The sequence below is a fragment of the Lynx canadensis genome, chromosome B4 (genome assembly GCF_007474595.2).
Source record: "Lynx canadensis isolate LIC74 chromosome B4, mLynCan4.pri.v2, whole genome shotgun sequence".
Taxonomy (NCBI): Eukaryota; Metazoa; Chordata; class Mammalia; order Carnivora; family Felidae; genus Lynx; species Lynx canadensis.
The window spans coordinates 43,486,887-43,558,975 of NC_044309.1; the positions used below are offsets into that span (position 1 = coordinate 43,486,887).

The 72,089-nt window shown below is 38.7% G+C and overlaps 3 protein-coding genes across 4 annotated transcripts in view; 2 read left to right on the top strand and 1 right to left on the bottom strand.

Moving 5' to 3' along the window:
- The window catches only part of CLEC2D (C-type lectin domain family 2 member D), a 16,140-nt gene extending 10,245 nt beyond the window's left edge, over positions 1–5,895 (top strand). For both annotated transcript variants that reach the window (XM_030321648.1, XM_030321649.1), the window contains 2 exons: positions 3,648–3,751; positions 5,488–5,895. In XM_030321648.1, coding sequence (XP_030177508.1) covers positions 3,648–3,751; positions 5,488–5,626 — 243 coding nt within the window. In that variant the 3' untranslated portion in view covers positions 5,627–5,895. The remainder of the gene's footprint in view (positions 1–3,647; positions 3,752–5,487) is intronic.
- A 9,006-nt stretch (positions 5,896–14,901) lies between these two features.
- Positions 14,902–41,098, top strand: LOC115518240 (killer cell lectin-like receptor subfamily F member 1). The gene is made up of 7 exons (XM_030321647.1): positions 14,902–15,245; positions 30,018–30,109; positions 31,026–31,124; positions 32,510–32,599; positions 34,841–34,995; positions 35,651–35,763; positions 38,316–41,098. The coding sequence occupies exons 2-7, from the start codon at positions 30,019–30,021 to the stop codon at positions 38,446–38,448; spliced, it is 681 nt and encodes a 226-aa protein (XP_030177507.1). The 5' UTR covers positions 14,902–15,245; position 30,018; the 3' UTR covers positions 38,449–41,098.
- A 5,565-nt stretch (positions 41,099–46,663) lies between these two features.
- On the bottom strand, positions 46,664–58,340 carry LOC115519303 (C-type lectin domain family 2 member A-like). Its single transcript, XM_032593719.1, has 6 exons — positions 58,149–58,340; positions 56,644–56,794; positions 55,824–55,967; positions 50,751–50,920; positions 47,899–48,002; positions 46,664–47,121 (listed from the first exon to the last, which is right to left on the bottom strand). Exons 2-6 carry the CDS (start codon positions 56,687–56,689, stop codon positions 47,052–47,054), a joined length of 534 nt encoding a protein of 177 aa, XP_032449610.1. The 5' UTR covers positions 56,690–56,794; positions 58,149–58,340; the 3' UTR covers positions 46,664–47,051.
- Positions 58,341–72,089: the final 13,749 nt, after the last annotated feature.

Genomic DNA, 72,089 nt, shown 5'->3' on the forward strand with positions numbered 1-72,089 from the left:
TCTGTACCTACACCTAAACAGCTATTGGACTGGCAGAAACTCTCAACAAATCTGGAGCTCTGGAGTCTTGCAGCATCCAAGGGATAACTTAATGAAGAGGTTAGTAAATTTCAGTTAATCTCCATGAATTTCAGCCTTCCCACTCAGTGGTTACCATTCCCCACACACCATCATGTCCTGCAGCCATGGGGACTCCTGGCCACGTTCCTGGTAAAGCTTGCTGGAGCCAGGATGGTGAATAAGAACATTGTGCTTCAAATATTGTGGTTATGTGGTGGTATTTGTCATCGCTGCTTTTCTTTGCTGAGGGACAGACACAGAGGTGGGCTGCCATTTTTTCTTCAACTCCTACCAAATGGAGTGATCTTCAGAGCATTTAAAGACACAGTACTTGTTTTCTCCCCCCTTTTGGGAGCTAGACATTTAGCTAGACATTGCCAGCTAGACATTGGCAGTTAACTGGCTGACCGTAAAAATAACAGAATAGAAATTTCAGTGACCACACACAGTACGTAATGCACATTTTGCAAAAATTGTTTGGAAAAGTCACAACCAGATGGCTCTGAATCTCAGTAATCGAAATTCAACAATCACTGAAGAAAAGAAGTATATTCCCAGAATTAACACAATAAAGTATTCATAATGTCCAGTTTTGAACAAAGAAATCACAAAACATATAAAGGAATAGGAAAGCATAGCTTATTCGCAGGAAGAAATATCTGATAGAAACCATCCATGAGGGAGTCCAGACATTGGAAATATTAGTCAAAGATGTTAAATCTATTGTATTAAATATGTTCAATGAGCTAAGGGAAACCATACACCAAAAAAGTAAAAGAAATCAGGAAAAATGATATGTAAATAAAATGAGAATATCAATAAAGTGGTAGAAATTATTGAAAGGAACCAAATAGAAATTCTGGACCTGAGAAGTATAATAATTGAAATGAAAAACTCACTAGAGGAGTCAAAAGAATATTTGAACAGGAAGAAGAAAGAGTCAGCAAACTTGAAGATAAGAAAGTTGAAGGTATCCTGTCTAATAATAGAAAGAAAATTTAAAAATAAAAACAAATAAACATCCTGAAGGAACTGTAGTATACCGCCAAGCAAACCAATGTATACATTGTGGGAATCCTAGAAGGAAAAGAAAAAAAAAGGTAGAAAAAATATGTAAAGAAATAATGGACAGAAATTTCCCAAAGTTGAGGAAAAAGATGAATATACATGTCCAAGAATCTCAACAAACTCCAAGCAGGATAAATTCAAAGAAAACTACATGAAGACTAAAATTAGAGTCAAGTTGTCAAAGCTGAAAGAGAGAAGTTTGAAAGCAGCAAGCGAAGGGACTAGTCATGTACCTAGGATTCTCAATGAGATTAGCAGATGATTTATCCTGAGATACCATAGAATCCAGAAAACAGTGCAATGACGTACTTTAAATTCTAAAAAAACCCTGCCAGTCTAGAATTCTGAATCTGTCCAAACTATCTTTAATAATGGGGAAAAATTTAAGATACTTCTAAAAGAACAGCAGCTAAGTGAGTTTCTTATCAGTAGACCCATCCTATAAACAATGATAAAGGCTGAAATTAAAGTGCATTAGATAGTAACTCAGAGCCAAAGGAATAAACAAGACTCATAAAAGTAACCACATAGATCAATATAAAAGCCAGAATTACTATACTTTTGGTTTAGTTTGTAACTTCTCTCCTTTCATATATGATTTAGCAGGTGAATTCATAATACAATAATTATAAATCTATGTTAATGAGTATATAGCATATACATATATAGTCTATGACAGTATTATGAAGAGAGGGATGGAGATGTAAAGGGGCAAAATGTTCATTTGCCATTATAACCAAGTTCATATTGTAAACTATGTTGTTATAAGTTTAAAATGTTAGTGGCAATCCCCAAGGTAACCACTAATAAAATTACTAAAATATATACAGTAAAAGAAGGAGGGAATAAAAATGGTACTTAGAAAAACTCAATTAAATAAAAATCACAATAGTAGAGGAATTAGAGAATAAAAAACATATAAGACATATAAAAAATAAATAAATGGTAGAACTAAGTCTTTTAATGGTAATCACATTAAATGTAAATGGTTGAAACTATCTGATTAAAAAGCAGAGACTGGCAGTTGGCTAAAAACAAAACAAGATCCATCTACATGCTATTAGAGACTCACCATAGATATAAGGACCCAAAGAAGTTTAAAATAAAAGGCTGGAAAAAGATATGACATGCAAACAGTAACCAAAATAGAGCTGTGTGACTATATTTTTGTTGGACAAAACAGATAAAAGCAAAAAAGTTTACAAGAAACAAGGAATATTATATCTTGATAAAAATTTTGTTACAGCAAGAAGATATAACCATTATGAACCTATAGTACCCACAGCACCAAAATATATGAAGGAACAATTGATAGAATTGAAATGAGAAATAGATAGTTCTATAATAATATTTGAAGACTTCATGATTCCACTTTCAATAATGGATAGAACAACCAGACAAAGGAACAATGAGGGCATACAAGTCTTAAACAGTACTGCAAACCAATTTGACCTAAAAGACCTGCAGAGAACGCCTCCCAACAATAGCAGAGTATGTATTCTTCTCATGTGTCTGTGGAACATTTTTCTGGATAGTTCATGTGATAGGCCACAAAACAAGTTAGTAAGTTTGAAAAGATTGAAATCATGCAAAGTTCCTTTTGTAAACACAATGGAATGAAACTAGAAATCAACAACAGAAGGAAAATTGGAAAATTCACAAATACATAGAAATTAAACAGCCCACTGTTAAACATTCAGTGAGCAAAAAAGAAATCACAGGGGGAAATTAGAATTGAAACAAATGAAATGAAAACATGCAAAACATAAGTGTTTTGTAACATACCAAAACCTATGGCATGCAGCAGAAGCAATACTGAGTGGGAAATTTATAACTGTAAATGCATACCTTAAAGAAAAAAAAATACTTGAAGTCAGTATCCCAACTGTACACGTCAAGGAACTAAAAATGGAGAAGTAAAAATAAATGTCATCTTCAAAGAGTAAAGATTTCCCCGAGAAGTCCACTAATCATAAAGGAAAATTATACATTGAATTATATAGAAATTAATACTTGTAATCATAAAAAGACACTCTACCTATTGACAAAGATATGTAACGTGGAAAACTACAATGCTGGTATGAATACGATTTGTTACAATTACAGAATCAGAAAATAATTAGGTGTCATTTGGTGAAATTGACAATAACCGTTACTGTGGCCTAATCATTCATTCCAGGACAGGAGGACAGGTGCCACGAATGTCATGAAAGCATTCATAATAGCTTCAAACTTGAAATAATAGTAGTGGAAACCAATAATAGAATAGATAAATTATGGAGTGGTAAGACAAAGTGGCACTATGCTGAATTAAAAGCAAACAAGTTATCAGCAATTTCTCTCAGTTTTAATATTCGTTTGCGCTACTGTAGCATATCTATTCTGTATGTATTATTAAACAATACAAAATTAAAAAGAAAATTGTGAGAGCAGTTGAGAAGATAGCATAGAAGCAACATTTCTTCTGGGAGAGGCTAGATAATGTCGGGTTAATGCATATCATCTTTGTTTTCTGAAAGGGTTTCCTGTTGCGGTATAAAGGCCCCTCTGACCACTGGATTGGGCTCAGCAGAGAAGAAGGCCAACCATGGAAATGGATAAATGGCACTGAATGGACCAGCTGGTGAGTTCTGAAAAATATGGTGGCAATATTTGTATCATACTGTGCACATATCTAGTGTTTAAAGGAGCAAATATTTTGAATTCACTTTGCAGAAAACCAAACACAGAAACCAGTGTGTTCTCTAAAAATTTTTATTTTGCGATTAGTCATAAAGGAACAAAGTGAAAAATTGTAGACTGCAAAGGTTTTGCAACATCCTCAAACCGCTACAAAATCTATCATAGGTGGCACAGTAGAATGGTGGTGAACTTGACTCCAGCCTCAGCTATGTCATTTACCAGCTCTTTCACTTTAAGCAAACTACACACTATCTTTAAGTCTGTTGCTTACTCCACAACGAAATTAGTCGTACTTGCCCAATTGATTTCACAGGGTTGATATGAGAATCAGAGATTTTGATATTTACGGTGGCACCATTTAACTTTAAATGTCATATAAATGCAAGGTAAATTACTATTTTCGTTGATCACTGCATCAGTCTTCAACCATTTACACAGGGATTATGAGGGATGGTAATAATGTCTATTATTTATAAGATCATCATTACAATGTTTAGGACAGGTGCAGTTAGCATTGTCACATTTCATCTCAACTGCATATCTGTTGGATCTTTATATCACTAGAAGAATTTTGGATAATGTCGGAAGACTTGGATTCAGAGAGCCTCACTAAATGTTTTCTTATCTGAAGATATGAGGAGGTTTTGAAAAGTTGCTTTATGATGATAAAATAGTCAGCATTGGAAATGTCACTTTATTTAGTGGAAAGAGCACTGGACCAGACGTTGGTAATTTTGAAAACTGGTTCTTACCTATTAGCTTTTTTTTTTCAATATATGAAATTTATTGTCAAATTGGTTTCCATACAACACCCAGTGCTCATCCCAAAAGGTGCCCTCCTCAATACCCATCACCCACCCTCCCCTCCCTCCCACCCCCCATCAACCCTCAGTTTGTTCTCAGTTTTTAAGAGTCTCTCCTATTAGCTTTTTGATCTCGGACAGACACTAAGTTTTAGGAATTAGAGCTTATATTTATACACTGTTGTATCTGCAGTGCCTAGCCCATTGTGGATGCTTGATGAATATTTAGGATTGACCTTTACTTCTCCCTTTATAATAGTGAAACGGTAATGTTTACTTCATCTAATTCTCTAGTGTTTAAGGAGCAAATATAGTGCTAACTGTTCAGTCATTGAAAATGGTTCATCACCATAGAAATGAAAAATATATTTATTAAGGGCTAGCGTGTCTTAACAAAAGGCAAATCATGTCACCCTGAGCAATTTCAAACAGTACAGGGGAAAAACTTCTAGTCTAAATGCTGACCCAGATGTCTGAGCCAGGCTGCTTAAATGCTGAGTAGACAAGCATTCTCTCTCCTCTTTCCCAAAAGGAAGAAGTGGGAATAGCGTGGACCCTGTGTTTTCACTGATTTAGTTATGAATCCTCGTTTCATTTGTTATAGAATCCTGGGAAATTCTGTGAATTTTGCTTGTTGGCTTGTGTGTGTGTGTGTGTGTGTGTGTGTGTGTGTGTGTGTGTTTTCCGGCCTGTAAAAAGAGATGATCGGTATCTCTCAGGGCAATCTTTAATATTGAAGAGAGAATACGGGGCGATGCACCTTATATTTTGGAGGCTGAATTCATGTTAGTTTCCTGATTTCCTCATCTGTGTTCCCTGTGCTTTTGAAGAACTATCCGGCGGCCAACTGAGCGACTCTGCTTTTTCATTGCAGTTTTCCTATCAGAGGAGGAGGAGAGTGTGCCTATTTGAATGACAACGGTGCCAGTAGTGCTAGGCACTACACGGAGAGAAAGTGGATCTGTGCCAAAGAGGACACATACACCAAGATCAGGAGGCAAAATGCAACGTAACTCTTCCCTTGTGAATTGCACTCCTTCCCGAATGTGTCTTAGCTCTGACAGTGTGGAGCCTGCTGCGGATTCTCTCTCTTGCTCCCCATCAAAAAGAAACATTATAAAAAATGAGCACCCAGAGAGACTGCCACATATAATTGCTTTGTATCCAGGTGCTGTTGTGTTACTCAACTTTGTAACTTTTCTCCGAAAACCCCGAGCAACCCAAAAAGCTTTCCTTCTAGAATCCTCATTGAGAGAATAAAAGCGGTTTCTTTTGTATATAACTTCTTGGCCTGATTGCACTTTCAGAACATTCTCTAGTGTTGGCAACATAAGGTGACATTTTTTACGTGCCTTCTCACTTACGGAAAATACGAGACTGAATGAAAAGGGAAACATCTTTTGAAAAGTCCTTGCGTACTTTACAAGTTTTAATTCTTCTTGATTGGAAGATACTCCTTAAACATCAAAAATCTCAGCATTTTTTTTCTCTTCAACCTCATTAAAATGTTAACCTTTTTTTCATTTTTATTGAGTTTTAATTTTAATTCCAGTAGAGTTAACACACAGTGTTATATTAGTTTCAGGTGTATAATACAGTGATTCAACGATTGTGTACATTACTCAGGGTTCATCATGGTAAGTATACTTCCTAAAGGAGGACACTTGTGAGGAGCACTGGGTGTTGTATGTAATTTAGTGATGAATTACTAAGTTCTGCTCCTGAAAATATTATTACACTATATGATAACTGACTAGAATTTAAATAAAAATGTGAAACAAACAAAAAAGAGATTAAAAAGTGATAAATGTACTCTTAATCCCTTTCACCTATTTCACCCATGCCCCCACCCATCTCCCCTGTGCTAACCATCGGTTTGCTCTCTATAGTTAAGAGTCTGTCTCTCTTTTATCCTTTGATCATTTGTTTCATTCCACATATGAGTGAAACCTATGGTGTTTTCTTTCTCTGACTTCTTTTGCTTACATTATACTGTAGCCCCATCTCTGTTATTACACATGGCAAGATTTCACTCTTTTTTATGGCTGAATTGTTTTTTGAGTTTGATAACTTCATTATAGATTTTGAATACTAACCCTGTATCAGATATATTGCTTGCAAATATCTTATCCCATTCCATAGATTGCCTTTTAGTTTTGTTGATTGTTCCTTTGCTGTGGAGAAAATTTTTATCTTGACAAAATCCCAGTAGTTCATTTTTGCTGTTTACCTTGCCTCTAGAGACATGCCAAGTATTCATTGATAGATAAGTGGTTAAAGAAGAAGTGGTCTGTGTGTGTGTGTGTGTATAATGGAATATTACTTTATTTTTCTGATTCAGCACATTGAATATATCCCGCCACTCCTTTCTGGCATGCCAAGTTTCTGTGGATAGGTCTGCTGCAAACCTGATCTGTCTTCCCTTGTAGGTTAGGAACTTTTTTTCCCTTGCTGCTTTCATGATTCTCTCCTTGCCTGAGTATTTTGTGAATTTTACCATGATATGCCTTGTTGATGCTTGGTTTTTGTTGAATCTAATGGGAGTCCTCTGTGCTTCCTGGATTTTGATGTCTGTGTCTTTCCCCAGGTTAGGAAAGCTTTCCACTATGATTTGCTCACATAACCCTTCTACCTTTATTTCTCTCTCTTCCTCTTCTGGGACCCCTATGATTCTGATGTTCCTTTTTAATGAGTCACTGTTTTCTCTAATTCTTAAGTTATGCTCTTTTGCCTTACTCTCCCTCTTTTTTTCTGCTTCATTATTCTCCATAAGTTTGTCCTCTATATCACTGATTCTCTGTTCTGCTTCATCCATTCTTGCCACCACAGCATCCATTCGAGATTGCAGCTCAGTTATAGCAGTTTTTATTTCATCCTGACTAGTTTTTACTTCTTTTATCTCTGCAGAAAGGGATTCTAATCTATTTCCAACTCCAGCTAGTATTGTTATTATCTTGATTCTAAATTCTGGTTCAGACATCTTGCTTGTATCTCTGTTGGTTAAGTCCCTGGCTGTCGTGTATTCCTGCTCTTTCTTTTGGGGTGAATTCCTTTGTTTCATCATTTTTTTTTAATTTATTTTTGGGACAGAGAGAGACAGAGCATGAACGGGGGAGGGGCAGAGAGAGAGGGAGACACAGAATCGGAAACAGGCTCCAGGCTCCAAGCCATCAGCCCAGAGCCTGACGCGGGGCTCAAACTCACGGACCGCGAGATCGTGACCTGGCTGAAGTCGGACGCTTAACCGACTGCGCCACCCAGGCACCCCTGTTTCATCATTTTTAAGGGAGAAAAGGAATTAATAAGGTAGAAAAATTAAAATTAAAAAAATTAAAGTTAAAAACCTATTAAAATTAAAAAATTAAAAACAAACACACACACACAAAATTGAATAAATGATGCTAGAACCTAGGTATGTTTGGTCTGGGTGTTGAAAGTGGCTTGATAGATTAGAGAAAAAAGGGGAAAAAAAGAAAAATAAAGGAAATCATTTGAAAATTTGAAAAAATGAATACACTGAAGTAGACTAAAATGAAATGATGGAAGTAAAAAAGAATTTGAAAAAATTTACACATAAGTTAAAAATATAGTAGAAAAAAATCAAAGGAAATATTTTTAATAAAAATTAAAAATAAAAATGAATTTTTTCTCTTTCTGTATTCAAGAAAAAGGAAAGAAACGAAAAAGAGAAAAAAAAAGAAAAGAAAGAAAATAAATTGAATAGTTGGACCAGCTAACAAACTGAAGTACGACTGAAATTACTTTGTTTTCCCCTAGAAGTCAAACAACGAAGTGCTTTATAGTCCATAAACTAAGCGGCCGGTGAGACTTGTGTTCTTGAAGAGGGAGGTTGGCCCAGTTGGGCAGGGCTCCGTGTAACGGCTCCGTTATCCACTAGATGGCGCTGCTAGCCTACTGGGGTGGATTGTTGTGGTGCTTGTAGGTGTGTATGCGCATGCGCGGGAGCAGTGAAAATGATGTCACCCAGCTACCCAGTCTCTAGCATCAGAACTCTGTTCTCCCCGATCAGCAATCATGCACCCATCCTTCATCTTCAGCTTCTCTCCACTCCCCACTTCCACCGCTGTCTGTGACCAAGCCCCGAGTAGCACCTCCCTCCCGTGTTTTGTGTCAGATGTGGCTGCCTTCCCCCGTCCCCCACTTCTGAGGGACTGTAGCTTTGACCCGCTCCGCCCCTCTGCGGAGGGTCTCACCGAGCAATGGCTGGGTGCTGGCCGCACCCAGGAACGCTTGCAGAACCGTGCTGCTGCCGATGCCCAGAGACTGCAGCCAGGTGCCAGCCCACCCCAGAAAAAGTTCGTGAGACAGTGTAGCAGCAGTTTTTCAGGGATTATGGAAAATCACAACACACATCTGGCACCCCAACGACCTTGTTCTAGCACCAGCGAATGTGGCCGTTCTCTAGGGTCTGCTGGGCCCAGGTGGCCTCACAGCCTCTACCAAATGTGCTTCCAACAGTGGAACCGCTTCTCCCAGTGTGCCCTGAGAACCTCCTGGACCTACTCTGCTCCTGGGGATTTGCCTTTCCCACCAGATCAGCGCCACGTATTGAGTTGCGGAGTTGCAGACTCTGTACTCCCCCTGTTTATAGTCTTAATGGAATTTAAACCCTCTCCTTTCTCCCTTTTTAGTTCAGTCCTTGTGGCTGTTTCCAATTTTCAACTTCTCTCCAGCTGCTTTTGGGGATGGGTGCTTTTCCCATATTCTCCCCCCCCCCCCATCTCTGTCTTCTCTCTGCATGCAAAAGTGGCTCCCTGCCCTCCGCGGCTTCTGTCTTCCCAAGTTCACCTCTCCACACCATGTACCTGCTGAATTCTGTGGTTCAGGTTGTGCAGATTGTTGTGTTAATCCTCCAATCAGTTTTCTAGGTGTGTAGGATGGTTTAGTTTTGGTCTGGCTGTATTTCATGGACACGAGACAGGCAAAAAACTTCCTTGCTGTTCTGTTATCTTGGCTCCTCCCTGTTGGGCCTTACATTTAAGAGCATGGTCCCTGTAGGGGTGTCTGGGTGGCTCAGTCAGTTAAGTGTCCCACTTCGGCTCAGGTCATAATCTCGTGGTCCCGGGTTTGAGCCCCACGTTGGGCTCGTGCTGACAGCTCAGAGCCTGGAGCCTGCTTCAGATTCTGTGTCTTCCTCTCTCTCTGCCCCTGCCACACTCACGTGACATTTTTGTCCAAGACGACATCCACAGAGTACCTTGTGGGCACAAGCTGATTGTAGTTACAAACTTTCACCTAAGACTTGAACTTGGTCTTTGACCTCTAGGCGTTTTCTTCTTGCCCATGGCAGCTGTCACTTTGAGCAGATAGCAGTCAATTCCAGCCAACAGAACATGGCTCTATGAACAGTCTGAGGCGCCATTATCAATGTTCTTCACGATAACTACTCTGTGTCCAGAGTAATGTTCAGCCAGGAGCAGCACCACTTTTCCGGGTTCCGTGAACTTGCCCATCTTGACGTAAGGCACTCGAGCTTACAGCAGAAAGCAAAAAAGGGCTGGAACTTCTCTTGATTTTGATGTTTATGTTTTGTTTGCTTTTGGTCTTGCCACACGGGGGCATGAAACTGACACACACACACACACACACACACACACACACAATGATGTTAAACCATCAATAAATCCACAGTGACGAGGAGAAACAAATGCAAAGGGATGCTGGAGTTGGAGTATTATTTAGACATAAAAAAAAATGAAGCACTGACACACGCTACAATGTGGATGATCCTTGAAAACATTATGCTAAGTGGAGGAAGCCACACAAAAAAGGTCACCCAGTGTAGGATTCCGTATATATGAAATATCCAGAGAGGTGAAAACACAGAAACGGATGCAGCTTGGTTGCTGACAGGGGCTACCTGTGGTGGTGAGAAATGGGGTGCAACTGCTTAACGAGTATGAGGGTTCCTCTTGTGATAATTGAAATGATTTTGAACCAGGTAGGGGTGGTGGTTTAGCAATGTTGTGAATGAACTAAATGCCACTGAGTTATTCACTTTAACTTGTTTTTTTAATGTTTATTTATTTTGACAGAGAGAGAGTATGAGCAGGGAAGGGGCGGAAAGAGAGAGGGAGACACGGAATCGGAAGCAGGATCCTGGCTCTGAGCTGTCAGCACAGAGCCCGATGTGGGGCTTGAACTCACGGACCGTGAGATCACAACCTGAGCCAAAGTCGGATGCTCAACCGACTGAACCACCCAGGTGCCCTGAGTTATTCACTTTAAAAGAGTTGATTTTACATTATGCTGATTTTATGTCAATTAAAAAAAATTAAAAAAAAATTATTCTGGAGTGACACTTCCACAATGTGGGAAAATTCATACTGAAGGTTAGTTCATAATAGAAAACCAAAAACACTATCTGAGTCAACAGAAGCAACAAACAGGAGGATTAGAAACAGAAGAACCCACAAGAAATTATTTATTTATTTATTTACTTATTTATTTCTAGAGAGAGAAAGAATGTAAGCAGCAGAGAGGGGCAGAGAGAGAATCTCAAGCACATGACCCATGTGAGGCTCAAGCACATGACCCTGAGATCATGACCTGAGCTAAAATCAAGAGTTGAATGCTCAACCAACTGAGCCACCCAGGCACCTCAAGAATAACATTTTTACATAAGTGAATACAGCTTTCACAAATGAAAAACATAATAGTAAATTTTTTAATGAAGTAGAGAACAACTGATTCAGTTAAAACTGAGGATAATAAAAAGATTAAAAATATGTAAGACATTTCAAAACCTGAATGATGAATGAGAACATTCCAGAAAATGTCTAATAAAAATTCTAGGAGAAAAAAAATAAAAGAAAAAAATAAGAGAGGCAATATTTGAGGAGTCAAGGACCAATCATTTTGTATAATTCTCATTATTGTCTAATAAAAGTATAAATGATTACTGTCAGCCCAGAGGCCAACACGGGACTTGAACCCACAAACTGTGAGATCATGACCTCAGCTGAAACCAAGGGTCAGACATTTAATAGACTCAATTATACAGGTGTCCCAGTTAAATTACTTTTAAGGAAAATTTGTCAATATCTAATAAAGTTGAAGAACATATATATATATATATACTTTCTACAGATATAGATATAGATATTGAAGAATATATACTTGTACTTTCTAAGAAAAATTTGTCAATATCCAATAAAGTTGAAGAATGCACTTGCTATATATATATATGTGTGTGTGTGTGTGTGTGTGTGTATATATATAATGAATGTATATATATTTGTACTTTTCTAATGGGGAGAAAATCTCAGAATAAGTACCCATGTAGTAATGTATCTTGCAGCCTTATCTGTTTTTTCCTTTTAAATTTTATGTTTATTTATTTTTGAGAAGGAGAGAATCAGAGTGCAAACAAGGGAGGGGCAGAGAGAGAAGGAGACACAGAATCTGAAGCAGGCTCCAGGTTCTGGGATGTCGGCACAGAGCCCAACCTGGGGCTGGAACTCACAAACCACAAGATCATGACCTGAGCCAAAGTTGGATGCTTAGCTGACTGAGCCACCCAGGCGCCCCGCAGCCTTATTTGTAAAAGGGAAAATATGGGACCCTATTAACTGAATCACTCCCAGGACATCTTTGACACACGCTGCTTCTATACATTAGGAAATGTGCATTCAGTCACCAGAAACTGTATAGTACTCAAGAGTTAAAACATTTGACTAAATTTTATTTGAGGAAAAAGTCCCGTAATTGAGTTCAAAATAAAAAAATATACATTAATAAGCAGAGACATAAATACTTTAAAATACCCGGTCAATTTATAGAGGTCTGCTGAAACAATGTGCTCAAAATAAAGCTAATATGTACCTTTCAGAAGCGTGTCCCATTCCGATCTGGATTCAAAATCAGTTTTGTAGTTATACTATGCACAATTCCAAGGGGCTTGACTCTTCGATCGGTTCACAAGCTATATATAAACAGTGGATGAGAAGTAAGGGATGAAAATATGCCTACAGAGGAACAGGAGTTTCACCAGCAAGGGATGACAGCAGCAATAAAACGCAGACGCATTGACACAAAAGTCTTGTCACTTTAAGTCCCTTAATTTGGAGTGGTACAACCCTGTGGACCCGTTTTTCGTGAAGCCTTCATTATATTACGGTATGGCTTTAAAGTCCGTGTTCAGAGTAAATCATTAGCCCACATTTCATTTTGTTCCATACGCCGTTTAAGACAGTAGGTTAAGAAGAATGGACTAGAATGTGTAGACACGAAACACACGATTGAAGAAAGATAAATAAAGGGGAAGGTTCTTAGAGCTTACGCCGGCAGCGTGAACTCAAGGCATGCTGCTGGGTAGGTGAACTTCCGGAGCCAGATGCCCTTAAAGTTGTGTGATTCTCCTGAAGCAATACCTAGAAGGCAGGGGTGACATCAGGGAGATCAGCTGTCTGCTCTGTTTTCAAGAAATAAACGGCATGGAAGCAAGAAATGATGTCGTTTTAAAAAATGGCTTATCCTATGCACTATGATCCTCTCTGATTAAACTCTCTATAAACTTTCAGTAACACATATGCGTCCTATTATGCTCTGGAATGAAGGATTTGTGATGGTGACAGGGGATGGTGTTGAGTCCTGCCCAACGGGCGGTGAAAATAAAGAACTGCCGGCGGGTAGAAGAGTCAAGTTCCGGCCAATGCTTTGTCCTGGAGCTAAGGACATCCCCATTAGAAGCCCTGTGTGAAGAGCAGGTCGTACTTCATTTGGGAAACAGCAATGAAGATCTTCTAAACTTGAACAACACCCCAAAATTACATTATCAGCATTGCTGATAGGATATTTGAGCATTTTTCCGAAAGGCTCTTTGACAGCAAAAAAATCCTTGACTATCTCTGCTAGTTCACTCTATGATACCCTCAGGTGGAGAGGCACCTGTTTGTTATGTTTCCTAGGAACTAAAGATAGTAACCAATGGGTAGTTACTCAATGACTGACTCAAAATCCTCTTTTCACAATGGATTATTAGTTGGTTTTTTTTCTTGTTATGTCACAGAAAGGAATAACAAAAACATAATTGCAGAGACAATTCCCTTACTAACTAACCAACTATGGACATTTCCAGGCATGTATTCAAGTCCTCACGTGTTTGTTTGGATTCTGGGTCATGACCACAGCAGTTAAGTTTTTCTTTGCACATTGTTCGGCTCTCCAACCAGGTGTCATTCTTCTCTGAAAACCACTAGCATGTTTCTTGGTAAGGCGATCTCTCTGATGAACAAGTAGAGATCTAGAGGCTTCTGGTGGCAAAATGTAAATAAGATAATGTGACGACTGTCAGCATGGGGAGCCTCCGGAAGCCTTGTGAAGGATATTGTGTTTTTCTTATTGCCATTCAACTTTATTCTTTCAGTGTTCTCCTTCCCAGTTTCTACTCCCCATCTTGAAGCTTCGATGCTCCAGTCCCGCCACAGTCCTCTGTGACCGGACCCACCCTTGCAAACAATGTTGCTCTTATCAGATTACTCTCCAAACTCACTTTGCGCCCTAGTGCCTAGGAGATTAATTCTCTGGCAGGGGTAAAACGATGGTTTTAAGCAAACCGATTTCACTCCTAAATAAGTTAACATAAACCAATGTCTAGAGAAGTTAAGGATCCTTTCGGGTTAAAGATCTATAGCTTTAACCACGATTGCACTGTGTGGATTACAATTCCCAGCGGTTACAGCTCTTCAGAAAGGAGGCCTACAATCCCCTCTTCACTTCTCCTCTGTCCTCTCTTGAACCCGTAGGGGTAAGTCTGGTTTGTTTGCTTGCTTTTGTTTTTCCCTTACCACGTCACCAAAACTGGCCCTGTCCAGGTCACCGGGGGCCTCCCTTAATCCAGAATCAGCGTCTCCTTCCCCGCCAGCCCCCCCCCCCCCCCCACACTGGAGGGATGGCACCGGGGCAGGAGCCCTGGGTAGGAAAATAGCTGAGGGTGAGAGGGGGTAGGAGGGATGGCAGCGCCCCTGGAGCTCCGGAGAACTCGCCCGCCGGGCAGAGGAGGGAGATGCCACCACTTCCCCCGACTCCTCCAGTCTCGGCTAGAGAGCGCCACCGCACGCATGCACGCACGCAGGGGCGCTGGGGGACGCGCGGAGGAAAGACCCGGCAGCGCGCGCTGCACTGCGGGGACCCGCGAGCGCCGGATGTCCCCACCCACCTATCCGCACGCAGGGACTGGGGGACGCGCGGGAGGACCGGCCGGCTAGCGCGCTCGCCGCACTGCGGGGACCCGCGAGCGCCGCATGTCCCCCACCCACCTCATGTCTCCACCCCCACCCCCTGCTCCCCTGCTTCCCACCGCCTCTGCAAGGAGAAAACTAAGCAAAGCCGGTGCACCACTTCCTCCGGCTGAGACCCGATAACGTTTCTTCCGTTGAGGGTTCTGCAGAACCCTCCAGTTTCATCACGGAACAGAAAGAAAACACACCGGAGAGCACTGATTTCTTTACGGGGAGGAGCATCAAACCTACCTCTGGTCCTTGCAGTGAGCACAACGGTGTTGTGCCTGTGTGCCCAGTATCACGAAAGCCTTCCGGCTACACAGTCCATATATTTGTCAGTTGCACAGAACGGCATCTCTGAGGCAAAATACTCCAGCCAGTGGCGAAGGTAATTTTAAAGCCAACAGTTTTGGGTTAAAAAAAAAAAAAAAAATCTGCCAAAGTTGTATAGGGAGAAAACGGCGAGAGGAGCGATCAGGTGTAAGAAAACCCAGAAATCCTGCATCTGGGTGGGTTGGGAAGGCGGCGCTACCCCAGGCCCAACTGGGGCACCTTTATGTAATTCTTCAACACAGAGCAGATACCTTTAGGAAAGGTATCCTTACCCACTCCGTCCTCCACCAGGGGAGCTTTTTCTCCTGTGTGTGAAGGGTACCAACCACACGGCCAGCAGTGGTCGTGGCTCAGCCCCCCAGAATTTACAGGGGGGTTACTCTGGCAGTTAAATTCTCTCCAGTCGTATTTGAGAAGGCAGCTTCAGACCGTGGGCCCCTTGGGGCTTCCCTGAGGGAAGTGCATCAACAACAACTCTAAGAAACCAAGAGGGAGGCGAGAGATTGTGGAATCTCAACCTCTTGGGACTGGGAAGGCCCCTCCGATTTTGCCTGGGGAGTACTTAGCCAAGAGCTCCAGCATCTCGACCACAGAGGGTAGTGGCTTGATATTAAGCGTAGGAACCAGGCTGCCTGGGGGAAGCCTCGACTTTCTGCTTATTTCCTCTGTGACTCTGGGCAAGCTACTCAACTTCTACGTAGTTGAGTTTTACCTTCTAGAACAATCCTGGCCGAAGTAATAAATATTTAATGCCTATTGGTAAAAAAGCGGTAAAAATCTCCCTGGAATCAGATTTGAGAAGGGGAACCTTGTGAATGCTGACGTCCTTCTGTAAAAAAAGAATAGAGCTTGGAATAGTGTGATTTGGGCACTAAATGAAAATATGACCTGGCATATGATTTTAGTCAAAGTACACTTATGGAAGTAAAAGGATCACTTTTGCAATAACATGCAATAATTAATAACACAATATTGTATGATAAGAATGCTGGAGAGACAGTCGGGGAGGCTGTGTTCCAGTTTCTTCTTTATCACAGTTATCTGGGTGAGCAGTTAACATCATAAGGTGTGTTTTCTTTTCGTTTTCAAAACCTAACTGTTAGTTTAGATCAATGGCTCCATGTTATGATGTGAGTCATAATAATCTGGAGAGTTTTTGTTTAAAATATATATTCGCATGTACTGCCCCAAGTCTATTGGACTAGAATCATCTGGGTTGGGGACCAGTAATCGGCACTTTTTAAGAGCTATGAGGACAAATTTGGAGCAACGCTTAACATCTACGGTTGATTTCAGCTCCAAAGTTATGAACGTAGTCCATTTCATTGTCTCCTTGTACACTCAAATTCTATGATTCACAGTTGTGTATTTCATTAGTTACTAAGACACTGTTTACACCACTGTATTTCTACACTGTGCCCATATATACTGTCTCCCAGGATCAACAACTCAAATCTTTATGTTAACACATTGGTACCAGAGGAGTTATGAGACGCAATCCTAAAAGAATGTTTTAGTTCTATTAGTTTAGGATTTCTTGTCAATTGTGTTAAATTTTCATCAGCGCATGGAGAACAAAGGAAATTTTTCCACACATAATGATTTGCCGTGACCAAGTCCTGTAAGAGTTTGTGGTTGAGGTCGGCTTTTCTCTGCTGATCGTGTAGAAATAACATCAGGTTATGTGTGAACAGGTGATGCGATTTTTCCTTTTCACAGAAATCGCACTTGATTCTCTGACTAGGGCTTCCTTTCTCTAATACTCAGGAAATCAACTCTTTCATTCAGTGAGTATTGTTTCAAAGATGACCTGGTCATTATCTTTCGTAAGATTATTTAGAGTATGAAACCAAATAAGAATATTTGTACTTGTTGGCTCAGAAAAAAAAAGTAAATTAATAGATTAAATGCTCATTTCTGACATGAGACTTAGAGACCCATTTTTTTTTTCAAAGTATAAGACTATTGGAGTGTGCCAAAAAGTTTCAAGAATCTGAATGAACATTTTAAGTAAAAAAAAGTGCATATATTTCTGTCCCGGCCTATATATTTCCTCACTACAGCTCAGTAATGAAAAGCAGTGTTTCTATTTGTGAGATGTGAATTAGAATTCATCATAGAAAAAATAGGCAGCAAATACTTTTAATAATTTTATGAGAGGAAAGGCATTTCATGATTTCAACTACCTTATTAATAAGGAATAAAACAATTTTAAGATTTAAACAGATATAAAATTCTCTCACGTGTGATTAAATTTTTTAAAAATGAAAGAAAATGAATGGAACATAATCTCAATGTTGAAACAGTAGTATAATGAGTTTTTTCTGGTCTCAAATTGTAGATAAACTATCAGAGAGGAGAAACTGGTACTTTAACTTCTCTGGATATTCTGATATCTAGTAGAAATTCAGTGATTCTCTTAATAAAGTAATGTTGGCTTACCACGTCTTTAATCCGTCTGAGATCCTATCCTGTTACTTCTCCATAAACCACCAGTCACAAGTTTTGATTTTTGACTGAGAACTAAAACGGTTCTCGAAAGACTTAGGTTATATATCCTTACGTTCTAGAAGTCACTTCTTTAGTCTCAAGAGCAGCAGATTATTCCCTCCTACATTTGTTTCCTCCTCCTCTGTCCACAAATATAGATGTGTGTCATTCCCACACTTCTATGACCTCAAAAAGCATTTGTCAATAGCTTTGCTCTGTTATTTATTTCTTTTATGATCTTCTGGGTTTGTTCACAGCGGTGATGTTTTCTGATTTTTAAATTGTAATGCAGATTCTGCTTCTTCTTCAGTTGGAACAAGGGGAAACCCTCCTATTTAAAAATAATCTTGGGGCGCCTGGGTGGCTTGATTGGTTAAGCGGCCGACTTCGGCTCAGGTCGTGATCTCGCGGTCCGTGAGTTCGAGCCCCGCATCGGTCTCTGCGCTGATGGCTCAGAACCCGGAGCCTGTTTTGGATTCTGTGTCTCCCTCTCTCTGACCCTCCCCCTTTCATGCTCTGTCTCTCCCTGTCTCAAAAATAAATAAAAACGTTAAAAAATTTTTTTAACCAAACATAAACAAAATAAAAAATAAAAAAATAAAAATCTGTAACGTATTTTTGATACCAGCATGGTTGACCAACACTTGTTTTATATGATTAAGAGCTTGAAAATGTTTTTTTTTTTTTTTTTTTTGAAAATCACAACTTGTTAATGGCAATGTTAATGCTTATCAAGTTATTTCCTAAAATAGCTGTAAGATTTGGGAACATTTCAAGTATTCTTGTTCAGGGATGAGTCTTAAATACTCTTTGACTTGATGACCTTCATTTTCCGATGTGTCATAGATGTCCTCGTGGCAGTATATTTTTATGTTATCCTACAGGAAAGAAATATCATTTTGTCTAAGAGTGGACGGGAATCCGTCCTCCGCTTAGTTTTACTTGTGTGACTCTTGGAAGAATTTTCCACAGACTAAGTTATGGCTTTGTACATTTCAAATCTTGTTTCCGCCTCATTTCCTACGTGCTTCTGGTTCTGGGTGCCATGGGATCCAGTCATGTCATGATATGATTTCTAGTCTTACATCTCCATGTCCTAATACAAGGTATTTAAGAGTATTCCTGGAATACAGGGAAGTTAAGAGTATTCCTGGAAGCCATACTTGTATCATGAAGGCTAGCAAGAATATATTGATTCCTGAATAGACTTTGATATGACGGAAAACTGCATAGATTCATGAGAGTTGACTAAGCTGAAAATGCCACCTCAACTTCTCCTTCAGAAAAGAAGAAGAAAATACTGGCCTCCAATGCCATCCAATACAAGTGGAAGGAAATGTGATGCGATGGAAGGCAGATCAGAACAGAAAGACGCAGTATGGATGAGTTATATCTTAGGTTTACAAACCTGTGACGACACACAGCCATGAGGACGCATTGCCAAAGTTCATCCGATGCCTTAGAAGGGAGTCAGGCAAGAGAGGAGTTTGAATCTTCAGCCTCACCAGCTTTGGAGTGGATCCACCGGGGGACACATTCGTGTGCTTTTTGGACAGTAAGCGCTGCATGAATGAATGACTCTTAATGTGGAAGTCTAAACTGGGAGCTGAGATGACAGATCATTCCAAGTGAGTGGAAAGACCTGCCGGGGCCCTTTCCTTCATTTGTGCCCCACGTTTGCCACATCCGGTTCAGAGCAATGCCCAGAACTGAGTGCAGTATTCTGGGAGCAATCCACTTCACGCAAGGCAAGCAAAGCAGAAACATTGTCTTGCCCATTCCAGACCGTTCATCTCTGTGCAGCCAAACTAAAGTTGCTTAGCTGGGTTATTTCCTTTCCTTCTCTTTGGCAACCTTGCTATGACACTGATGCACAGTAAGCTTGGAGTCAATGAAAACCTTTAAATTTTTCACACTTGCTAAACCAGTTCTCTCTCAGGCTGTAACCAAGCAATTCAAGGTGCACCTGATACTTAATTTTGTGTGTTAACCAGGCGACAGCCTATGCCATAGATGTGTACTTCTGCTTGAGTCTGCAAAAATGTTTCTGGAAGAGGTTAGCATTCGAATTGGCAGGTTGAGTAAACAAGGTCACCTTCATCGATACAGGTGGACGTCATCCAATCTGTTCAGGGCCTGAATTAGAGCAAAAAGCAGGGGAAGGGTGAATTTGCTCTGCTTGCTTCAGCTGGGACATCCATCTTGTCTCTGCCTTTAGACGCCGTGGCTATCTGACCTTTGAACTAGACCGAATTACACTAGGTTTCCTGGTTTTCTAGTTTGGAGACAGCAGGTTGCAAGATTTATCAGCCTCCATAACTGCACGAGTCAACTACTGTAATAAACAAACAAACAAACAAATATCTCCTATTAATTCTGTTCCTCCCATTTGAAACAAGTGAAAAACCAAACTGTATCTACAAAAATGGCTTTTAGGAACACTGCACATCAGCGACAGTCATCACTGAGAAATGGGAAATAAGTGAGGTATGCTCTGAGATTGCTCTGGCTTACTGACTTGAGGATGTTTCCAGGCTGCAGTGCAGTGAGAGTCCAGATAAAGCCCATCCTGGTAGTCTCCCTGAGTTGAGAAGAAGCCTGAAGACCGGAGAAACAAAGGCTGCTGGAATTTTCAGGACAAGAGAAAAGCGTGCCGCTATTAAGTTTTTAATATCCACATTCATAAGTGGTATCCTGGACACATTTTTTTATGTGCTTATTAGCTACTTCTATATCTTCATAGGTGAAATGTCTATTCCTGTATTTTGAGCACTTTTCATTTAGGTTCCTTATTTTCTTATTATTGAACTGTAAGTGTTCTTTACACAGTCTTTATCAAATATATAATTTACAGATATTTTCTCCCAACCTGTGGTTTGCATGAATTGGCATTTATAGAACATTCCACCCAGTACCTGCAGTATATATATATATATATATATATATATATATATATATATATTTCAAGTGCAGACGGAATTGGCATTTATAGAACATTCCACCCAGTACCTGCAGTATATATATATATATATATATATATATATATATATATATATATATTTCAAGTGCAGACGGAATGCTTAATGGGATAGGCTACATTCTGGGCCATAAAACAAGACAAATCTTAACAGATGTAGAATTACTCATTATAAAAAACATGCTGTTAGACCAAAATGGAAATAAATTAGAAATCAACAACTGAAAGATATCTAGCACATTCTCAAATATTTGTAAACTAAACAATATATTTATAAATAATTTGTGGGTCAAATAAGACATCCAGAGAAAAGTTAGAAACTATTTATAAATTAACACAAACACAAACATTTGCAAGATGCTAGTAAAGCAATACTTATTCCAAAATTTATAGGTCTAAATTCCAAATTAAAAAAGAAGAAAAATCTTAAATGAAAGATTACAGATTTTGTCTTACAAAACTGGAAGAAGAGCAAATAAAATCCAGTGTAAGCAGAAAAAAGAAAACCTTAAGATAAAATTGAAAAGTTGATGAAATAGAACACGGAAAAACAATATAAAAATCAATGAAAACAAGAGCTGGTTCTTTGTCAAGAACATTAAGATTGATAAACCTCTAGCCAGATGGATGAGGAAAAAAAAGGAAGAAGACAGAAGCTCGAGTATCAAAACTGAGAGAAGTGAGGTTACTACAAATTCTACAGACTCTGAAGGAATAGTTAGGGAATACTATGGACACCTTTTTTTTTTTTTTAATTTTTTTTTCAACGTTTATTTATTTTTGGGACAGAGAGAGACACAGCATGAACGGGGGAGGGGCAGAGAGAGAGGGAGACACAGAATTGGAAACAGGCTCCAGGCTCTGAGCCATCAGCCCAGAGCCCGACGCGGGGCTCGAACTCACGGACCGCGAGATCGTGACCTGGCTGAAGTCGGACGCTCAACCGACTGCGCCACCCAGGCGCCCCTGGACACCTTTATCCTAATAAATTCAACTTTGATGCAATGAACAAATTCCTTGAAATATACAATCTATCAAAGCTTAGTCACTCATACATAGATACTTTGGATATATCCCTATACCTACATAATAAAAATGAATTAGCAGTTAAAAATATTCCCACCAAGGACCTCCAGGCCCTTATGGCTTTACTGAGAACTTTACTGAGGACATTTAAAAAAGAAATAAAACAACTTCTTCCTGAAAATTGAAGGGGAGGGAATATTTTCTGACTCATTCTATGAAGCTCCCATTAATCCAATAGCAAGATAAATGACATTACAAGAGAAGTATAACAGAAATTATTATTCCTCATTAATATAGATGCAAAAGTTCTTAGCATTGAAAATATAGATATAAATAGATAATTCATCATGACCAAGTACCGTTTATATATGCATGTGAGGCTTAGTTAATCTATTCACCTACTAATAGAGAAAAAAAAGGAAAATATATGATCCTTTCACACCCAACACTCATTCTTAATAAAGCTTTTCAGCAAATTAGTAGAAGGAGGTTTTCTTAACCTCATAAGGAGTATCTACAAAAACCTTACACCTAACAGTATACTTAACTGTGAAGGACTCGATGATTTCTCCCTAAAATTATTAGCATAAGCAAGATAGGGATGTCTACTATCCCCAAAATTCCTCCAAATTTTGTACTAAAAGTACAAGATCTAGTCACTGCAGGAAGCCAAGAAAAAAGGATAAAAGGTATCCAGACTGGAAAGGTAGAATTGTAGGTGATTTGTAGAAAATACTAGAGAAAATAGAAAAAAGTTGCTACAATCAACAAATGAGTTTAGCAATATTGTAGTATATAACATCAATATGCAAAAATAATGAACTTAAGTCTATGATTCACACCATATGCAAATATTAGCCTGGGGATAAAGTTAATTATCTCTAAATTAATCTACTAATCATTGATCTACTATAAAGCCTTAAACTATAATAGTTCTAGAAGAAAGCAGAAAAAAACCCTTTTGAGCTTGAGAGAAGTAAAGATATTTTCAAGATACAACCCCAAATACAGAATATGCAAAAGAAAAAATAAATATAAATTGGACTTCACCAAAATTAAGAACAGGTCTTTGAAAGATGCTCTTAAAGAAAGAAAAGACAGGCCACTGGGTAGGAAAAACATTTTTGCAAACCACGTATTTCATACAAGGCTAAAAAAACACATATTTTATATCTGTTATAGATAAAACATATTTATATATTGATATTTCTTATCTATATCCTTCAAAACTCGATGATAAGACAACTAACAAAAATATTTGGACACTACACAAAAGAAGATACATGGGTGGTAGATAACATATGAAAAGATGCTTGCCATCATTAGTCATTAAGGAAATGAAAATCAAAGCAAAAATCTGATATGAGGACACCTGCATTATAACATACAAAATCAAGAAATTTGATCACATTAACTGTTGGCAAGTACACACAGCTGCTGGAACTCATACGATGTTGGTGGGGAAACAGAAAATGGTACAACCTCTTTGGAAAAGAACTTGGCCATTTCTTCTTTTGTTGTTGGTTTTCTTTCTTTCTTTCTTTCTTTCTTTCTTTCTTTCTTCCTTTCTTTTGTGTTTTGTTGGTGGTGTTTTTTTCTTTTTAACAACGTTGGCATTTCTTGAAGAGGAAAACGTGCTAAGCGACAAAAGGCCACATATTATATAACATGTCCATACACCGAGAATAAACAAATCTGTAGAGATAGTAAATAGATTAGTGGTTTCCTAGGGTTTGGGGTAGGTAAGGACCGGGGTGGAGACGGGGAGCGAGTGACTACTAATGGGTACAGAGCTTTATGTATGATTGTACAACCCTGTGAGTATGCTAGAAAACTTTGAATTGTACATTTTAAGCTGATGAACTTTATGGTATGTAAATCCTATCTCAATACAGTTATTTTTTAAAAGGTAACATACACATATCATATGACTGAACTATCCCACTCTTTGGGTTTTGTTCAAGGAATAATGAAACCACACGTTCATACCGAGACTCGTATACAAATATTCCTAGCAACTTCATTTGTAACAAGCCCAAACCGGAAATAAGCCAGATGTCCAACAACAAGTGAATTGGTTGAAGGAATTGTGGTATATTCATATAAAAGAATACTATTCAGTGATAAAATAGCAATGACATATGGCATATAAAATACGACCAATGAGTGTTCAAACAATTGTAGTGAAGGAACTAAGTCTGTTTTTAGAACAGTGTATACTTTATTATTCAACGTGCATAAAATTCCAAGAACAGTTCAAACCTCACTACAGTGACAGAAGATATAGCCTAGTGATTGAGGTGGGGCAGAGAGGGGCCTTTCGGAGGGTCACAGAGGAGCAGAAGTAGTCTCGAAGATAATGGGTATGTTAGTTATTTTAGTTGTGGTGATGGCATCAGGTGCATACATATATGGAAATTTATCGATTTGTATTCCATAAACATACGGTTTTTATTTTATGTCAATTATAACGCTATAGATCTGTTAAAAATTTTTAAATATAAGAGAAAATATAATTAATCAACTAACATATAAAAAGGTGGGTTTCTGTCATCAGGTGAGTCCCCAAAGAACTCCACAGGGAATTTTTCTGAAAGCTGGGTGTTTTTCTAGTATCTCAACTAGACACGCCCAGGATGACAAAGTGGGCCGAAGTTCACGTTATTTCTCCACAATGTTAAAAATCTTCTCCCCCCAGAGCGTTATGACAGGCAACCTTTGGCCAAATAAGAAAGAAAAAGGGAGTGGCCTATGTTCCTGGAAGTTTCCACCTCCTCCCCCTGGAATCTGGCTGACATCAAACAGAGCGGATCTGCCTGAGCCCTGTCATATATACACCCCCCCACCTCTCAGGAGAAGGTGCCTTTAGAATACGAGCTCCCCTTACACATTCTCTGGCTATTGAATAAATTACCTGCTTGCCGTCCAATACTGCTTTGTTATTTCACTATGTGGTGAATGATATTGAAAAGGGAAGGAATCTACCAATTCTGTAACATTTCATGCATTTTTGTGGGATACTATAATCTTTAATAAAATTATACGTTGTAGTCAAACAAATGGAGAGACAGTCAATGCTCTCAGATGGGCTATTTACTCATACAAGTAAGATTTTTTTTCAGATGGGACTGACAATGTATTTTCTTCTTTCATAAATGGTTGGTGAATATTTTCTGCCATTGTTGTGGGGTTCTTTTTGTTTGTTTTGTTTTGTTTTTCACTGATTAGAAAGAGCCTCTTATGTATCAAGACTCCTTATTTTATATATGCATTGCAAATGTTTTCCATACTATTTTCTTTCATTTTTGGTATGGTATACACAAGTTTTACATTTGTTTATCTATCTGTTTGTAAATCTATCTGTCTTTTCTTTATGGTTCCTGTCTTTTCTAGACAGCTATAGAAAATCATTCTCTATATAACCTATTTCTCCTTCTTGAATCTTTTGATCTAGCCTCCACACGACTAAATTGTTGTGTGGTTGTCCAAAGACCACTTTACTCTGCTCTCTTAGTTTTGGAGACCCCGAAGTTCCTAATGCTCATTTTGATTATTTTACCTATCAAAGTGTTTCTTTAATAACAACTAATTGTTATTATATTACTATATTATTATTATTATTATTATTATTATTTTATTTTTATTATATTATTCTTGGGTGAACCAAATGCACAGTAGGTGATTAAAAAGATGATTATTCACACATTGATAATAACAGGTAAAATTTCTCATAGAGTAAACAGATAATGGAGACTTTTAGATGGTTTGGAATAGATGCCTTTGGGAAAATGTGTGTGTTTGTATGTGTGTTTTGAGAGATGATATAACCATAGGTTTAAGAGTTCAGACTCTGCATCAGACTGTACAGATCCACATTCTAGCTCTCATAGAGTGGTTTGAATGGTTAAGTGAGATAATATGTGTCCATTTAATATTGTAAATAATCAATGTAATTTATTTTTTTAAATTTTTTTAATGTTTATTTATTGTTGAGAGAGATGGAGACAGAATGCGAGTGGGTTAGGGGCAGAGAGAGAGGGAGACACAGAATCTGAAGCAGGCTCCAGGCTCTGGGCTGTCGGCACAGAGCCCGACACGGGGCTCGAACTCATGAGCTGTGAGTTCATGACCTCTAAGCTGAAGTCAGACACTCAACCGACTGGACCACCCAGCTGTCAATTTAATTTAATACAATTTAAAATACAATTTAAAAATAATATCTATTATTTAAGTAAGTGATGGAAGTCATAAATTATGTGTTTATTATTTCAAAATAAATGCATACCTATCTCATCTTTTGCATTTTCTGTCTCCAGTCATAAGGCACACAAATCAGAGTGTGTTTGTGTAAACAAACCACCCTTTGCATCAACTGGACTTCATCAACCCCATTCATGTATTTGTTTATTCAACACACATATTAAAAAAAAAATTAATGTTTATTTACTTTTGAGAGAGAGAGAGAGACAGAGCATAGCAGGGAAGGGGAAGAGAGAGAGGGAGACACAGAATCCGAAGTAGTCTCCAGGTTCCAAGCTGTCAGCACAGAGCCTGATATGGGGCTCGAACTCACGAACCATGAGATCACGACCTGAGTTGAAGTCAGACACTCAAACAACTGAGCCACCCAGGTTCCTCCAACACACATCTATTTTTCAAGCTACATTTGTCAAGCATTCTACCAGGTGATGCAAATCCAAAGATAGACAAGAAATTATGTCTACTACTTATACAGGTTAACTCCAATATTCATAAGGTAAGTAGAAGAATTCAAAAAATTCTTAGTTACTCAATGATCTTGGAAGTTAATCTTAGCTTTTTACTCTGCTTTTTAAATTACTAGGAATTCTATTGCCATAATCTTGTTACCATTTTCTTTTTACGCCTCTGTCATTTTTCTTCACTTTTTACCCCAATATTCTGCCCTCTATTTCCTTCACTGCCCTCCAGCCTTTTGGAGAGTAGTCTCTTCAAGCAACGATACCGTTGAAAGAGCCTCTCCTTTACTTCCAAATCTTCTCCTTTTAATATAATACACATGATATTACACACACACACACACACACACACACTGATAATATAGTTAGCTTCCAAGCAGTCAGTTTGCTGTCATATCCATTTAAATGCATGCTGGTCTAATTTGTTATTTTTTCTGCAAAATTTCAAACAAATCACGAAAGCATAGGACATATATGAAAGTTTTAGGTTAACCACAGTCTTCAGAATATACCCAAGAAATGCCAGAACCACTGCAGAGAGGAAATGAGTAGCCAGCAGAGGATGAGATTGTGGTTGCCTTCCACAGCTGCTTTTCTTTGATGTACAAAAACAATTTGTAGTTCTGCACACAACTCTCGGCAGATTGAACCAAACGTGTCTAGAATTCAAAGCATAGAATCATCCTTGTTCTAGTCACCAACGGTATATATTTAAAACCTTTATCCTTACCTATTTTCTCCACTGTTCCAGTAGAAATAATGTTTTTGCTCCTATAAGAAGCCAACCCAGCTACGTGTACTCTGAAACCCATTTTCTCTTGACCTCTCAAAAAGCTATTGAATTATTCCTCTTCCACTCTTTCTTGCAGTGTCGATTTTTTCCTTTACACTGATCCATTTCTATTATCATAAAATGCACTAGTACTTGCTATATTTTTTAAAAACTCCCTGGGGCGCCAGGGTGGTGCAGTCGGTTAAGCGTCCGACTTCAGCCAGGTCACGATCTCGCGGTCCGTGAGTTCGAGCCCCGCGTCAGGCTCTGGGCTGATGGCTCAGAGCCTGGAGCCTGTTTCCGATTCTGTGTCTCCCTCTCTCTCTGCCCCTCCCCCGTTCATGCTCTGTCTCTCTCTGTCCCAAAAATAAATAAAAAAAAACGTTGAAAAAAAAAAACCTCCCTTGACCGGGGGCACCTGGGTGGCTCAGTTGGTTAAGCATCTGACTCTGATTTCAGCTCAGTTCATGATCTCACAGTTTGTGGGTGTGAGCCCTGTGTCAGGCTCTGCGCTGATGTGTGGAACCTCCTTGAGATTCTGTCTCCCTCTCTCTCTGCCCCTCCCCGGCTCATGCTCTGTCTCTCTCTCTCTCTGTCTCAAAATAAATAAATAAACATTAAAAAAAAAACCACCCTGATCAGACCTATTCCTCTAGCTACTATCCCATTATTCCTCTCAGAGTATACTTGTCACAGAGTTGGCTAAGTTCACACCCTCAAATTCCTCACCTTCTGTTCTTTTTTCAATACATTCTATTCTCTTCACAAAATCATTTCTGATAAACGTCACTAGGAATTCCACATTGCCAATTCAATGGCCATTTTCCTATTGTTGCGCTTCTTGACCTTTCAGCAGCATATAATACAGCTGACAAAAACTTTTTTCTATGGATTTCTGAACATGCCTTTGTATTTCCTCCTCTATCCTTAGCTGCCCCTTCTCCGTCTTACCTACTGGTTCCCCTCTGTTTTAGCTTTCCAACAGTCAAGGTCATGATCCTCAAAGGACAGGACCAACCCCGTGTAAGTACTCTTTGTCTAGGTGAGCTCCCTCTGCTTCATGTACGGTTCTATTTCTTGAGTTCCTGGTACAAATATCTAACTGCCTATTTGACATTTCCCTCTGGATATCTAATAGACATCTCACACTTATGTCCAAAATCATATCAGTCTTTTTCCAATTATGTCTCCTAAATCCTTTATTTCCCTATCTTTTTATTTCCGTGAAACACAACAAGCGCACCATGGTACCCCACTATGAATTGCAAGAACTGCTAAAAGAATCTGATGTATTGTAGACGTATGAAACAGCCTCACTGAAGGATGTGGGGATAAAGTCTGTAGATCTAAGTAATCTTGAAAATGTGTAGTTTTAACTTGTAAGACTAGTAACAAAAGGAATTGTACATAAGCACTGTCTTTGGTAGTTTCCCACAAGGTACGAGATAACAATTCTAAAGCCACAAAAAATGTATCCTGGAATTGAGCAATTAAGTAAATAAATGGTGATGGTGGCAGCCATGTTTCTCACTGCTGGAGCAGGAGGTAATGGAAATGAAAGGGTGGGGGTTAAGATGATCCGTGCTGTAATTTATTAAAGTTCATCTGCATGAACTCATGGAACCAGCTGAAAGAGTTCCAATGGCCAAACTGGAACAGTGTGAGGAACAAAATAAATAAGGTAGTATTGGGCTAGAACGGAAAAGTATAAAATGAATTTGAATGAGTTTTACTGATACAAATGATTGAATAAATAAGTAAATGGGAGACTACACAAAAATCACCTGCAGATTTCTAAATAATTTATGTAGATACTCTGTCATGGAAGAGATGGGGCATAACTCTCCGCTTCTTAAAGTGTGGGCTGCACATATTGACTTCCTTTCAAAGGGTCCAGTATGGAAATGGAGAAAAAAGAGTAACTTTATAGTAGATAAAACTGACAAACACGACTGTAGTCACGTGATCAAAGATAACAATAGTGATAAGCCATGTTGGTCGTAGGCACTCTGTAAGATGTGATAAAAATGGCAATTTATCCCTATGGTCTTCCTCCAAAAACCTTTAACCCAGGTGTAATGATGAGAAAAACATCGGACTATTCCAATTGGAGAATATTCTACAAGACATATGATCAACAGTTCTCAAAACCGTAAAAAAAATCCCCAAATGATACATCAAAAACAAGAGAAATTGTCAGCCAAGATTATCCTAAGAAGACATAAAGAATATGGGGCGCCTGGGTGGCTCAGTTGGTTGAGCGTCTGACTTTAGCTCAGGTCATGATCTCGTGGTTCATGAATTCGAGCTCCACAGCTCAGAAGTTGGAGCCTGCTTCAGATTCTGTGTCTCCCTCTCTGTCTGCCCCTCCCCCGCTCACATTCTGTCTGTCTGTCTCTCTCTCAAAAAATAAATAAAAATTAAAAAAAAAATTTTAAAGAATAAATAGAAACTGTGGTATCCAAACTGGGGTCCTTCAATAGAAAAGGTAGTAAGTAAAAAGGAAGTAGAGACTTTAATTAGTAATAATGCATCGATATTGATTCATTAATTTTGACAAATGTCCCACACTAATGTAACATGGTAATAATAGAGAAGGTTGGTTGCTGTGTATATGGGGACTTTCTGTACTAATTTCACCATTTTTCTGCCTACCTAAAATCATCCTGAAAGGAATAGTTTATTCAAAAAAAAAATGAAGGTCACCTCACTCTTAAATCATATCCTTTGTGGTTTTACAGCTGTTGGGTTTATTTCAATGCCACAGTTCTGAGAAACTGACTCTGCTTTGATCAGGTAATGCCTCTCTTTCCATCTCATTCAAATATGGATTATTCTGTATAGGATGTTTGGACAGATGCAAAACACAGAGGGATCAATGATGCAGAAGACAAGAAAGCATCCCTATCATTGTCAACACAAGTGGACATGCAAAGGTAGGAATCCATAACCTCCCATTAGACCACAGATTAGAATATAGCTAGAATTTTCTGTGGGTCTTTTAATCCTAGACTTTTAATGAGAAATTTTAAGAACTTGAACTAGAATCTGTTGTTCAGAAACGTTTTTATCTTATTTTTAAATAACATGTTTACATAGATACCTCTTCACTAGACTGTACCCTTTTCTATATCTGTAGACTCACACCCATTTCAGCCTCTGGTATGTAGTTATATACTTATAAATATTGTTAACTTGAATGTAATCGATCAGGTGTGATTTGACCTGGGTTGAAGATTGTGAAAGTGTTATAATGCTGCTGTATTAGGCAAAGTGCATAATTATAAAAGTTAGCATCTGAGTTTGGTTTCATTAATTGATATAAATATAAGAGTTTTATTTCAAACAACATTCGAGAAGGCGGCTACACTACTCAATCTTATGTTTCTTTTTTGGATGCTCATTTTTATTATTAGTCAGTTATTTCGGTATTACTTATATTTTGCCTTCCCGGACTTCAAACCCACTGAATATTACCTGTGTGATGGAGAAAAGATGTAAATGAAGGTGGATGACAAATTTCAGTGGAAATGTTTTAACTAACCAGTTGATCAGCTAATACCCCACCCATTTGATTGTTTGTGGATTGGAGTTTTCTCCTAGAAGTGTTACATAAAAAGGATAGTTAATAAATAGTAAATAAAAGATATTGACCTCTTAGAATCAGTAAATCCAATTCTTTCAAGATAATTATGTATGTGATCATATCAAGGTGATTTAAACAGAGGCTGTATATTTCTTTCCCCCCTCCTTAAGACATAGCGTACCCTCAGAATTTTACATTTCTACGACACATTTTCAAGTTCCTTTTTAACGCCTATATGTTTCAGAAAGAAAAATTATTTATTACAGATTACCCTAAATGTCCCAAGTGGCATCAGACTGCTCTGAGATTGTCCAGCATTGCACTGGTTATACTCATTGCCATAGTGATAGGACTCACCATTTTGGGTAAGTAAATTGAAAGCTCTCTGTTCAACTAGAGAAGTTAATATGTTTTCCTTGGCATTTACCTTCATTTCTCTAACTTTCCCAGAACCATTTTTCACATTTACCTGTTACTTCAATTGCATCGATATTAAAGGACACAGTTGATAATTTCATTAATGCAAGTATTTTTTTTTCTTATACAGAGGAAACAACAAACTTGTTAATTTGTAAAGTCTATTCTGCTTATAATTGTATTTATTTAATTTTTTTTAATTTTAAAAAAATTTTGAGAGAGAGAGTGTGTGTGGGGGAGAGGCAGAGAGAGGGGGGCAGAGGAGGATCCGAAGCGCCCTCTGTGCTGACAACAAAGAGCCCCACGCGGGGCTTGAACTCGTGAACCATGAGATCATGACTTGAGCTAAAGTCGGATGCTTAACTGACTGAGCCACCTAGGCACCCCATAGTTATTTTTTTTTAAGTTTATATATTTATCTTGAGACAGAGAGGGGGAGAGAGAGAGAGAGAGAGAGAGAGAGAGAACGAGTGGGGGAGGGGCAGAGGGAGAGGGACAGAGGGAATCTTAAGCAGACTCCTTGCCCAGACACGGGGTTCAAACCCACAAACTGTGAGATCATGAGGTGCGCTGAAATCAAGAGTTTGATGCTTAACCAACCGAGCCACCCAAGGTGTCCCCGCTTATAATCAATTGGTAAATAGTGTGGGTATGATTGTCACAATTCTGTGAATTGAAGTTTTGTATTTTGGTAAAAGCACTTCATTTTATGGAAGTTGAGTTGGCACTTTACATAAAACTTTTGGAAGTTAGAGGTCACTTTTGATTTTTTGACGTTTTGACAAAATTTTTGAGCTGCTTGAAAATTTAAGGCCCAGTTAAAGTTAAGATCTAGTCCTAAAATGAGGTCTACTTCAAGAAGAGCTATGGGTAATTATATCTGTTATTGTTTCTATTTGTTGTGACTCTTTATGTGTTAGGAATTGTGTTAAGCATTTTACATGCATTATTTTTTAGCCTCAAAACACTCTAGGTTTGTTAAACATTTTCCCCTTTTATATATGAGGGAAGTGAGAAACAGAAAAGGCTAGTAATCTGTTCAAGATCACACAGCAGTCTAACCTATCATACTTAACAGATACAAATTTCAATATAGTTTCATTTTATTTAGATAATTTGTTATTGTTTGTTTCTACTTACTTGTTCTCAAGTGGAAATCTCCAGAGTCTCTAAGTTTATTCATCCTTTGTCGCATTATAGTATTGAAATGCTATAGACAGATTTCTCAACCAGCAGTGTGAGCATTCACTTGTAGTTCTGCTTTAGTGGATAATTAAAAGGCACAAGGTCGTACTTGTAGAAATCTAACTGGTGTTACTACTTTATTTGTTAGTATGTCGCCTAAGTAGTGAGAAAAGAACCAAAGATTGTGATGGCATGAATACTTCTCCCAGGAAACAACAGGACAATACAAACTTCACAAGTAAGTGGTTATATTTCATTGTATTGTAGGGGAGGAAAAACTTTTCCTCCATCCTCTTAAGTTCCTACCAGGGGGCGTGTGAATTAACTGTCAGAAGACCGATGAACAAGAAGAAAAGTTTTATTTGCATTCATAGGAGAGGTAACAAAAGAAGTAGCTGCCTCTGCCTGGTTACAGTTAAAGGTTTCCATACCTAGCTTAATAGGAGAAAGGAAGGGGGAAGACTTTCTTTGGGAAAAACAAGTACATTTCCACAGGAAAGACGAGCAAGTAGGTGTTTCAGGAGACCGAACTGGAGAAAATGAAGTTAGTAATGATGTCTGCATATGCAGGTGGTGAGTAGTCTTTCCCTCTTCATAGTCATAAATTCGTCCAGGAAGGGGATTCATGGTAGAGTTCTTAGTCCTTTTTTTCTCCCCCTGGGAGTAAACCACTCCAAAGAGGAATTTATGTCAGCCTCATATCTCAGAAGCTTCTATTTTTAGTCAGATAAGGGATGCTCCGAAGAGGCTTCTCTCTGCACCTGTTGATTGCATTAGGCATATACAAAATAATTGGTTTACTGACAAGATAGCAAAGAATTTAAGCAAAAGTCCCTGCCCTTACCCACCTCATGATTAATGCGTGAGATCGTAAAGTCAAATGGCACTGCCATATGCAATTTAAACTGATAAAACTTTCCCGGGACATTATACCAGGATTATGTACCTTTTTTTACCCATGTGGATGTCACTTCTCCACTATATCGGTTGCCGTTTTTGTAATTATTATTTGTTATACTATGTGATTAAGGTGTTAGGTCACTCTTTAAAAATCAGAGTGGAAAGATCGAATTGTAAGGCATTTGGAGATCAGTATGGCTCACGAAGAAGGGGATTACTAATTACCAATTTACTCTCATCTAGATTTCTATTCGTTTCCATACTGCAGCCAGTAGGATCTTTCTAAAATGCAAACCAGTGGCCAGGGCATGGTAGGCGAAGAAAGATAATTTCCCCTCTACCTTGATAGGTTTTTGACTCAGACCCCCCCGTGCAATAAATGACAGATTAATAGGAGAAATACGGAGTTTTATAACACTTATATCTCTGGGACACATGAAAGATACCCAGGAAAACTGGGTGACCCCCCAAAATAGCCCAAGCCACCACCTTACGTACCATCTCCAGCTAAGACAAAAGAAAATGGGGGCAGAGGAGTCAGGGTAGGGGCCAAGGGCAGGCTGCCCATAAGTACCACAATAGCATATTAATTATTTTAAATTGGAGCTACTTGGGACATATCTGTCCCCCTGAAAGCGGGAAATAAATCTCCTGTATCAAAGGTACCCTCCTTAAAAAAAAAATTAATGTTTATTTATTTGAGAGAGAGAGACACACACACACACACACACACACACACACACACAGTGCGAGCGGGGGAGGGTCAGAGAGAGAAGGAGACACAGAATCCAAAGCAGGCTCCCAGGCTCTGAGCTGTCAGCACAGAGCCCGACGGGGGACTCAAAGCCATGAACGGTGAGATGAGACCTGAGCCCAAGTCGGAGGCTGAACCCACTGAACCCTAGGAGCCCCCAAAGGTACCCCTTTTACTAAGAAGTGGAAAGACATCCTTATCACCAGAGATAGAAACTTTAATGCCAAAAAATCTAAAACAAACCTCGTTCCTTTTTTTCTAATCCACTACCTTAGCCCCACTTCTTAGAATTCCTTGCTAATTAAAGCTCCCAAACACGTTTGCTTTATCCAGTCAATGCTTCACAAATTTATCGTCTCTTAGTCTAAAATGTATACCAACTGCCTGACTCGGTCATTTGTTTGGGTCTCAAATTCATTATTGGGCCTCCGTGCACACGCAAACTTTGGTGTTTGCTTGTGTTAAGCTGTCTCATGTAAATTTCGTTGTTTTTTTGTTTAAAGTTTATTTATTTATTTTTGAGAGAGAGAGAGAGAGAGAGAGAGAGAGATGTGTGAAGAGGGGAGGGGCAGAGAGAGGGAGCGAGAGAGTCTCAAGCAGGGATTCCCTACTCGGGGCTCCATTCCACCAGCCGGTGAGATCATGACCTGAGCCAAGGCCAAGAATAGGATGTTCAATTGACTGGGCTACCCAGGTGCCCCAGCGGAGTTCATTGCTTAAAAGTGGGGCAAAATCTTTACTTTTAAGGGAAAAGTTTAGAAATTAGTGCATTTTTTTGATATTCAAACCTTACTCTTCTGTTTCTTCCATTTTTTTCCATTTCAGCAAAGTCCACGCTAAACTTATGCCCTAATAACTGGCTGCAGAAAAAAGGGAAATGCTATAATTTCTTAAAAACCTTTAAATCATGGACCGATAGCCAGAAATCCTGCTTAATAATGAAATCACATCTCTTGATGATCCAAGACATGGCTGAACTGGTAAGAGCTAATTTGCCAGGGAAATTAGCACTTCTAAAACCGAGAGAAACAAGTAAATTAAAAAAAAAATAACATTTGTTTATTTTTGAAGGAGAGAGAGACAGTAAGAGCAGGGGAGGGGCAGAGAGAGAGGGAGGCACAGAATCCAAAACGGGCTCCAGGCTCTGAGCTGTCAGCCCAGAGCCCGATGCAGGGCTCGAACTCACGAGCTGTGAGATCATGACCTGAGCTGAAGTGGGATGCTTAACTGACTGAGCCACCCAGGTGCCCCCAAAGTACATTTTATGATAAAGGAATTATACTGCTGGTAATTACAGCTATTTATTGAATTCCTAGCATATACCAGGCACCGTGGTAGGCATGCCACAAATTATATAAAACTTAGTGCTCACAATAACTTTACGAAATAGGCAGTATTTTCCTTTTTCATAAGAAGAATCCGCTGAACTTGACAGGTTGTGTAACAGTGCTATTTCACATGTCAGTGGCAAAGCTGGGATATCAATGCTGTCTTTCCACATCACTTCTTGGGGAGAAAGATACAAGCTCTTTGAGCATTATCAGTATCTGGCAAAACTTTCTCAAGTCTGGGCGAAGATCAGAAGAGGCTATTTTACTGCATTTAACTCCGTTACCTCTGGGTTCTCTTTCACAGAATTTCATACAGAGTAGTATACCGGATGGAATTTACTTTTGGATGGGTCTGAACATCACGCACCCACAAAAGGCATGGACCTGGCTGGACGGCACCCCATTAAATCTACAGTTGTGAGTATTTGGCATTGGAGTCTCTCACCAGCCAACTCGTGCTGGGGGATGCCCGCCTGAAACTCCAGCTGGTCAAAATGGTTCCCAGAGATCGAAGACTTTGATTTGTTAATGTGTGAGTGATTAAGCCATTTACCTTACAGAAAGGAGACTAATTTATTTGCTTATTTGGGTTCTCTTTTAGTTTATCCATGATGCTGGAGATGTAAATGGAAAATTGTAGTTAACCTGAAATTCTCTAAATTTCATTTCTTTTGAAGTGTTTCTTAAAAGTTTACAAAACAACCCTTATTTTAACTTACAGGAAGATTTCAATTAGTGGGAATATTTCAAATATTAAGGAATATGTTATGTGTAATACAACAAATAGCCATTTGACTTGTTTTTAATACTGTCACCCTAATCAACAATATGTGTAGCTACTTTCTGCTTCCGTTCCATTCATTCTGCTTAATTCATTCTACTCATTCATTTTTGTTTAAACTCCATGGGTAGAGAGTGCTAAAATCTTTGGGGGGCTAGGCACTAACTAATCCCCAGAACACAGGCAGAAGCTCCTGGGGGCCCAGGGTAAAACTTGCTACTTTCAGCATCAAGGTTTTTGGGATCATCAAAAGTTAATTTTACTTCTTGAAAATTTGGAATTTTGTTGTGTCATCTCAAAGAGATGTGAAGGAGGTTTAGGGAGAATATAGATGGTCTGGAGTGATAGAGCAGGCCCACTGGACTGGCTGAGGGGCAGTAAAAAAAAAAATGCTCTGAAACAGAAAGTCACCCTACAAATGAATATGCTTACCCAAAGACTATTTATAATATTTCTTTTAAAACTTGCACTCTATACCCACCCATAGCCCACTCTCTGTACAACACGCTAAAATAATTTTAAAACTTGATCTTTAACGCTAAAAGAAATCTATCATCATGTTTTTAAAGCGATGCTCTGTCAACCCACTTGCAAACTGGCTTAGAATTATCTGTTTGTTTGTTTTTTTTTTAATTGAGGGGTTTTGTCTGATTTTTTATTTTAATTTTTTTTAATTTTTAAAAAATGTTTATTTATTTTTGAAGGAGAGAGAGACAGAGCATGAGCAGGGGAGGGTCAGAGAGAGAAGGAGACAGAATCTGAAGCAGGCTCCAGGCTCAAAGCTGTCAGCACAAAGCCCAACGCGGGGCTTGAACTCACGAACTGTGAGATCAGGACCTGAGCTGAAGTCGGAAGCTTAACTGACCAAAGGTGCCCCTTTGTCTGACTTTTCAGATGCCTTATGGCTTATTTGTCTAAGACAAGAAAGGTTGGCTTAAATATCATGGAAAAAAAGAATTTAGGGGAATTTTCCTTCTTTTGTATAAAGGGTAAAAGGATTTGGGTATGCCCATATATACACAAATGAGCAGAAATTCTCTTGCTGAGGTGTCTGTGTGAGTTTAAAACATTTAAAAATGGGGAGGTCTTCTTCCCGGTTGCTCACCCCAACACTCACTCCTTCCCCCATTCGGTCTGGGGTTACATTTAACATGGAAAGTATAGAGGTACCAGAGTATTCCTCTTTCTTAGGATCTTCTGTAGAAGCCAGATTGCTTATTATAGGCAAACAGTGAAGGAAGATTTTTGAAAGGTGTGATACTTGGGATTTGGGTCTGGAAAGTGAAAAAGGTAACAGTTCAGCTTTCCTCAGAAAGTCAGTTTAGTACTTTTTGAAGAACACGCATGTCTTGCATGTTTTTAGATGTGCTGACATTTCTAAATCTCAGAATGATAAATATGAGATTGTCCGTTCTAAAGGGGGTATCATTCCATTGTTGCACATACTCAGAAAGTTGAATCTGGAATCTTTTGAGTAATAAAATGAATTTTTCTCCTAAAAGGGCAGGATCGTCCTCTGTCTTAGTCCATTTGGGCTAAGCAGACTGAGTAGCTCATAAGCAACAGAAATTTATTTCTCACTGTTCTGGAAAATGGGATTCCAAGATCAAAATATCAGCACGGTCATGTCTGGGTTAGGGCCCTCTTCCTGGTTGGTAGCCACATTCCATCCACCATGACCTCACATGGTGGAAGGAAATCAGGATCTCTCTGGAGTCTCTTGTATAAGGAACTAATGAGAGTTCCACTTCATGACTTAAGCACCTCCCGAAGGTTCCACTTCCTAATACATCACTTTTATGGGTTAGGATTTTAACATATGAATTTGGGGGGGGGGGACACAAACATTCAGACCACAACAAGTAACAGCCCTCTAAGATCTTTATGTTTTTGTATGATGGCATGACATTGGGAAAACCAGTGTTTCTTATCCACATTTTTATTTTTATTTTAATTCCATGCAGCATTTCCTTTTACCAACGGCCATTTTTGGTTGAGAAACTATTTGGAACAGCTACCTTCATTAAAGATGTCATTTTTTAACGAGTGCTCCTTGTCTGAAAATTTAGAGAGTCTTAGATCTCCAGCTTGGAGAGCACATGCCTCCCAAGGCGGGAGATAAACACACAAAATTTCACGGTTGTGTTTTTAGCAGAATGAGAACAGAACATTGTCTTTTCATCTACAGATTTCAAGTCATGGGCCAAGCTGAAGATAACGCCTGTGCTGTAATAACAAAGAAGGGTGTGTTTTCTGAAAAGTGTTGTAATGAGAGTTACTGGATTTGTCAACATGTGATTTCTTCAGACAATGACTTCTAAACTGATTGCAGTCTATCCTTCCTATGGGAAAAAAAAAAAAATTCGGAAGTCTTTTTTTATTTGTGTATTTTTGTAGATGTACATCATTTTTACAACAAATATTGTGATGATGATGATGATGGTGTAGATTTGTGTCACTATAACTCTGGGCAATCAGGCTTAACTCATTCCTTGTGGCCTTGTCACTCTTGTCACTGGTGCTATAATTCAGCAGTCATCCCTCATTCATCATAGTGGCTCTTTTAGACAGAAGTTGGCCTTTCATCTCTTCAACAATTCTCTCCCGACAGCCCCCATTCACCATTAGCAGGGAAGCTTTTTTTTTTTGAAGAGAAGCCGTCACATGATACATTCATGAATTTTCCACCACTGAGTCTACACAATTGTCTGCATCTTACTTATTTCTTTTCCTTCTCCTCCTGTTTCCAAAGAAGGGGTCTTCCTCTGTCTGGCTAAATCAAATCTCAAAGTCTACAGCCGGGATCGCATCTCTTTTCATTTTTTCAGAGATTCCTTCCTTCATCACCTCCACTTCTAACCTCTCTCTTCTTACGCCTCCTTTTCTTTCGACAATGAAAATGCAAGAACGCAAGAAAATTTTCCCTGAACCACTTGTGGCTTCCAGTTTCTATCCAGTGTCTCCCACCTGTTTTAAGTCAAACTTCCGAGAAATTGTTTATACTTGCTTTTTCCTCTTTTCACCTCCCACTCCAGGTTCTTCTGCAATCTGGTTTCTGCTTTTCCCACTATTTCACTAAAGTGTTCTCATCACGTCAAGAATGCCTTTCTTCTGCCTAAATACCATGACAGCTTTTTAGCTTTCCTCTTAACTCTCAGCAGTGTTGTTCATTTGTGGCCTATCCTTTCTTCTAGAAATAGTCTCTGACCTTGGCATCTATGACACAATGCTCTCTTGAACTTGTATCTCCCTTCCTTGCCATTGCTCTTCAGTTTTTTGTTTGTTTGTTTGTTTGAAGCATTGCTTCTCTCTTCTGATCTCTTAAATACTGACATTCCTTAGAGTTTTGCATGAATTCTTTCATACACAATTCTTGGCTAAACTCATCCACTCTGTAGGTACAGTTACCATCAATTTATTGATACCTCCCAAGCCCATATTTCTAACCCAGACCTTATTACAGCAGATTGCCCACTGGACATCTCTGGTTGGACGTCTCAAAGCCCCTCAATCTTCCCATGCTAAAAATTAAACTCATTAGCTTAGTGAATGGCAGCAATGTGCCCATTAGCCTAAGCCAGAGTGCTTGGAATCAACCATGACTTTTTTTTTTTTTCTTTTTACCCTCGATAGTCACTCATTTAAATCCTGTCAATGTGACTACATAATTATTTTTGAATCCATCTATATGTCCTCATAGCCACCCTATTGTCCTCGATTCCTGCAACAGTCTTTTTGTCTGCTTTTAGTTCTGTCTGCCAAAGTCCATTCTGTATCTCGTGATCATAGCAATTGTCTAAACCTCCTATCAGGCCACATTACTCACTACTTGATTTCCTTCAGGGACTTTTCATTGCTTTCCCTTGTTTTTCATTGATCGTCTCTTACCAGAACCTGGGTGTCTTCGCCCGTGTTCATTTCTTTCCCACTGCCATGCTTCTAATTATGCAAACACACTAAATTTTGTTCAGTTTCCCAAATGTGTCACGCTTTCTCTTGCCTCTAATCTACTCATGTCTGCCTCAGCTTAACATTCTTCCCTTTCGTACTCCCCTGTTGAACTCCTGCTTATTGTTCAGATGGCCAGTTGAACGCCATTTGGTGGAAAATATTTCCTTAACCATTCTCTGCTCCAGACTACATTACATGCATTTGTGAATATGTTCATAGTTTCCTGTACTTATCGAATCCTAATATTTGATACTGGATTTTTGACCACTGTTTATTTATCTGTATTGTGAGCTCGGGGAGGACAATGATCCCCATTATTGTACGGGAGGGACAAGATGCCTGCGGCGTGATGGATGAAGAGTAAGCTCTTGTTATGTTGTTGAGTATTATTTGTAACATGTCTTAATGTTTCCCCAGAACAACTTTTCCTAGTTGTGGAGAGCTTCCCTTGGTCTAGATAATCACAATCTGCATGGAGACAAATAAACCACTCTGTTTTATTTTGTTTTGTTTTTTTCAGGAAAGGTCAGTGTTACGTTTACATGGGCTAATAGATGATATTTTCCAGGTTTATTGTCTGTTTGTTTCTGTTTCTAACCTAGAGCCTATATGGAGACTTGGAGCAGAGAGATTATTACATTAATGTTTGTTAATTAAATATAAATTCATCAGTGGGAAACCTGCTTTAAGGTCTTAGATCCACTAGGAGTAAAACTGAAAGGTCATACATGAATTTCTAAAAGAAAAATGATTCCAAATTGATATGTGTGAACAGAAGTAATTATAGTTTACAGGGAATGAAATATAAAAACTTCAGCTCATTTTAAAAATTAAACACAGAGAGCACAAATCCGTGTTTATTTAGTATAATGAGTGCAAATATACATATTATTCTATTAATGTGAACATTTGAGAAATGTGGGAAAAAATGATAGGAGAGAAGTTACACTTAAGAGGAAGGGAGAAAAAAAATGCTGAAAGATCAAGAGTCTGTGGATCTTTTTATTTTTTATTATTATTTTTTTTGTTAGGATTGCTTTATTTTTATTTTTATTTCAATATATGAAGTTTATTGTCAAATTGGTTTCCATACAATACCCAGTGCTCATCCCAACAGGTGCCCTCCTCAATACCCATCACCCATCCTCCCCTCCCTCCCACCTCCCATCAACCCTCAGTTTGTTCTCAGTTTTTAAGAGTCTCTTATGCTTTGGCTCTCTCTCCCACTCTAACCTCTTTTTTTTTCTTATTTTTCCTTCCCCTCCCCCATGGGTTTCTGTTAAGTTTCTCAGGATCCACATAAGAGTGAAAACATATGGTATCTGTCTTTCTCTGTATGGCTTATTTCACTTAGCATCACACTCTCCAGTTCCATCCACGTTGCTACAAAGGGCCATATTTCATTCTTTCTCATTGCCACGTAGTACTCCATTGTGTATATAAACCACAATTTCTTTATCCATTCATCAGTTGATGGACATTTAGGCTCTTTCCATAATTTGGCTATTGTTGAGAGTGCTGCTATAAACATTGGGGTACAAGTGCCCCTATGCATCAGTACTCCTGTATCCCTTGGGTAAATTCCTAGCAGTGCTATTGCTGGGTCATAGGGTAGGTCTATTTTTAATTTTTTGAGGAACCTCCACTTTGTGAATCTTTTTAAAATTCAAAGTCAAGGGGCGCCTGCGTGGCTGAGTCGGTTAAGTGTCTGACTTCGGCTCAAGTCATGATCTCACAACTCATGAGTTCGAGCCCCTCGTTGAGCTCTGCGCTGACAGCTCGGAGCCTGGAAACTGCTTCGGATTCTGTGTCTCCCCCTCTCTTTGTCCCTCCCCTGTTTGCATTCTGTCTTCCTCTCTCCCAAAAATAAATTAAAAGTAAAAAATAAATAAAATTCAAAGCCAAGTTATCAATGCTCCTTGAAACTCAGATTTTGGTTTAAACATTTAAGCATTAAAATAATTAAATATTAAAACATACAACAATTAGTCTACCTGGATGTTTAAAAAATTCCTATCGAAGGGGTATTCTCAAAATAATATATCTGATTAAGTTGTAAAATGTGTGTTTGCACATAAGGAAATATTAAACTGGTGAAATTTTGATATGAGAATTCTAAAACTACTGTGAATTTAATTAGCCATGTCTAAAAATCCTAATAGAAAGCAAACCTTGTCTTATTATTTCCATTATATATCTACATATGTGTATATTTTAAGGGATTAGATCGCCTGAATCACAACTAAAGGTATTTTTAGATTACCCAGTTCTCCAATTTAATATTTTTAATTATATAGTGATTCTAATTGTTGCAAAGGGAGTATATTAAATAATGTAAATTAGAAGATTATCAGTGAGGGGAGCCTGGGTGGCTCAGTCGGTTAAGTGTCTGACTTTGGCTCAGGTCATGATCTCATGGTCCAGGAATTGGAGACCCACGTCAGGCTCTGTGCTGACAGCTCAGAGCCTGGAACCTACTTCAGATTCTGTGTCTTTCTCTCTCTCTGCCCCTCCCCTGCTCACGCTCTGTTTTTCTCTCTCAAAAATAAATAAATATTAAAACTTTTTTTTTAAGGAAGATTCTGAGTGAAAAATCCTTTAGGAATAAATTCATAATTTATGACACCTTAAAAGTTTTTATCCTTAAGCTTCAGACTTCTTTTGGAATTCATGTATGTTTCTGTGTATGTATGTGGCTTGGAGAAAATTATTGCTTCAGTAGGTAAAGGCTTTGATGAGACCACCTTCAACTTCCCACTTATTTTCCTATTATAGTCGAGTGCTAAATCTGCCTCCCTTTCCCCAGAAAGGAAGAAGGGCTGAGATTCCTTTGCTCCTGAAATTTTACTATGTCATTTCCTGCTCCCGTTGTTCCCCAGCCCTTTCTTCCCTTCTTTGACAAACTTTATATTATATGACAATTTTTCAACTCATCTGGTATGTTACCTCTAATAACAGAAAAAGACCTAACATTAGGGTGGTTAGAAGTGTGAAAAAGAGAAAACCAGTTGTACTGCACCCCGGCCCCTCTCAGCACGTTTCTCTCTAACACTGTGTTCACATAGTAAGGTGCACCTCAGTGCATGGCCCCCTTCGTGTTGATTTGCTGGGTAGCCAGGTCACCAAGGTGAACCTGTTGGAACAGCCTTGGCTAAGGAACTCTTCATACTACTTTTCTTCTTTACTCTTGAGGGTTCCCTTTCTGCCATTATTATTTTCCCACTGAACTTTTTTTAATTCCCAGAAACCAGTTTGATTATCCCCCCCCAAAAAAAGACAAAAAAATGGGATTATTTTAATAGTTAAAATGCACATTGGATGATATGGCAACTCCAAAGTGGTAGGTCTGAGATACATATCAGATATGGCATTAGGCCAGATCAAACGCAGAACTCGCAAGAAGAAGAAGAGAATCTTTCAATAAACCCTCAACAGTAAGCTGTTCATGAGTATTAAATTACTACTCTGGGAACATATCTCCGTAGATACTGTATAGCAACTGGATTAGTATTCCTATTTCCAAGTAAGCATTTTTCAAGTCAAATGAAGTATCATATATTCACTCTTACACAATGATAACATTGTATTCCTAAATATCTTTTTTCCTTCATTTATCCTCATTTGTCTTGAACACCCTGGCTTCTCCACTAATCACTGTATAAGTGGCCATGTTACTTTCATACTTGTTAATACTTGTATGTGTATAAAAAATATATACACTATCGATTATATATATACTATAAATATATACATACTAAAAATAAAAATATATACTTCGTCTGTGTGCATATATATAACATATACATATATACTCCTACTTAAGTGCATATAGATAGTATACTGAAAAGTATAACAAAAATTTTCATCAAGTATAAACATATTTTAACTTTTACAAGTTGTCTTTCTGATGAACATAAGAGAAGAGAAGCAAAAATCATATAAAAACAGGGAGGGGGACAAAACATAAGAGACTCTTAAATATGGAGAACAAACAGAGGGTTACTGGGGGGGGTGGCGGGAGAGGGAGGGGCTAAATGGCTAGGGGGCATTAAGAAATATACTTCTGGGGGCGCCTGGGTGGCGCAGTCGGTTGAGCGTCCGACTTCAGCCAGGTCACGATCTCGTGGTCCATGAGTTCGAGCCCCGCGTCGGGCTCTGGGCTGATGGCTCAGAGCCCGGAGCCTGTTTCCGATTCTGTGTCTCCCTCTCTCTCTGCCCTTCCCCCATTCATGCTCTGTCTCTCTCTGTCCCAAAAATAAATAAACGTTGAAAAAAAAATTAAAAAAAAAAAAGAAATATACTTCTGAAATCATTGTTGCGCTATATGCTAACTTGGATGTAAATTTAAAAAATAAATTAAATAAGATGGTAAAAAGAAAAAAAAAAGAACTGTCTTTCTAGAATCTCAGGGATATGCACTTCGAAGCATAATTATTCATTATTGTCTTGGAAGAAAGATGTATGAATGTTTTTATTTTATTTACAAAACACCAAAACTTGAGGGGCCTGGGTGGCTCGTCGCTTAAGTCTCCGAGTCTTGATTTCGGCTCAGGTTGTGATCTCATGGTTTGTGAGTTCGAGCCCCATGCCAGGCTCCGCGCTGACAGTGCAGCACCTGCTTTGGATCCTCCGTCTCCCACCCCCACCCTCACTTGCCCCCATTTACTCTCTCTCCAAGTAAATAAATAAACAAACTTAAAAAAACAAAACCACCAAAACTCTCAATTTGTTTTCACAGGAACAGCTTTATTTCAGTATTAATTAGTCAACTTGAGGCAGACAACTTTAAAATCTGTATGCAATAGCATTGGGTGTCATAAAAGCCATGAGTCATACAAAGGGATTCTTGACATTTTTGCTTTATTATATAGATGCAATGATCGCCTCATTTTTAAAACTGTAACTTGAAAGGGCAAAGAAACATGTTACATTTTCCTATGTGATCTTGGACACTATCCAGTATTGGAAGTTTTGCAAGTCCAACCATCTCCAAATGTTTCGGCATCTCATCTTCTGAAAACTGTGCACTTCTCTCATTTAATAGTTCTGTAAATACATATGAACTAATTTATTTGTCTGAAATTATACTCTTGTTCTATTAGTGCTCGTATGGGCACAGATTCAGCTTTGTGACTAAGACTAAGCAATCTAGCTTTACAGCCTACCTAAAAAATAAAACAAAAATCAGGTAACAAGCATTTGTAAAAGAAAATTATTTTCTCATTAGGCGAGCAATGACTTTTTGCTACCAAGGGCTTTTCTACTTTCGTCAGGTCAACATATTCCCTCGGACCTCTGGGGGCTCTACTCGTGTCCATGTCGTGTATCCAGCCCAGACTTGCTCATGAGTTCCAGAACTGTGCATTCAACGGCTTGCTCAGAGCCTGGAGCCTGCTTCAGATTCTGTGTCTCCTTCTCTCTCTGCCCCTCCCCTGCTCACACTTTGTCTCACTCTGTTTCTCAAAAATAAACAAATATTAAAAAAAAAAATTTAAAAACAAACAATATTTCCCCCATAATGATTTCACTGGGAGCCTCCTTCTCGGCTTTGGGCACACACTTCCTTCTGTTGCCGCTGAACCTTTCCATACAAGACATACATTTGTTTGTGCACTTCTTCTACTGTTTGATAATTAAACGTGAAAGGTTCATCTGTCCCATCTCTGATTTTCTGAAGAATAGGAGAGGGGGAAGTACAGGGAGGAAAAGGAAGTGAAAATGAGGGTGCGGAGAGGGGATGAAAACATGGAAACTTTGGCCTGGCTCGGAAAAGATACAAGAATGAAACCCCACTGCTCTTTTCCTGAGTGAGTTCTTACTTGTCCCGTTCTCCAGTCTGTGTTCTATTACAACTGTTTTCATTTCTCGCAGTGAGCATACATTACGCACCCATAAGATGCAGATCACAGATTTCACTTTAATGCAAGGATCATTTTTAACAAACAGATCTGGTTAACCTTGAGTAACTGGGAAGATCATATTCTCTGAAAAGTTACACATGCTGTCACAGAACCTGATTTGTCGTTTTCTCAACTAGAGGCTTGAGCAGCAGAGTTCAAATACCTCTTTCACCCATTTGTTCCCCAAATTTATACTATTGATATTGTCCATTGTACAATAGGTTCCTGGCATTCGGTACTAGACATGTGCTAGTTCAGACTGTTTACTCAAAATCCTGATGGTCTGAACATGATGGCCTGTGGGGTTGGCGCATGAAAGCGATTCGTTTAGCTAGTAACTCAACGCATTTCAACACGAGGCTCGTGTTTCCGTAACGCTACATTCACGAGTGACTCTCATACATATTGCAAAACCGAAAGAACATCAACAACTAGTATCGATAATAAAAGTAAGGAGGCAGGGCAAAAATATTACAGTTCTTAGAAAAACAAGCCACTTTATTTTTGGGACAGAGAGAGACAGAGCATGAACGGGCGAGGGGCAGAGAGAGAGGGAGACACAGAATCGGAAACAGGCTCCAGGCTCTGAGCCATCAGCCCAGAGCCTGACGCGGGGCTCGAACTCACGGACCGCGAGATAGTGACCTGGCTGAAGTCGGACGCTTAACGGACTGTGCCACCCAGGCGCCCCAGAAAAACAAGCCACTTTAAATGACATTAATCTGAATCCATAGGAGTAAATACTGTAAAATGTCATTTAGGTTTTTCATTCGTATTTAATGTATTACGTATCAGAAGTTTTATTCTGTGAGATTTGGGAACAGACGTTGGGGCATGTATTTCTTGAATCCTAAGACTCTAGAAGATTTATAAACATGGGTTTAGAGAAGCGGAGTAAAACACCAATGGAAATTTCTAAACATGAATCTCACGTACTTTCATATTAATATAATATGTTTCCTTCAAGAGGAATAAAAATTATTCCTTTTACACTATTTTACGTAAAATATCTTAGATCCATGATGTCTTAACTTCTGGGGATGCATAGGTCTGATTTGCTACAAATCCATTTTCTAACCAAGCGGGTACTGGAGCCTCTGATCCCCGTTTTGTGTAGATAGGCACATTCTCCAATTCCAAAACCTAAAACGAAACACAGAAGGGGGAAAAAAACAAAGGCGACAGGATGAGTGAGTCCTGACTGGCGTGACTGCAGAAAAATTTTCCTCTGCTGGGAGCGTTTACTCTTACCCAACACGGTGTTTGAATATAACGCAAAGTGAACTCATATGCGTTGGCCTTAAATGCGGCTTCAGAAACTCAAAAAAACCTGTAACCTATATGGTGAAGAAGTGCAGAATTTACTGCTAAGCACGTGTTAAACATGTGTTGTGAAATTCTAGAAGTAGTCACATCTCTGAACATTGATGTCTCGCCCCCGTAAAGCGGAGATAAATATGTCTATTTCCCACGGCTGTTGTGGAAGTCAAATGATATGAAACATTGTTTGGAATATCACAAGTATTAAATGCTTTGTACAATCGTTTTTTTAATGTTTATTTATTTTTGAGAGAGAGAGAGAGAGCACAAGCAGGGTAGGGGCAGAGAGAGAGAGGGAGACGGACTCTGAAGCAGGCTCCGCACTGCCAGCTCAAAGCCCGGTGTGGGTCTCGAACCCACAAACTGTCAGATCATGACCTGAGCCAAAGTCAGACGCTCAAGCAACTGAGCCACCCAGGCGCCCCTTTACTTTATACAATAATTTACATTACCACTTTTTCTCTGGGCTCATTTTACTCTCCACCACAAAGGAAACTTCCAGGAGAATGGTGTGTATGGATTTTAGCTCAGATCTCTCTGTGGTGGTAAAGGGCTTAGAGCCCCAGCTTTCGGTGGATAAATTACAGACCCAGGACTTACCAACCACTGTATATGGTTCCATCTATCCACTTCCAGCTCTGTCCTGCTTCTCGACTCAGTCCAATCCAATATTGAGAGTGGTCAGAATATCGCTTCAGGAAATCCTTTAAGAAAGTATATTAGGATGAATAGCAAATGCTTCGTTCGGTTGGATTTTCTTTTGTCTCATTATACTTTTTGGAGAAATACAGACTTTCATATTTGGAAGGCGGCAGTGTCCTTATCTGGTTCACAGGTTACTTCATGGGTTCAGTTACTTCTGTAACAACTACCCTAGTAAATTGCATTGGGTAGCTTTCTTCCTATTCTATTTTCTTTTTTAAAAAGTGTTTGCTTATTTTGAGAGAGAGAGAGAGAGAGAAAGAGAGCAGGGGAGGGGCAGAGAGAGAGGGAGATAGAGAATCCCAAGCAGGCTCCGCATTGCCATCACAGAGCCCGACGCAGGGCTCAAACTCATGAACCATGAGATCATGACCTGAGCCGAAATTAAGGGTCGGATGCTTAACCAACTGAGCCACCCAGGTGCCCCTCTTTTTCACTTCTAAAAGAACTGTTAGAAGACAGACATGATCTGTTCTGTGATGGCGTGGTCAAATTTGCCAGTAAATCTTAGGTTTGGTGCCTTTTGGAACAGGACAATCTTAGCAGTAAAATACATTGCACAATTGGTTCATTCAGGTTTTATATACCTTCGTAATTCATTCTGATACATTATATTTTCTGATATTATTACCAATAGCCTAGCTTTTACGTTTTGTTTGGATTTGGTTAGTAATTGTTTTGCATATATTTCCTTTCATTTTTCTGTCTAACTTTTATGTGTGTGTTCACACGTGTGTGTATGAGTATGTGCTTAAGTATGTCTCCGTAAGTAGCACGTTACTGGACTTTATTGCTTTTTTTTTTTAAACCATCTGATAATTTTTTTTCATTTAAGAAACAAATTAAAAGCATTTAAAAATCATTTTATCACGATTGCTGTCGTATTTGGATTTGTCAGTGTCGTGTTTTTTGACTACTAGGTTTTTTTTCCCTTATTTTAGCTTTTTGTGAATTCTGTTGGGTTGATACTTTCTCTATGTCTTTAGTTTATTTGAACGCTTTAGTTTGTTTGAACACTTTTTACCCTTTGATGCTCACAATTTAATTTTTTAAAAATATGTCTGTCCATACATATCCAAATTTCGGTTGTCTACACAATTGTTTAAATAATTATTTAGACAATTATCCATTTCTTCAAAGTTTTCAAATTCGTTGGCATAAAATTATTTGTAAGATTTTATGCTTTTAAATCTCTACTGTTTAGGGGCACCTGGGTGGTTCAGTCGGTTAAGTGTCCGACTTCGGCTCAGGTCACGATCTCGCGGTCCGAGTTCGAGCCCCGCATCGGGCTCTGTGCTGACCGCTCAGAGCCTGGAGCCTGCTTCGGATTCTGTGTCTCCCTCTCTCTCTGACCCTCCCCCGTTCATGCTCTGTCTCTCTCTGTCTCAAAAATAAAAATAAACATTTAAAATTTTTTTTAAAAATCTCTACTGTTTATAATTTTTAAAATTAAAATTTTTAAAATTAAAAAGTTTAAAATTTTTAAAATTAAAAAAAAATCTCTACTGTTTATAATCTCTACTGTTTATAATCAGGTGCATATATCTGTTTTCTTTTTCTGTGATCAATTCTTTCTATGTACAGAACCAGCATTGCTTTTGTATATCCTCATTATTTTGTTGAACTCGTTTGTTTATTCCAAAAATTATTTCAGTGACTGTGCTTTTCAGTCAAAGTATTTCCTTTGTTTTGTTTCCGTATTCATCTGATACTTCCCGTTTTTTCACTGCTCTAGTTTCTTGATTTATTATTCTATAGAATGGAATGTATGACTTCATTTCTACTTTTCAGCCATCTGAATGTACTTATCCAAAACTCCTTGTCAGAACGAGCTACAAAATTAGTTCAAATTTAGGACAATCCCTCTTCTGTCCTTTCCTGGCAGAGTAAGGGTTCAATAAATGTTAAATACATCCCTGTGCTCCTTGAGGTCTCAACTGTTTTGTCTCTTGCCACCTCTATTGTTCTCTATCTCTATTATTTCTGGTCGGGGGAAGTTTGTACTGTGTGCTTTTAAGTTTTTCCATTAACCCTTTTCTATGCCTTGAACCTACCAGACCCTCTTGGTTATGCTTGACTCCTTTATTAATCCTTTCCAGTATCTCTGACACCTGGTTTGCCATGAATTTCTGCTTATTATTATTTTTTGAATATAGTTCCACAAAAAGCAACTTTAATTTGGTGTAAAACAGGTAGGCAATAACAGTTCATTACTGAGGGCTTTATTATGGCTTCATGGGTCTGAGCTTCGTGGGAAGTGATTTTGGACTTTCCTTGGATTTTGCTGCTGTATTTCACTCAAAAATATAGAGCTAGCTAATTATGCAGTTGAATTTTTTTGAAGAATAGTCGGATCTTTCTGGTGGGAGATATACCACTCTAACCCTGCTTTTAGAGTCTAGGCAGGAATATATAAGCTGAACTATATTAGGCATAGGGAAAAATGCCTAGTATGTAACTTATTTCTAAATCCTTCTACTCCCAGTTGGAAAAGTCAGGTGGGGGAAGTCATGTCCTAAATGTTGTCTAATAATTTTTACTCTAATGGTTGATCTGACCTGACCTGGGAGGTGAGTGTGGCCTGACGTGAGCTCTTTCTTTGATTAAGCTGATGTGGAAAAAAAAGGGGGAGGGGTTCTTCTATGATGGATGAGAGGGTCTTTTTTGGACCATTTCCATTTCCAGTGTGCAGCCTCCGTATCAGCTATAACCCCCAAGAACATAATCATAATTTAAAAGAATTGCCTTACCAGTTCTTTTGTGGTGTTGAAGACAGCAAGAGTGGCTGCGTGAGAGGCACAGAAGTTCTGGCTTGCTCTCCAGGTTCTTGTACTTTCGGAGAAATAGAAGCACTTTCCTAAGTAACCAATCCAGCCATCCAAGCATGACATGCGTTCAGCGGAAGATTTGTGTTTTTCAACTGAAAACAATTTCCTGATATATTAACTACCGAGGCGGTGGCACGCCCTGAATGTTCTGCTCTGAGACGCATTAGAATTTGATGTAAAATGATTATCTTATCCCTAGATATGAAATTCACCAGATTAGCTTTTGGCCCTTCAGTCTGAAGTTTTGGGATTTCCTTAGTCATTCTTCGTTTTTCTCCAAATGAGGACAGATAGTACATTCTCGTATTTATTTTCTTGCTAAGTTGAAAGAAATCCATGGCAGATGCCACTCGTGTAGATGCTGGCATTGCTCGGATTCAAGACTCCCTGCTCTTCTCCGGTGACACACTCCTCCTAGGTGAACACACTCATTCTCATGACGCTGTCATGCTTATACTGATAATTATTGAATTGATGTGCCCAACCCAGGCCTCTGGTCAGAGATCTCCTATGTACAATTGCCTAATGGACACTCATCCAGTCAATAAAAAAAATATTTGTGAGTGTACCCTATGTTAAGCATCGTTGTGTGTATTTATTACAGACATGGTCCCTGCCATCATTGTGCTGAGAGCCTAGTGGGGCAGATAGAGAGTGAACAAGTAATTAACAAATTTCAAGGAGTGATGCAAAAGGGATAGCCACGGGTACTAAGAGAACAAGAGTTGAGGGGAGTTGGTCCCGCTCAGGGGTGGGGGTTGGAGTCGACATTTCAGGTGACACTTGAAGGGTGCAGAGAGCTAGCTCACTAGATGAAGGATGAGGAGAGCACGTTCTCAGCAAAGAGGAAGTGAGCGTGTAAAGGTCCTGGAGGGTAAAGGTCCTTTTCACTTGAGAAAGGAAAATCAGCATGACTGGACCATAACCGAGGCCAGAAAATCGAACAGGAGCTAGGTGTTGCTTATACACGTGGTTAAGGTTTTACACCTTACACTGAAAGGATTGTCTCAAAATTAGAGATAGGTGATGATGTATGGACGGGATTGATGGCCTGTTGATTCATTAAAATTCTTGTTAGAAGAAAAATAGATTTGGGGAAAAAACAAGTGTTCAAGAGACTTAAATACAGAGAAAAAACTGAGGGCTGATGGGGGGGGAAGGTGCGGGGGAGAGGGGAAAATGGGTGATGGGCATTGAGGAGGGCACTTGTGGGGATGAGCACTGGGTGTTGTATGTAAGCAATGAATCATGGGAATCCACTCCCAAAGTCAAGAGCACACTGTATACACCGTATGTTAGCTAACTTGACAATAAATTATATATTAAAAAATAATAAAAAAATAAAGTGCACAAAATAACTAAGTGGGAGATACTTGTTCCGGTTCTGCATATGCTTCTATGATGCTTAAGTTATGTTTAAAGTCTAACTTTTTCTTTGAACTTTAATGAAAAGTGCATCAGAATTTGATTTCTGTTTACATCTGCAGCTTTATCTCATCTGATTTTTCTGTAGGCCCTTTGTTTCTGTCTCCATTTTCTTGTTTACCAAACTTCTCCTAGTCCCTTACATATGTCATGTTACTTTAGGTAATATCTGGGCCTTTGCTCACGCTGCTCTGTGTTCCTCAATGCCATACCCCCACCTTAACTTGGAATAAAACAATTTCATCCTGTCCAACTGGCAAGTATCTCCTTGTATTTAAATGATCTATTATGTTACAGCACAATTTCCTCTATGAATTTCCTCCACTCCATCCCATTGGAATTGATCATACTCTACTTTCCATGCTCTTGGCTTCTAATAGACTATCAGATTTAATACATTATAGCTATGACATTATATATATATAGCTATAGCTATATACATATATACATTATTATATATTATATATATTATATATATTTATTATGTATATATAATTTTTGCCTCTTCTCTATCTCATCTATCTATCTCTATCTCTCTATTCCTCTCTATAGGTAAATAGTTATACCTGGTGATTATGTCATGTCTGATTGCTGCATAAATCAACAAAATATATAGCAGTCATACCCATCCAAGAAAAATCTATGTAACTGTTCTCAAGTATACCTAAGTGAAGGAACAATTTTTATTCTAGACCTGATTAGACCTTTGCCTATTTTAACCTAAGTATTCATATCTATTAAGTAAGAAAAGCTCGTTTTTACATCAACGCACAAACTGCCATCATCTGATCTGGGTCACAGGAATTTAGCATCCTAGGTTGTGTTAAATAACCCTTACTTTTGCTTGATAACTTTAGGAAATCAGTGAGTTTTAGCATCACAAGCAGCACTAAAAACTATTGAGTCCAGTCCTCTGCTGTATAAATAGGGAAACTGAGATGCTAGACGCTGGATGACCTATAACCAAAGATAAAACCGGGAGATGGAATTCTGGTCCCACAGTTCAATATCACTACAAGATAAAGCATATTAACCTTTATAAACTGTCTATAGCGTTGTGTGACCCAGTTTATAAAATATTCTCTTGAACATGGCTTGAATCAGAGAACACAAATGAGGATCCTTAGGAAGTCCACTGAATAAATTCCACTGAGAGAAAACTAGGAGCATCTGTGAGCATGGCCTGCATTGACTGCAGTAGGCGGCCTGGAAGAAACCCTACGTTTCTAAGAACAGGTTGCACATATTTCAGCTCCTTTAACAAATAAGTGGGTATTTTTTATATAAACCATAGGAAATAAGCTCACTTAGAAAGAGACAACATTGGGGGCACCTGGGTGGCTCAGGCAGTTAAGCGTCTGACTTCGGCTCAGGTCATGATCTCACGGTCCACGAGTTCGAGCCCCGCGTCGGGCTCTGTGCTGACAGCTCGGAGCCTGGAGCCTGCTTTGGATTCTGTGTCTCCCTCTCTCTCTCTGCCCCCTCCCCTGCTCGCCCTCTGTGTCTGTCTCCCTCTCAAAAGTAAAAATAAAGATTAAAAAAAAATTAACGAAAAAGAGAGAGACAGCATTGTAGATATTGTAAGAATGATGAATAAAATGCAGAGGACTTGGATTCAGGTTGTAACTTGGGTCTACTCAACGGTCTTTAGACAGCTGCTATCTCTGACGTTCAAAGTCCTTGTGTATAGCAAAAGAAAATAAGAACACTAATACTTTACTATTGCTCTGGGTCACTAAAAAATGCAAATAAAATGTGTATTAAAATATTTTATAAAGCATAAAACGCTTTACAAATATATATTTTGTTTTATCAAAAACCTTTCTCCTTCTCCTCCTCTCCCTCCAACTTCTCTCCTCCTCCTCCTTCTTCTTCCTCTTAATTATTTTTATTATTTTGTCCAGAGAAGTTATATGACTGTAATTACAGTGTAATTTAAGCTGAGTAAAAATATCAATAATGTTGATTTCCTTAACTTGACCAGTAGACATCATTTATGCTTTTACTTGAGCAACAGTCTCTTTAGTTTGTAGTTAGGTATAAATTATAACTTTAGACCATGACTCAAAGAGGAGTAGTTTGGTGCTAAAATTTTTACTGTAAATATTTAAGCCCATTCCCCTAATATGATGTCATAGTCTTTTTGGCAAAGCTGTTTACTCACCTGGACTTCATTACCTATGTCCTCCTCATGGAACTCACCATTCTTATTATTTGACTCATGACTGCTTTGTTGAGTAAGTTCCATGAGGGCAGGAATCGTATCTGTCTTGTTTGTTGTCAACACACAGCCTAATGCCGAGTTTATATAAAGATTTCTTTCTCAATCTCCTTATCTAATTATCTATTTATATACATACAGGGTATTCACATGTATATATATTTCTATACATGTATAGATGTACATATATATACATATGTACATATATATACATATATACATATATATACATATGTATATATGTGACCCATATATATACATATGTACATCTATACATGTATAATACATATATTCATGTGTAAATCATATACATGTGTATACATATACATATACATGTGTATAGAAATATATACACGTATATATGCACATATATACATGTATAATACATATATTCATGTGTAAATCATATACATGTGTATATGTGTATATACATATACATATACATGTGTATAGAAATATAAACACGTATATATGTACATATATACATGTATAATACATATATTCATGTGTAAATCATATACACATGAATATATGCCCACCAAATGCATATATACTTATGCATATATTTTGAAACATCTCATTAAAATTGTTTCAAGTTATTTTCAGAAAATATGTACATAGTTTGCTATCATTAGAGGGTGATATACCATTCTAAACTTCTTTTTAGAATCTAAGAGTAATTGATATTTTGTGTACAAAATATGGTCATTAGGATAGTAACAATTTCTTCTTGTCCAATTCTCTGTAGCCCATATGTATAGTTGTGAATTATAATTGGAGCTTGGTAATCTGACTCCGTCATTGGAAGCTGCACAACCAGACACAGATCAAATGTTTTGCACCTTAAACTCAATTTCCATTCTTATCAACATAGTCATTGACTAGAAGCAGTTTAGAAAAAAAAAATACTAATACATATGTAAAAGTATATGGTTTAGGGCAAGGTAGTCCCCAACTAGATAATATTCCATAAATTGCTACCAGTCCACAGGGAGATAAGGACCTGGTGATTCATTGTTAACTATGCTACAAATATACTGTGCAGTTCTTTTTATATTTCTTCATAATGAGACTTTTTTGATGAAGGATGCAGTATGGAGATGTACTATTTTACCATGAGCCCCTTACCTTGTAAGGACTATAAGTCACACTGGTTTAGAAGAAAGTTTCATATGCATTACTGTTATCCTCACAGTATGAAATACAGCTATTATCCTCATTTTATAGAAGAAGAAACATATGTCCATTCCATGCACAAAGATGTTCAAGAATTACCCTTAAAGCACACATACGGTGAAATATTTTATAGTAGAGTTAACATGAGCGTATTTGGGAAGTGGGCAACTCACCTGCTAAAATTGTGGCCAGGGTAGTTATCAAAATCATCAGAAAGAACATGACAATGGTGATAACTTTACAGATACAAAGTCTCTCTTTATTCCTTTTTGAGGGTCCTTGTGGTTTGTTGGTAAGGTTGAAAGTGATAATGTCTCCTATTAAAAAAATCAATCAGTTTTTCATTACTAACTCGAGTTTGGAATGGTAAAAGAACAAGATCCGTATATGCAAACTGACCATATTTATCTGCTCTCAGTGATCAATGGAAAATTAAAATATACTATTTACAGTACTGCATAAAATATTGAATCCTTATGGATAAATCTGACAAGAGACATGCAAAACTTGTACACTGAAGACGACAAAACATTGCTGAAATAAGTTACAGACATGAATAAATGGAGAAAGATACTGTTTTCGTGAGTCAGAGGACTTCACTTTTGTGAAGTTGTCAGTTTCACTCAAATGAATGTATAGCTTCATCACAATCCCAAACAAAATTCTCAGCCGGAATTTTTTTTTTTTTTTTTGGAGGGGGGTGGAAATTGGCAAGCTGTTTCTAAGCATTTCAATGTATGTCAATTTTATCTAATGATGCTGTTAAAAATAGTACAGAAATTCGTTATCTTTTATCCACACAGTGTGGATCTGGTTATAAGATACTTTGGATCGATAGCTGAAAATAATATGCCACGGCTAGAAGAAATGAGCATGGAGATACCGACTCTCTGAGGAGAGTTAGATCTCAGAATCGATAGCAGGTGCCCACCAAATGTAAATTTGTTTACTGCACACGTAGCACCTAGAGCCTGTCACGCATGCGTTTCTCACCCTTAGACTGGAAATCTGAATTCCCCAGCGATAGTCCATCATCCATGTCTCTTTTTCAGCAAAGCAACGATACAGATTGGTCGTAGGGAATGCACAGGATTCCAGATCTCCGCCCGCCGGTTGGATTTAGAGTCAATAATACAAAGACAAGCTAAAATGAGAACGTAAAGTTAAGGCAAACTAAAACGAGAATTCCACATCAATATCAAAATTATGACAAACCGCCTCGGAAGTCTGAGCAATCATGCGACTCCCGTCCTTTTGCTACATTGCCATCCGGAAATCATTCCACTTCCCTGTGGTTTGAGGAGCCACTGGAGGTGGTGGGGGCCTCCGAAATGATTCTTTTGACTGTGGGGTTCAGTGGAAAGGAAGTGACGTCCAGTAGTTTATGAGGCCGACAGATAGAGTTTTCACACCGTCCCCTTGACCTACCAAAATTTTTAGTTAATTCTGACCATGATGGATCCAAGCCACAGAGCAATCCTAAAGAAGTCCAGCGTGAAATACCAATTTACACTGCAGTGAAAAGAACATCGCATCACTTTAATAATAATAATAGAAACAAACATACCTCACGTGTATTGTGTGTTCACTCTATGGTAGCCCTGGTTCTGAGCTTTTCAGTTTTAGGACTTAATTTATACTCACAATGAAATGAAACGGGAGCTTGTTATTATCATTACTTTACAGAGGAAATAACCTCCTGAAAGTAACAGAGAGGTAAAAAGGGTTCTTAAAGTCATATAGCCAGTATGTGGCCAAACTTATATATTCGTTGGCTCTGATCACTGGACGACTCTGCTCTACTGTCCTGGTTCTTTCTGTGAGCATTCTCATATGCTGAACTTCTGTTTCCAGATGTAGAAAGCAGACCTCCTGTTCAGCAGCAGCATTTCATTTTTTTTTTGTTTAAGTTTATTTATTTTTGAGAGAGACAGAGACAGAATGCAAGTGGGTTAGGGGCCGAGAGAGAGGGAGACCCAGAATCCGAAGCAGGCTCCAGGCTCTGAGCGGTCAGCACAGAGCCCGACGCGGGGCTCGAACCCAACCCACGAGCTGTGAGATCATGACCTGAGCCAAAGTCAGACGCTCAACTGACTGAGCCACCCAGGGGCCCCAACAACAGCATTTCGAACTCCCCTCCTTGGGAGACAAATGGAAAGTAATGGGTTGACAGTTTTTAAAGCTGGATTATAAGCTATAGAGTTCTCTCTAATTTTGCATATTGATGTTTTTAATATATGATTATTAATTCATATCCCCAAATAAAACGTTTATTTCAGGAGCCATGGCTATGTGTTAGAGAGAGAGAGACAGAGAGAGAGAGTGAGGGAATAGGGAAATCTATGGCTAGGTTATTTTTTCAAGCCTTTATCCGAAGCAAAGATTATCCCAATACTCTACGTGCTACTTAAAAAGCATACATTTTCCCTGCGTACCGGTTAGCTATTGCCGTATTCAGGCTATTTTACAAAGCACGCCCCAAACCCTGGCTCACTCACTAGTCTGTGCTGCGTTGGCCAAGTTGTCTGGGTTGTCCGGTCAAGGCTGATTGCGGCTGTGACCCTGCCTCGAGCCGTGAGTCTGGTGTGCTGGTCTCTTGGCTACCCCGGGGTCCCGGCGGAAAAGTCAGCCGCTACTCCAGAAGCTCTTCGCACAGAGATGTCAGAGGTACAAGAGGGTAAGCTCATCAATTCCGCATATTTCAAGTCACTATTAACATCTCATTGGCTGAAGGTTATCTCCTGGTTGACCTCAAAGGCAAAGAATGGGGAAGTGCACTTCACTACCCTTAAGAGGAATTGCAAAGCTGTATGGGTACAAGGAGTGAACTAGGGCCACAACCTAACTTGCTAGAGCACTTCTGGAACCCTCCTGGTCACATTTTGCCATTGATTTTTCTTTTTTCTTTCTTTTTTTTTTTTTTGGAATCAGTCTCTTAGGTCTTTTTTGTTTTGTTTTTAACGTTTGGTTATTTTTGAGGGAGAAAGAGAGAGACAGAGCCCGAGTCGGGGAGGGGCAGAGAGAGAGAGGGAGACACAGAATCTGAAGCAGGCTCCAGGCTCCGAGCTGTCAGCACAGAGCCCGATGCGGGGCTCAAACTCACCAACCGTGTGAACCTGAGCCAAACGCTGATGCTTAACTGACGAAGCCATCCAGGTGCCCTGATTTTGTTTTGGTTTTCAGTGAAGAACTTTACCTATGAGTGCTGCTTTCTGCCTCTGATTTTCCCTTATGGGAGATAGCATCTTTATACTAAGTAGTAGGATTAACCTTTTTTTTCAAAATTAGTTCCATGTAAACTTTTCATATTTTTTCTGTTTATTATCACGTTCCTTTTTCCTTCACTCCTCTATATGTCCATTTCCTGCTGGCTCTGTTATGTTTTCAAAAATAAATGTTGCAGATCCAGTAATCTAACTCTGCAAGGACAAAGTTGTATAGCAATGCAAAATTAATCCGTACAAGTAGAGTCATGATTTTAGAGACAAAAGACCCTATTTCAACCACTGAATTTTATAGATAAGGGAAATGAATCCAGGCATAAATGCATAAATTATTCAAGGTACTCAGCTGATTGGTAAAGGCTTCTGACTCTCTGTTTGCCAATTCATTTTCTCTCCAGCCTCTATGTCCAACTTTGTAGATAAATTTGCTTGGGATTTGAAAGCCTGTTCTCAACTCTCATATGACGTTCGAACCAGAGACTGAGGACTAATATTCAACTTAAATATTCTCCCACAAATAAGATTGGTCACAATTATACATAGATATCTCTCTAATGTGTATATTTCTTTCCCACTCCAATTCTACTAAATATTTTAGCGTTTTACTGTCTCTCAACCACACATCTATGACAGCCTCTAACTAATTACTTTGCCTCCAGCCCAATCTTTTCCTTCTCTTTCAGTCCAACTTTCACATTACTCTCATTTTTTCTCCTACATCATAAATCTCTTCAGAAGTCTCGTTGCTTAATTGTTTTCAATTCTTCTCTGTCATCTCCAGAATAAAAAGTAGGCTCCTTGGAATGACTCCAAGCAATTCAAATGTGAAATTACATCATCTAGGTCATTTCTTTTCCTTCTTTTCCATAGTGGACTTTGCATCATTTTCCAAACATGCACATTTTTTTTCTTCCAATGTTTTATTTATTTACTTTGAGAGAAAGAGAGAGAGGGAGTGTGTGAGCAGGAGAGGGGCAGAGAGAGAGGGAGAGAGAGAATCCCAAGCAGGCTCCACACCCTGATCCGGTGCTCGATCCCACGAACCGCAAGACCATGACCTGAGCAGAAATCAAGAGTCAGATGCTCAAGACTGAGCCACCCTGGTGCCCCTAATCTGCCTTCAAAATAGTCGTACCCTCTCATAGTGTCGATAGAACTTATTTGGAACTCTTCATAGATACATGTATTAGTAATGATATTTTTATATGAGTGACCTCCCTTCTTTTACTATATAAATATTGTTTGAGAGAACCACTGTGTAAAGTCTTTCAGGATAGAGAGTTTTAGTACATGTCCAAGGGAAGGAAAGACCAGGGTTTCTCAAATTCTTGTTCATTGCCCTCTTCCTCTTACAGCTAACCATAAATGCTGTTGCATTTGGGCATAAAATGCATAACATGCACAAAAGCTGTTGAAGATGAGAAGTCTATTATAAAATATTAGAGCAAGTGGTTTTTCCACCTCCATTACATCACTTTTCATATTTTCAGGAAAAAAACCATGCTTTTGCTCACTGTGCCCAAGCAATCACTACTATTTGAGATTTCTTTTTGTTTGGGGAAAAAATGCCATTGATTTTTCAATCAAATGCCATGATTCTGCATGGGACTTCAATTCATTAATACTGAATATAGAAACTCTAGTCAAGACCAGAAATTTTTTGAGGCCATGCAACTTAAACTGTGCTGCGTGCCGTCATTTTAAAAACATTTTTCTTATAACGTTTAAGAATGCTTATTTATTTTTATTTTGAGAAAGAGAGAGACAAAGAGAGTGTAAGCGGGGGAAGGGCAGAGAGAGAGGGAGAGAGAGAGAAGCCCAAGCAAGCTCTGTGCTGTTTAAAATTAAAAAAAAAAAAATTTTTTTAAAGTGTATTTATTTATTTTGAGAAAGAGACGGGGGGAAAAGAGAGAATCCCAAGCAGGCTGTGCACTGACAGCACAGAGCCTGACACGGGGCTTCATGCCATGAACCGTGAAATCATGACCTGATCTGAAATCAAGAGCTGGGCACTCAACCAACTGAGCCACTGAGGTGCCCCTGTCCTTTTTTTTTTTTTTTTAAAGGGCCAAAGGAAGTATAGTGAAATATACATTATAAAATAAGGTCTTGACTTTCAAGAAATATATGAACAATTACAGACATCTGGAAGTGTGAGTGTGTTTACGTGTCTGTTTTTACACGTTTCCGTGCCATTTCTTTCACCGGACCCCTAGAGACCTTCCTGTAAGAGCTCTTTGTCGGTTGTTGGTAGCTTTAAGACATAGACCTATCGTGTCACGTATCCCTTAATTTTAAAATGTATTTACTTAGTTTGCCTTTATTTTAAAGTTTGTCTTTCTGGGGCGCCTGGGTGGCTCGGTCGGTTAAGCGTCCGACTTCGGCTCAGGTCATGATCTCGCGGTCCGTGAGTTTGAGCCCCGCATCCGGCTTTGTGCTGACAGCTCAGAGCCTGGAGCCCATTTCAGATTCTGTGTCTCCCTCTGTCTCTGCCCCTCCCCTGTTCATGCTCTGTCTCTCTCTCTCTGTCTCAAAAATAAATAAACGTTAAAAAAAATTAAAAATAAATAAATAAAATTTGTCTTTCTGTCGACCCTCTTTAATGTCATACGAAGGCCCTCTGCTCCACTTTTTTTTGTCTCCATCAAGATCCATGCCATCGAGGGGCACCCAGGTGGCCCAGCCAGTTGAGTGTCTCACTCTTGATCTTGGCTCAGGCCATGATCTCACAGTTCGTGAGAGCGAGCCCCGTGTCAGGATCCGTGCTGACAGCGTGCAGCCTGCTGGGGGATTCTCTCTTTTTCTCCCTCTCTTTCTCAAAATAAATAAATGAACTTAAAAAAGTTTAACAAAAAAAGATACATCCCATCAAAGATTTATGCGTGGAGACAGATAATTGTAGGATAACTTGCAGGCATTTGATTTGGATGACTGGGAAGAATATGGCGTAGTGGATATTTATTTGTCATCATTTCAGATGTGCAGCAACTGAGTCACTCTCCTTTGCTGAGGCAGTCTTTGCCACATGAATCCAGATGGTAGGCAAGCCCTTCCCCACCATAGAAGCTAAAAAAGCTGTTCACTTTCCCAACCTCCCCTGGAACTTAGGATGCTGAGGGGCATAAGGGCTTTGTCCATTTAGATGTGCCCTAGTCAAACCTTGAGTAGGGAGCTATTTATGCACAGAAGCATTGGAAGTGGGGAAGTCAGTCTCGGGTAGGAGTGGCATAATAACATGAGCAATATTTAAATTGCAGTGTGTTCATGGGGCCAAAAACGTTTTCCATTGGTGCTAGCGGATTTTGTTTGCTAGAGCTATGATCAGAAACACAGGCACGCCTGGGTGGCTCAGTGGGTTAAGCGGTTGACTTGGCTCAGGTCATGATCTCGAGGTTTGCGAGTTTGGGCCCCGCGTCGGGCTCTGGGCTGACAGCTCAGAGCCTGGAGCCTGCTTCAGGTTCTGTGTCTCCTTCTCTCTCTGCTCCTCCCCCGCTCGTAAATAAATAATCTCTCAAATATAAATAAACATCTCAAAATAAATGTGAAAAAAATTTAAAAAAAAAGAAAAAGAAAGAAGGAAATACAGAACAAAAGGGGCACCTGGGTGTGTCAGTCAGTTAAGCCTTCGATTTCAGCTCAGCCCACATTGGCCTCTGTGCTCACAGTGAGGAGCCTGCTTGGGATTCTGTCTCCCTCTCTCTCTCTCAAAAAAAAGAAAAGAAAAAAGAAAAGAAAAGAAGAGAAAAGAAAAGAAAGGAAAGAAAAGAAAAGAAAAGAAAAGAAAAGAAAAGAAAAGAAAAGAAGGGGAGGGGAGGGAAGGGAAGGGAAAGGAAGAGAAGAGAAGAGAAGAGAAGAGACGAGACGAGAAGAGAAGAGAAGAGAATGGAAAAGAAATACAGAACAAACATAGTTAGTGATAAATAGTTCATGTGGGGGCACAACAATATTAAAGTTCCTCTGAACATCTAAGTAAAGTTGTCTAGTAGGCATTGGTATACAAGATTCCAGATTTTAGGGAAGAGATATAATTAAAGCTAAAGGCTTAAAATTGTCCATATGTAGGAGTCGGCAGAAGCTTTGGGTATGGAAAAAAGCCTAGTTGACTTTTGAACAACGCGTGTTGCAACTGGGTGGGTATATTTATATGCAGAATTTTTTTGATAAATGTAGTACAGTCATGATCTTTCATGATCTTTCTAAGAATTTTTTTGATTAATGTAGTACAGTCGTGATCTTTCATGATCTTTCATGATCTTCTAAGTAACATTTTCTTTTCTCTAGCTTCCTTAATTTTGAGAATAAAGTATATAGTACATATATAAAAGTATATTAATCAACTATTTACGTTATCAGTAGGCTTCTGATCAGCAGTTGACTATTAGTAGTCGGGTTTGCCGGGGTCAAAAGTTAACTGGATTTTTGACTGTGTGGTAGGTAGGTCCATGCCCCTGACCCTGCCATTTGTTCAAGGGTCAAGTGTACATATAAATAGTGTATGGAGTAAGCATAAAATTTTTATATAGGAGTATCATATTATTCACATTATTTTATAATTAACATTTTTTTTCCCAAAAACTTTGCTTCACTTTTAAAAGGAAATTCTTTATACTTTTTCCCTAATATGTTGCCCAGTCTTATTCTTTGGTCCGCTTCCCCTTTGTTCTCCCCGATTTATTAGGCAACATGGCTTCCTTCTTTTGTGTGAAACCTGGGTCCCAGGCCAAAGCTAACCGCCAGTCAACAATTCAATTTAGTTCCATTTTTTTGCAGAAACTGAGCTCCTATCTATAAATAGATTGAACCAATGGATAGGAAGAACAAATGTTTCATTATTACGTTTGTATTCGTGGGTTCTGTGGATTGTTTCAGAGCAATAGCAAATAATGAAAGTCGAATCCTCACTGACAAAATTCGAGCAATTTTCTTTGCAACAAATATGGTACCTTCATTTTCATAGACTATTCATAACTTTGTTTCTATAACACAAGGTATTTATTAATTTGCTTATTAATGCAGAATTAATTATTTGTACATATGAAAATTTTCTATGTCACGTTAACTTTTACCTTTAAGAATCAACACATACCCGTTTTCCCTACCATGAGTGATGATGGGCATCGAGGAGGGCACTTGTTGGGATGAGCACTGGGTATTATATGTAAGTGATGAATCATGGGAATCTACTCCTGAAGCCAAGAACAGACTGTATACTCTGTATGTTAGCTAACTTGGCAATAAACTATATTTAAAAAATAAAAAAAATAAAAATAAAAACCTCCATTCCTAGGGAAAAAAAAGAATCAACATGTATATAAATAAATATCTCACATGCGATTTTGTAAAGTTAAGATCTACTGCACTGCGTTTCAAACCTCGTATATGGGATGTGAAATAATTTATTTTTTCTTTTAGCCTCAAATTTGTTTTTTGATTACCAGTTATTTAACTTTTCATTAACTCAGCATTCTTTAAAGCATTTGATGTTTGGAGGGCTATCTACTAATTCACTACCCGCCACTAGATTGCTTGATTGACATATTTTTAAACAGACAAAAACTAGCTTAATGTTTATTTTTAATGTGTTTAGTTTCTCATTACAAAAGGACAATGGGGGCGCCTGGGTGGCTCAGTCAGTTAAGCATCCGACTTCAGCTCAGGTCATGATCTCCTGGTTCGTGGGTTCGAGCCCTGCGTCGGGCTCTGTGCTGACAGCTCAGAGTCTGGAGCCTGCTTTGGATTCTGTGTCTCCCTCTGTCTCTGTTCCTCCCCCACTTGCACTCTGTTTCTCTCTCCAAAATTAATAAAGATAAAAAAAAAAAAAGGACAGTGGAAGTAGATGTTACCTCTTTAGTACAGGTGTTGTGCATTCCTTACTTGATAGCATTGACCTCAGGGTAATCCAGGATCTGATCTTCTGTTTTTAAGATTGGAGATGGGAGACGGGGGCATATGAATTCTGGATCATTGTCAGAAGCTATCTATACAAGGGAGTTTGTATCAGCTGGCATTATTCTACCAGATAATTTACACTGATGGCAAAGAAGATACAGACCTGCGAGGCCTTCATGAAAAAGTAACCAGCATTTTTTTCATTCTTGCTATTTCCATCACCCTAAACTTCTTCATACCTTGGCCCTAGGCTAGTACTATAACAGATGAATTTTTTTTTTCCTTTCCCAGAAGCTGTTTCCATTGCTACCTTAGCGTTCCCAAATTCAGGCAGTAATATGCCTCTTGGAGGGACAAGATAGGGTTAATGTTCTGCTGCAGTGGGGCCTTCATTTAGTGTTTCAGTTTTACTTTGCTACCTCATTTCTACTTTCCCTACAGGGAGCAGATGCTTGGCCACCTGTTCATGCATCACAATTCTCACCTTCTCTGGAATAATTGCCCTTCTTCTTCTTCTTCTTCTTCTTCTTCTTCTTCTTCTCCATCTTCTTCTCCCTCTTCTTCTTCATATTTTGTTTTATTTTATTTTATTTTATTTCATTTATTATTATTAATTTTTAAAATTTTCATCCAAATTAGTTAGCATATACTGCCACAATGATTTCAGGAGTAGATTCCTTAATGCCCCTTACCCATTTAGCCCATCTCCCCTCCCACAATCCCTCCAGTAACCCTCTGTTTGTTCTCCATATTTAAGAGTCTCTTATGTTTTGTCCCTCTCCCTATTTTTATATTATTTTTGCTTCCCTTCCCTTATTGGAACAATTGCTCTTCTAATCCAGACCTAGGCAAATACCAGAGGCCCTTACTTTTGGAATAATTATGGCTATGTCTTTTTTAATTAACAGAGAAGTGACTGGCCCAGCTGGAGTGTAGGTTTACATTGAGAAGTGGTAAGTAACATTAGAGGGAAAAGATGGTCCAGATGATGGTAGGGCTTGCATAACAGTGAGAAAGTGAGAAGATTCTTGCATCTGTGTTTTTTTCTTTTCTTTTCTTTTTCTTTTCTTTTCTTTTTCTTTTCTTTTCTTTTCTCTTCTTTCCTTTCCTTTCCTTTCCTTTCCTTTCCTTTCCTTTCTCTTTTTTTTTTTTTTGCCTTTTTTTGGTTTTATTTTATTTTTTACATCTTCCTGTTTTCCAAAAAGGAAGAAAGTTTGAGGTTAAAAGTGTGGCATGTAACCCCAAACCTAAAAAAAATTTGTCAACGTTTCAGAAAAATACAATATAGTTTCCCGTGCAAAGCTGATCCTCATGAAAATTCTGTTTTCTAGGTAGCAAATATTTTACTATGTGCATTTTAGAGAACAGGAACCAAAAGATTAAGCAACTCGGTTTGACACACCTAAAAATAGGTTGTCTGATTCCCAAATTCATGTTTTTTTCCATTGTGTTTCTCTTCCAAAGTCAAATTCCCTTTTGAATATTTTAGATCGCCTTGGGGAAGTCTCCGATTCAAAAGTTACAACCAGGTGACTTATCGATGGGATTCAATCTTTATACTTCCTTTGTATTTTATAGTTTTTGGTGCAATTGTAAATGGGATCTATTACTTGATTTCTCTTTCTGCTGCTTCATTATTGGTGTGTAGAAATGCAACCGATTTCTGTACATTGATTTTATATCCTGTGACTTTGCAGAATTTGTGGATCAGTTCTAGTAGTTTTTGGGGGGAGTCTTTTGGGTTTTCTACATAGAATATCATGTTGTCTGTGAAAAGGGTGAAAGTTTGACTTCCTCCTTGCCAGTCTGGATGCCTTTTATTTCTTTTTGTTGTCTGATTGCTGAGACTAGGATTTCCAACACTATGTTGAATAACAGTGGTGAGAGTGGACATCCTTGTTGTGTTTCTGACCTTAGGCGGAAAGCTCTCAGTTTTTCCCCATTGAGGATGATATTAGTGGTGGGTCTTCTGTATATGGCCTTTATGATCTTGAGATATGATCATTCTATCCCTACTTTCTTGAGGGGTTTTAGCAAGAAAGGATGCTGTATTTTGTCAGATACTTTTTCTGCATCTATTGAGAGGGTCATGTGGTTCTTATCCTTTCTTTTATTAATGTGATGTATCACATTGATTGATTTGCAGATATTGAACCAGCCCTGCATCTCAGGAATAAATCCCACTTGATTGTGGTGAATAATTTTTTCAAAGTATTTTTGGATCCAGTTGGCTAGTATCTTGTTGAGAATTTTTGCATTAATGTTCATCAGGTAAATTGATCTGTAGTTGTCCTTTTTAGTGGGGTCTTTGTCTGCTTTTGGAATCAAGGTAATGCTGAACTCTTAGAATGAGTTTGGAAGTCTTCCTTCCATTTCTATTTTTTGGAATAGTTTCAAAAGAGTAAGTGTTAACTCTTCTTTAAATGTTTGGTAGAATTTCCCTAGAAAGCCACCCAGCCCTGGACTCTCATTTGCTTGGAGATTTTTGATTACTGATTCAATTTCTTTACTGGTTATGGGTCTGTTCCAATTTTCTATTACTTCCTGATTCAGTTTTGGTAGTTTATATATTTCTAGGAATTTGTCCATTTCTTCCAAATTGTCCAATTTGTTGGCGTTATCATTGTATAATATTCTTTTATTATTGTTTGTATTTCTGCAGTGTTGGTTGTCATTTCTCCTCTTTCTTTCATGATTTTATTTATTTGGGTCCTTTCCTTTTTTTTTTTATCAATCTGGCTAGGGGGTTATCAATTTTGTTAATTCTTTCAAAGACCCGTTTCTGGTTTCATTGATCTGTTCTATTGTTTTTTTTTTTTTTTTTCATTTCGATATCATTGATTTCTACTCTAGTCTTTATTATTTCCCTTCTTCTGCTGATTTGGGCTTTATTTGCTGTTCTTTTTCCAGCTTTTTTAGGTGTAAGGTTAGGTTGTGTATCTGAGACCTTTCTTCCATCTTTAGGGAGTCCTGGATTGCTACATATTTCCCTTTTATGAATGCCTTTGTGGCATCCCAAAGGTTGGGGACGGTTGTGTTTTCATTTTCATTGGCTTCCATGTACTTTTAAATTTCCTTTTTAATTTCTTGGTTTACCTATTCATTCTTTAGTAGGATTTTCTTTAATCTCGAAGTATTCCTGGTCTTTCCAAATTTTTTCTTGTGGTTGATTTTGAGTTTCATAGTGTTGTGGTCTGAAAATATGCAAGGGATGATCTTGATCTTTTTTGTACTTGTGGAGGGTTGATTTGTGACTCATTTTGTGGTCTATTCTGGAGAACATTCCATGTGCAGTTGAGAAGAATGTGTATTCTGCTGTTTTAGGATGAAAATATTCTGAATATATCTGTTAAGTCCATCTGGTCTGGTGTGTCATTCAAAGCCATTGTTTCCTTGTTGATTCCCTACTTACACGATCTGTCTATTGTTGTAAGTGGGGTGCTGAAGTCCCCTTCTATTATTTTATTATTATCAATGAGTTTTTTTTTTTATGTTTGTGATTGATTTATATATTTGGGTGTTCCACATCGGGGGCATAAATATTTACAATTATTTGATCTTGGTGGATAGACCCCTTAATTATGATATAATGCCCTTCTTCATCTCTTGTTACAGTCTTTATTTGAAAATATAGTTTGTGTGGCTGCTATGTGGCTACTCCAGCTTTCTTTTGATGACCATTAGCATGATAGATGGTTCTCTATTCCCTTACTTTCAACATGCAGGTGTCTTTAGTTCTAAAATGGGTCTCTTGTAAGTAGCATATAGATGGTTCTTGATTTCTAATCCATTCTGATCACTTATGTCTTCTGATTGAAGCATTTAGTCCATTTACATTTAGAGTGAATCCTGAAAGATATGAATTTAGTGCCATTGTATTGCTTGTAGAATTGGTGTTTCTACTGATGTTCTCTGGTCCTTTCTAGTCCTTGTTGCTTTTGGTCTTTTTTTGTTTTGTTTTGTTTTTTCTCCATTCAGAGTCCCCCTCTTAAAATTTCTTGCATGGCTGTTTCAGTGGTCACAAACTTCTCTAGTTTTTGTCTGGGAAACTCTTTATCTCTTCTTCTATTTTGAATGACAGCCTTGTTGGATAAGGAATTCTTGGCTACAGAAGCACTTTGATTTTATTTATTATTTATTTATTTATTTATTTATTTTATATATATGAAATTTATTGACAAATTGGTTTCCATACAACACCCAGAAGCACTTTGATTTTAAAACATACATGCCTAGGTCCCACTTGTGACCAACTTCATGGTAATCTTTGAATGGAGGCTCAGCCATACTTAACTCTATGTGCAGACACTAATGTGGCATATGTGTTCTTTGATTTTCCATGGTCTTCACTAAACTTCCACACTCACATGACTTCCTGACTTTTGTAGAAGTTTGAGTTGTCAATTCTGTTCTATCACATTCTCCACTCCTAACTCAATTGGCAATTTGAACTTCTGTATTCAATAACTTAAAGTTCATTGGTTTTCATTTTCCTTACACTCAAAATATTACGTCATCCTGTTTCAAATGTGTGGAATCAAATTGGAAATAATCAATGCACAGTCTAGGAATTAGAGTTCATGAGCCTTTCTATTATAGTTCTTTTTATAAGAGGAGCTGGGGACAAGTGTTTTCTCTGTGTCTTTTTGCTTTTGTGAATGATTGCAAACATGAAACCTGGTGATCTGTTGTTTCCAGAATGTACCAATTACATGGAAAACTTAAGAGAATGCAATCTTATTTTTAGGACATTCTTAATTTATTTTGTGCTTCCCTCCTTCCATGAAATTCTTCCAGAACACCAAAATCTGTACCGTATGATCACTACACCACAGTTCTCTCCATACTGTTTTGAAAACCAGAGATATTTTATGTTGATGTCAGGAAAGCCAGTAATTGCAAAAATGAATAATTTTATTCCACTTTATTTCAAAATGTTGATGGGCTGTGCTGGGTCCAGTCCACAGATGCTAATTCTATAGAATGAGACCTCTGCAGTGTTGCTCATATTTACTCATTCTCTGAATTTAAGGGGACAAAGTTAAGTTAAGGTGCAGATTTGAGGTGAGGACTTTTCAGACTGAGGACTTCTGAGAAGGTAGGTCTACTATAGGCTGAACGTGCCTCTATGAAAGGAGAAGCTGTTTCCCCCCCAGTGTTTTCTTTTTTGCCCCAGTAAGAATAGGGACTTTCCAGAAAAGCTGGCAGTTTCTGAGTCTTCCACTCAAGAAGTGAAAGCAGAAGTTTATGTTCTTAAATATTCAGCACTGAGGTTAGAAATCTATTTCCTTTAAATATTCCATCCTGCCCTATCGCTGTCTCTCATTTTGAGTCAACTCTGGTTTAATAGAAATAAGGACATTTTCTCCCGAGATCCTTAAGTTCTGGCTATTATATCCTATTGCTCCAGGATTAGATAGTTGGATCAATCTAAAAGGACATTATTTTATTTCTTGAATGAAACAGAAACAGGATATCCATCCAGTGCCTACTGGTTACAGTGAATATGCCAATATAATCTGTCAAATTTAGAGGAAGGGTTATTTTATTGCCCGCAAGATGGAGTCAGAGCTGTTTCTCCAGTTGTGTGCAGTGGTCTGAATGTTTGTAGCCCCCCAAACTCGTATGTTGAAATCCTAATGCCCAATATAATTGTATCAAGAGGTGGGGGCTTTGGGAGGTGATTAGTTCTTGAAGGTGGAGCCCTCATGAATGGAATGAGTGCCTTGTAAAAGAGACCCCACAGAGCTCCTGGTTCTTTTCACCATGTGAGGATACAACTGGAATTCTGAAGCCTGGATGAGGAGGCCCCTCCCTCGACTATGTTGGTACTCTGGTCTGCACTTCCAGTCTCTAGAACTATGTGAACTAAATTTCTGTTGTTTCTAAGTTACTCGGTCTGTGGTGTTTTGTTACAGCAGCCCTAACTGACTAAGACAACGTCCTGAGAATCTTTTGTGCTCCAGAGAGATGTTTCAAGACCATCATGGACAGAGAGTGAGGAGAAGGAGGAGAAGTCATACCTGGGCCATCTTGTGAGCCAACCCCACTGAAATCAAAGCTCCTCTATTTTTTTTTTTTTTATCCATGTTGGTATTTTATCCATGTTGGTATTCCACATGGGATTTTGTCTCTAAACAGGATTCCATTACTTAAAGAATTTGAATACCACTGAATCAGAGGGAAGTTTCAAGAGGTTCTGGAGGCGAAAAAAATGGCTCACGTAAAATTTCTGTTGAATGAACTACATTCTTATATCAATCAATCATTCTTCCATCAATCAAATTCTAATCAAGGGACTAGAACCCACGGTAATTGGAACTGGGAAAATTTAATATATAAAGTTATTAGTAGGGGATTAAAGTTACAGGGCCTTGGTTAAAAGGACGTAAAGAAAACTCTAAAGAATACAAAATCAGACACAGGGAGCAGCCATCAGCGCTTGGGCTGAGACAGTACATTGAAGGAAGAGGCTTTTCCCATACCACACCACAGACTGAAATCCTGACCTCGGCAGAGGACACCAGTGTGGCTCAGCAGATAACTGAGATGTTAGCTGAAGTGCCACGTCAGCAGGAACCTGAAAATTTGGCCTTTAGGGCGTCCACAGGAAGGTGTTACAATTGCGCATTCATTCCAGAGCCACCGGATCCTATATGAGGAGAAGCCCACCATCAGAGCTGCCCTGCTGGGACCACTCAGTTATGAAGGCACCTGACAAGGTGTGATTCAAAGTTCCCCAGGGGGCAGGTGCTACATGCAGCTGGCCATCGGGTACTGAAGGAAACCCAACTGTGCAACAGCCTGGTGAACAAAGGACACTGGAACCAGGAAGAGAAACTCCTTCCCCTGACTGCCTTCCTTCTTCAGTTCCTTCAACTGACAAACGTTAGCGCTGTGCCAGCTGGCATGGCAGAAAAACGTACAGGCCATGTCCATTATAATAGAGGAGATGGTGAATGATAGATCTGGAGCAAAGAGACGATAAACTGGTAATTGACTCAATTCCTAAACCAGTTATTCATATGAGCTCCTTAGGACTCTTCTGATAGAAACTTGAGATACAGCTGAATCCTTTGAATTCATAGAATTGCTGCTTAGACAAAGAAAGGAGAGTTAGAAGCTTAACTGGTGTTTCCAAGCATCTTGAAAATGAAGGCATTTACTTCATTCACTCATTTATTAATTAATTCATTCAAATCCCTACTGTGTTCGTAGCATTGGAGTTAGTGGTACAGGAGAGGCAAAATATATAGTTCCTCAGGGGACAGGAAGCAATGCATGTAAAATAAGGCTCTTGGTACTCAGTAACCTACTCTCAAATTA

What these genes read in the sequence shown, in the direction of transcription:
- LOC115518240 (XM_030321647.1), top strand. Translation starts at nt 30,019, where the DNA reads ATGTTTGGACAGATGCAAAACACAGAGGGATCAATGATGCAGAAGACA. An exon ending in GATAGGACTCACCATTTTGG is followed by an intron (nt 31,125 to 32,509) that starts GTAAGTAAATTG and finishes TTTATTTGTTAG; the next exon opens with TATGTCGCCTAAGTAGTGAG. An exon ending in GGACAATACAAACTTCACAA is followed by an intron (nt 32,600 to 34,840) that starts GTAAGTGGTTAT and finishes TTTCCATTTCAG; the next exon opens with CAAAGTCCACGCTAAACTTA.
- LOC115519303 (XM_032593719.1), bottom strand. Translation starts at nt 56,689, where the DNA reads ATGGATGATGGACTATCGCTGGGGAATTCAGATTTCCAGTCTAAGG. An exon ending in TTCAGATTTCCAGTCTAAGG is followed by an intron (nt 55,968 to 56,643) that starts GTGAGAAACGCA and finishes TTTTTTTAATAG; the next exon opens with GAGACATTATCACTTTCAAC. An exon ending in CCTGGCCACAATTTTAGCAG is followed by an intron (nt 50,921 to 55,823) that starts GTGAGTTGCCCA and finishes AATTGTTTTCAG; the next exon opens with TTGAAAAACACAAATCTTCC.